General features: G+C 39.6%; 1 protein-coding gene and 1 pseudogene across 1 annotated transcript in view; one reads left to right on the forward strand and one right to left on the reverse strand.

Moving 5' to 3' along the window:
• Window positions 1-23,634: 23,634 nt before the first annotated feature.
• Window positions 23,635-43,949, forward strand: LOC118842248 (annotated as a pseudogene).
• Window positions 43,950-63,670: 19,721 nt separating this feature from the next.
• Window positions 63,671-72,089, reverse strand: part of URI1 (URI1 prefoldin like chaperone) — a 69,296-nt gene continuing 60,877 nt past the window's right edge. The window contains exons 8-11 of the mRNA XM_036751642.1: window positions 71,338-71,629; window positions 69,480-69,625; window positions 68,211-68,454; window positions 63,671-64,489 (exon numbers count right to left, since the gene is read on the reverse strand). Coding sequence (XP_036607537.1) covers window positions 64,310-64,489; window positions 68,211-68,454; window positions 69,480-69,625; window positions 71,338-71,629 — 862 coding nt within the window. The 3' untranslated portion in view covers window positions 63,671-64,309. The remainder of the gene's footprint in view (window positions 64,490-68,210; window positions 68,455-69,479; window positions 69,626-71,337; window positions 71,630-72,089) is intronic.

Genomic DNA, 72,089 nt, shown 5'->3' on the forward strand with positions numbered 1-72,089 from the left:
GCAAACTGCTTGGGGCAGCTGGGTGACACAATGGATAGAGCACCAGCCCTGGAGTCAGGAGGAGCTGAGTTCAAATCTAGCCTCAGACACTTACTAGCTGTGTGACCCTGGGCAAGTCACTTAACCCGGTTTGATTCAGTTTCCTCACCTGTAAAATGAGCTGGAGAAGGAACTGGCAAACCACCCCAATAGCTTTGCCAAGAAAACTATAAATGCGGTCATAAAGAGTCAGACACGACTGAAATGACTTAACAACAAAAACTTACTGGTAAGGAAATTTTCTGAATACTGGTACAGATCAGCAATTAGTTTATAATTTGTAGTGGAAAGAGTACTGAATTCGGACTCATGAGTCCTGAGTTCAAATCCCTTCTCTGCCACTTACTGATGTCACTTCTCCAGACTGCAGTTTTCCTCATCTAGAAATGAAGGAGTTGAATTAGATGACTTCTAAAATCCCTTCTAAATTTACAAACCCAGATCTTCCCGGGTGGAGGCCAGCCCTCTCTCTGCTACCTCATACTGTCTCTTTTCTGAAATGTAAAGGAATAAAATTCCAAAAGGCAAACAGTCACCAGCAAGTAACAATAGCCTTCGAACCATCTGTGCCCCCTAAGAGTCAGTTCCTCATCCCAAGAAGGAGGTTCCAGTTCCTTCATGCCAAGAGCTTAGTACTTGCAAGTGGTTTTGAAACATCCCTAGACTTGGCAAATGCCCCAGGATAACCCAAGAAACGAGCAAGAAGAAATTCCCCTGGATCATAAATTTCTGGAATTTGAACCTGTCTCCAGCCAAATGTGTTCCTCTGGAGAGAAAATCCAAAAAGACAGCTCTTGGAGTCAGTAGGCAAAGAAGTCATATTACTCTAATTTATCAAAGAATTCTCCTTGGCAGGTGACAGAGTCCTCCGACTCGAGGTGAACATGCAGCAGCCGAGTGCCAATCAGGGAAACATCCCCTTAGTATGAAAACAAAGCCAGGCCCAAGTTCAAAGATGTCCTTAGACAAAGCATGATCTCAAGGCACTCAGCATCCCCAAAACACATGCACTGAAGGGTACCTGATGCCAGAACTAATTCTTTACCTATTCTTTTTATCTTTTGCATCAACGACATCTGATTTGGGGTGGGGAGGCCAGAGTCTCACAGCTCGGCACTAACTGAACACCTAACCGGGGCCGCCTACATTTAGTTCCACAGACCGTAAACATTTTTATCCATTTTCTGAAATTAAACTTTCCCATTTTTCATTATCAAATTTTGAGCCGGTATCATTTCCCCCACACCGGCGTGAAGTACTCGTTTACAGTGCCAGAGATTAATATTAGGTGTTTGTAAAAGGAGAATATTAGCTTCTCCCTTATATCTGTCAGAATTAATAACTTCCCCATCACAGATAACTCCAGGTCAATATTAGATTCGCAGATGGGGCTGGGAATAAAATGTATGGAAATATAACGTCTCATTTGTACGTATTCAAAAGAGGCACTTTTATTATTGAAATTTGGGCTGCAACTGTTCAAAGGTCAAAAGACTGCGGACCGAAAATAACAGCCATATGGCCCAGCAGTCCAAACAGAAGAGAAATCAGAGGCCAACTCTTGGGAAGGAGAAGGACACAGGAGTCTAGCGTTGTGGAGGGCAGAAGGGATTACAAGGGATTGCTATAGTGCAGAAAGGAAGAGGTCGCCATGCTCCCCCATCAGCTCACTTCAACCTTCCGAGTTCCCAGGAGTAGCCCACATTTCACCATAGGTGGCTAGGTGGCATAATGGATGCCACTGAACCCTGAATCTCAAGTCCATCCTCAGACAATAGTTCCTAACTGTATAATCCTGGGCAAGTCACTCAAAAAAACCTTCCTGCCTCAGTTTTCTCATCTGTCAAATGGGAAGCATGAGAGCACCTACCTCCCAGTGTTGCCGTGGAGATCTAACGAGATAATATTTGTAAAGCATTTCTGGAACCTTAAAGTGCTATATAAATCCTAGTTGTGATTATTATTTCCAGAGCACTTCACAGTTTACAAATCACTTTCCTTACATCTGCCTTGTAAGGGAAATAGTATAAGCATCCTTATCCTCCCTTCTACCTTCAACTCTGCTTCTCTGCCTTCAAAAAAAAAATAATTAGGAAACTGAGACTCAGGGAAAATAAAGGAAATGATTTATCCAAGGTCCTAACATTAGTAGGCGGCAAAGCTGGAGGTTGAACCCAGGTTTCTTGACTCTAAATCTGATTCTCTTTCCACTACACCACATTATGGCCAAATCACCTATTAGTGTCCAGATTTTGAAGGCGGGGAAGGGGAGGAGAGTGCGGCAAAAAAATATAGGAAGGCTCATCTCTTTTCTCCCCCTCTTACAAAAACCTTGTATCCCAAGACCCCACCAACAAAGGGTTAACAAAATCTACCACTGAACACTGCCTTATTTAAAAAGGAACAAAACCCCACAACTCTAGCTCCTTGGCTTGGCTACACAGGGAGGCATAAACCTGCCTCACAGAAGTAAATACCTATCCACCCGTTTGGCAATTTCTCATAAATCATAATTGACAGGCATAATTTTCCCCCTGAGTTACAATGGCTCTGTATTTAGTTGTTTCTATTTTATCTAGTTGCAGGAGATGATGGACCACCCTCTATACCACGTTGGCTGTTTCCCATAATAATAAAATTGTATATGAGTCTCGGATGTGATTTGTTTCAGTAAATGTCTCCCACTGTAGTAAAAAGGAAATCTTTGAACTATCGGCCTTTAAGCAGTACAGCCGCCAAGTCCCCAGTGGGACCCCCGGGGCTAAAGGGGCAATAAACACTGACTTTCTAAGAGCAGTATCAAAGAGAAAAGTTGTGCAGGTTCCCTCCCTTGACTTCGAGGTTAGGAGCAGAAAGAAGCCCCAGAGCTAAATCTATTCCCAGGATACTCACCCCTCAGTAAGCTGCCGGGTCTCTAACAGGGACTAAGCAGAATCAGCCTTGCAATCTAGACATATATGTATTGATATGACCTTTATGGATCATCTAGCCCTCTAACTCTTTTTACAAAGAGGAAGACTGAGGTACCAAGGCGAAGTAGTTTGCCCAAAATTAGGGAACAAATGAAGAAAAGGCATGGGGTCCCCAAAGACATAGTTTTCCAATTTTCTCACGGTATCTTTATTACATGTACTTGGACACTTTCAAAGATCTGTGCTTTCCTCTACCAAGTTACAATTAAGTCACAAGCGCTCAATAGATAGTCTTTAAAAGTTGCTATGACAGAAAACTCACCACTGTGAAGTCGGCATGGTGGGACACCTCTACTGACTTCTCTAGGCTGGTCCTGGATCAGCAGATGGCTCATCCCTGAACTCATGTACAAAACCTCTCAGAGCTCATGTTCCCCCGGCATTCAGCCTATAAAAGCTCAGTGTCATCTCTACAACACAATGAGAGCTTCCATGGAGGTCCATGGAAGCTTCATACAGTAGGAGAGAGAGTCAAAAAATGCTTGATGAGTGCATGGAATGTCCATCAACAAAGACATCCTTCTGGATGCCTTTCCTGATCTATTCATTTGCTTGTGCTCTTGAACCCATCCCACCCAAATTACTTTGCATCTCCTCTGAATAGATAGAAGACAGACAGATAACGATAGATATGTGTGCATGTGTATTTGTCTGTATGTGTATATGTACTACATATGTACATTTACATTTCTGTGTACATATGCATATACGTATATATGTATTATATGTGGATTGTATATGTGTGTCCATACACACATGATATATATATATATATATCTGTAACATATAACATGTGTGCTTAACACATATTGTATGTTATACATACACATTGTATTTAACTTTTCTAAGCTTCCATTTCCTCATCTGTAAAATGGAGACAATAATAGATCCTACCTCACAGGATTCTTGGGAGGATCCGGGGAGATAACAGATATAAAGTGTTATATAAATTCTGGATAACAGTATTGCTTTACCCGTATCATTGTGATCAATCCACAAGCATTTATGAGCACTTGTTATGCATCACGCAGATACTGTCAGGCACCAGGGGTACAGAGACAAAAATGAAATCCTCCCTGTCCTCAAGGAGCTTACATTCTTTCAGAGCAAATAACACGGACACAAATTAGCAAATCTAACACATATAAAATAAGTGGTAAGTAAGGTGGATTTTAGTGTGTGTAAGATGGATTTTTGTTATTCTTTCTTAAGAGTTTAGTTTCCTAGGATCCACGCCATAACAATCTCAATTTCCCAGGCTCATGACTTGTAAACATTTCTACCACACTTGTGCATCATTATACAATGATAAATAATACCAACATTTGTGCTTAAGTCGTAAATATCCACTGCGACTGCACGGTGGATATAATGGTGAGGTAATGTAAACTTGGGAGGCTATTGAAGGCAATATGCTTTCTTTATCTTGTTGCTCTATAAAGCAGGTGGGCACTGGTCAGTGATGGGGGACCCCTTAGGGTCGAATGCACAAGTTAGAATGCTGTGTGTGCCTTGATCGGCCCCCATCAAGGGTTGGGGGGAATCTGTGTTTGCCTCAACATTGAGGCTTGAAGGGACTTAGAGGAGTGCACAAGCTGTGCCTGCCTCAATGGACGCCATTGAGACACGGGGTAGTTGCCCCCCTCTTCTCACCGGCCCCTGCGAGAAGGGTGAGTAGGGAATGCTGCAGGAGTTGGTGCTCCCATTATCAGTAACTCCCTTTTAAGAAGACTAGACTAGAATAAAGTAAGATCATTAACCTCTCCGAAGCTGTCTTCCTGTCTGACTAGATCAAGAGTGAACCTGTGCTAGCCACCCTCCTGTGTGCTAGTGTTACCTGTCTTACATAAGTATAAGGGGATGTGGGAAGCACAAGCAGCTAAGATCAGGAAAGACCTCATCATGTAAGGAAGGCACTTGAGCTGAGCCCGCAATGAAGCTCAGGTCTCGAAGGACCAGAAGTAAGGAAAAAGTACTTCCCAGGGTTTTGTGAGGAACAAATGAGGCATCTGTAAAGTACTTCAAAACCTCAATATTTGCTAATGATTATTATTGTTGTCGTTATGCAGATGAGACCTCAATAACCTCTATCTTCCCAGTTGATCCTGGAAACCATTTTTTTCTTCTCACTACTTAAAAAAAGTTTCTAAAAATGGCCAGCTTTTTTCTTATTAACTGGCTCCATGCAGTTGAGCTGGCATCAAGGGTCTCAGAACACAGGGGTTATAAGGTCTTTGAGAGAAGAGGCCTCCTGCTCAGAAAGGGAATAAAGTGGAGGGTGGGGGACAGACCTCCTCCCCTTTCCTACATTCTAAGCCCCTCAAACTCTCTATGACCCATAGTTAAATCCCTCTTAACAAAACTTAGTTCCTCATGAACCAGTTAAAACTTTGTAAAAATAAACACAGGCAAGACAGCTTCTTCCTGTGACTCTGGAGCCCTGAATGAAGAAAGAGGCCTATAAAGCCTCTTACCTGATAGGGAACAGGTGTGCTAGCCTTCAGAGAAAACAGAGAAAAAGGTAGGATTAGTGTTCTGTCCTTCCCCCAACATCTTTCTCCCACTGACCTATTTACCATGCCTGAAACTCCACCATTAGGGGTTCAATTCCTTTAAAGGTAAACACCATCCTCTCCTGATTCCTTTTTAAATGTAAGAGCAGATGGGAGAGAGGGCCCGAGTCACCCTCCAGTGTCAATGAATGCATTTATTAGATCTTTCTTATTTGACTAAATACAACCAGATAAAGGCCAAAAAAAAAGATTCTGCAGAAGTCCAAACAATAGGGAGATCATTGTTCCTGGATGGGTCATAAAAAGCTTCATGGAACAGGTGGGTCTTGGCCTTCCCCCTCTCTTCTGTTCAGATGTCTCCCATATATGTTTTATTTTCACATATTGCATCCTTTTCCATCTCATACCAAGCCCTTCTCATCTTTTACTGCTTCCTGGTAGATCTTTGTGTTAGTTGAATCAGCCAGAACTTTTGACTGGAAAAGGTCAGCTATGAAACCTTCCCTCCTTTCTTTTGGTTTTGCACCCTCACCCACACCCACCTTCTCCTTTCTCTTTAGCTCACACAGACCTGTGCATGGGTGAACTATGTGAGAACAAAGCCACTTCATCCTCCTCTCTCATAAAGGGTCAGTTCTCACTTTCTCAATTAAAAAAATTGCTAAAACACACAATGGTCACATGAAAATCCAGAATTCTTAGCTCTGTCTTCCTCCCCAGGAGCCATTACTGTCTGCAGCCCTCCAATGGCACTTACCATAAATGGATTCATGTGTGCATATTCCCACGTAGATAGCACCATAAGGGAAGGAGAAAGTCAAATATCCAAGAATGTCAGAGCTAGAAGTGACCTTGAGAAACCATGAAGTTTGGAAGGGGAAGCCAGTTGCCTAAGGTCACATAGAGAACAAGTAATAGCTAGGATATAAATCTGGTCCTCTCCTCCAAATCCAGGGTTCTTCCTACTGCGCCATGCTAAATCTCAGCCTTTGTTTTCTCCCACCTCCCCAAACAACCCAGTATATGGTACATTCTGGGTAAACACTTATTGAGGTGAATAGTAAGTAAGTAACAACAAATTAGAGAGTAGAAGGTTCTAAGGGAAAGTAAAAGACAGAAAAAGTTTTAGATGGGTTTAAATGCATGGGGTGGGGTGGGGTGGGGGATGGGGCAGGTAGAAACCACACCTCTGGTAGCTGACCCAGAGGTCCCGATGCTCTTCTAGTTCCTCTGCCCAAGTCACAAATTGATGTCAAAGACCCCCTTCCGATTGCACTGCCATGATGTTTTGGAAACTACTCTCAGGAAGTGTCCTTGCCCTGACACCCTCATCAAGCTTCTTGGGACAAATGAGGCCAACTTCACTCCTCCATCAGATTAACCAGTGATGGCAACTCCCTATATTCATCAACAGAGGACAACATGGATGAATCTTAGGAGAGACTGATGTAGCTCCAAAATCAATTGTATTCAACAAGAAGACAGAGCATAAGTGAGGAAAAGCCCATGGAAATGAAACGCTTATCTAGTAAGCAATGAAATGAGATCTTTTGATAACAATCATAATGCTAAGACCAGTGTACATGCACCATGTTGCCTTTCTCTAATGTTATGTCTACATAATCTTTACAGCTTACACAGTTGTTTCATACATATTTGATCCTGATAGCCCTATGAGACTGGTATTGCATTCCCATTTTGAGGGAAGCAGGATCCAAAGGCAAACCATACTTGGCATTGGAGAAGAAAAGAAGAAAATTCTATAGACTTGCCACGAGACAGAAAGCAGAGACTCAAGTTGGTCCAAGAAGGAGGTTTTTGAACAAGAAGAGACTGAAGAGATCTTTTATGTGTGGGATGGGGCTACTGGGGTCAGGTATTAAACAGACACACACAGATGGTCAGTCAGTCAGCAAACATTTATTAAGCACTTATTATGTGCCAGGCACTGAACTAAGGGCTTGAACTTATTAAAAAGGCCAGGAGCAATCTGGCCTAGAGGCCCGCGTCCATGGGCCAGATGCTCAAGAACTGATCCCCTCCAGAGAAGATAAGAAGCACCATCTGCTGGAGGAGAGGTGAACTGTGGGGAGGAGTGGAGCTGAGTAACAGCAACAGCAAGAATACCCACCAGGAGGTGAAAACAACCAGGAGATAGGAACAGTGAGAGGACATACAGACTAGTATCAGGAATGCAGGAAATCTGCATCAGAGGAGCCAAGAGGGAGCATAAATCAGTGACCCAAAGTGACCTCAGGAGGAAGCCCTCACAGGAAGGGTTTTCTCTCCTTGTTAAAGTCCCACCCAGGGCAATACTGCAAGTCACAGAGATAATGCAGTTCTCTAGGGGAGGCTCAAGGGAGTACAAGGAGGTTAGTGATTCTCTGTGGGCTTAGATGTGAGTCCTTCACTTTGTAAGTAAAGCTATTTTATATTTTGAATCCTGTGAATTTATTTGCTTATATGGGGAGCTTTGGGCTAAGCTTGGAAGAAGTACCAGCTTGTGAAGTGTCCAGGTTCTACCTAAGATGAAAATCCGAAGAAGTAGGGAGGGTTTCAAAGGGTACCTGGGCCCTTCATTTCAGCAGAGAACTTCCAATACAAGGACTATGTATGTATGTTTGTATGTATTTCACTAAGTTATTAAATGGTCAAGCTCTTCCATCTTCAGTGACTGCAGAATTTAGCTACCATGAGATTCTGCTAAAACTTAGTAAAATCACCACATCACTTCCCTGCTCAAGAACCCTTAATGGTTCCCCATTACATATCGGAATGAGAAAATCTCAGATTTAGAAAGGATGGCAAAAACCATCTCAACAAATTCCTACCAAAGAAGACACCTCATCAACAGCATCCCTGAGGAGTCGATTGCTCAGTTTCCACAGGGAGCTCACTCTCTTACAAGGCATCCCATGTCATTGCCAAAGAGCTTTGATTGTTGGAGAGTTCTTCCCTATGCTATGTTAAATCTGCCTCCCTGGAACTTCCACACCTTGCTCTTGGTTCTTCTCACTATGTCTAAGCCAAAGGAGCTGAATCCCTCTTCAAATTTTTCTAGAGTACTTAGGATATCTCCAGTAGAGAGGAAGGATTGGAAAGCTCAGGAATCAGAGGACCTGAGCTGAAATCCCATCCCTTGTGCTTACTACATTTTTGACCTTGGGGAGATCATCTAATATTTCTAGGCCTTAGTTTCCTTATCTATAAAATGGAGAGGTTGGACTACACATGCGCTCTGAGGTTCCTTCCAGATCATCAATTGTTCTGTTCCCATGATCCCTAGCTCTTATTAGGTAGTCACCTTGCATCACATCTATGTCCTATTCCTTTTTAATCCTTGTAGCCCAGTGCCTACCACATAGAATGTGCTTAATGTTAGTTGACTTGAACTTCAGAGAAGTTCAAAACTCTTCAGCCTGGCTGCCACCAGCCTTCTCACTTAGATCTCAGCCTGCTTCACAACTCCTACCCCCTCCAAGTGACTAACCTCTTCTCTGCCCCTGAAAATCCCATTCTAATTCCAACCTCACAGATTTATTTCTATGTCTCCCACCTGAAATGCCATCTCTTCCCCATCTAACTAGATTCTGCCCTTTTTCAAGGTCCAACTTGAACTTTGCTTCCTAATAAAGTATTTCCTGACCCCCACCCACCCCAGAGTTGCCTCTCCCCCTCCTGAGTTCTCATAGTATTTACTGTCTATAGCCCTCTCATTCAGCACTTCTCATATACTGTACATATGTATGCACCTTATCTCCCCAAACAGACATTCAAGTCGTTGAGGAAAAGGACCATATATGATGTGTGCTTGTGTGTGTGTGTGTGTGCATCCCACAGTGCCTGCATATACTAAGAAACAGTGAGTGTTAAGTAAATGTTAATTCAATTCAACAGACATTTTAGATTTAGAGCCCTAGGCTTCCTATCAGAGGAGATGAGAAAGCCAAGATAAGAGAAGATGCCTGCCCTCATGCAAATTAGAATCTAGTTCATTCACCAACTTGGGGAGCCACATACAATTTAGTAAACAAGGGTTGTGCTCCTCTTTTCCAGATCTTTCACAAGTTTACAGCCTCTAAATGATTCCCTGGCCCCTGATTTCAAATTCCATTTCTAAGAACTTACTTGAAACAAAGAGGCAAAAAGTCCAGCCATCTAATTTCTACAAGTCATTTTCCCTCCAAGTCCACTCAATCTCCCTCTCCCTCATACTTGGGTACCTGTCAGTTGTTTTGTTAGTGCTAATAGACACAATTTAGAAGCCCAGTGTCTTATCTCCTGCTGTCTGTGTGTGGGCCCCAGCAGACAGCATCTGAATTCTTTCCTTTCCTCTACAGGACATAGCATTGTATGGGGATAGGCAGTTGAGAACAGAGGATGAAACCCCAGCTGATGATGAGAACCTGATTATCCTCCAGTTTTGTCTACATGGCCCTTGCTGAGACATTGGCCTGGAAGAGCTCAGGTCTCACAATCATCATCTAGGATTTACCCTCTACTCTACCTCTTTAGTCCATCAGAACTCAGGAAAGAAACGAAAGGGGCTGAAGAAGGCCTACAATAAGGCAACTGAAAGGACAGAGAGGATGAGGAATAATTCTACCTTTTGGGACCCCACTGGCAAAAATGAACGCTACAAACAAAAATGATTACTGTCAATAAATTCATGAGGGGGAGGAAGAATGCATTCTCAAATTATGTTACTCCAACCCAAGATTTCCTTGGATCTTGAAAGAAGTTTAAGACAAAGAACAAGTCTACTTTCACAGCCTCTATACCTTATTATCCCCCGTACATGGAAAGAGCTAAAAGTATAAATGCATTCAAGAAGACTTTATACTAATTTCTGGATTGTGGATACCTAATAAATTATTAAATCTTGGATACATGGGTTTGGATATTTCTGATCTAAGACATCATTGAAAAGGAAAGTAACCATATTTCCTTCCCAAACCCCAAAACACCTATCCCCCAAAAAAAGGCTTCACCTTTTCCCCCTTTGGCCTGAAGGATAAAACCATGTGCTGGAGAAATCATAAGACTAGCCCTGGGGGGTGGAGCCAAGATGGCGGCTGGAAAGAAGGGACTTGCGTGAGCTCCCCGCCAAGTCCCTCCAAAAACCTATAAAAAAATGGCTCTGAACAAATTCTAGAACTGCAGAACCCACAAAATAGCAGAGGGAAGCAGGGCTCCAGCCCAGGACAGCCTAGATGATCTCTGGGTGAGGTCTATCATGCACGGATCTGGGAACAGAGGGGAGCAGAGCCCAGTGTGGGTGGCAGCAGGATGAACCAGACCAGGAGCCAGACGGAACAGGCCCTAGCACCCTGAATCAGTTAGCTGTGGCAGTTACCAGACTTCTTAACCCACAAACACCAAAGACAACAGAGAAGGTCAGTGGGAAAAGCTGCAGCGACAGAGTGAAGGAGTTTGCAGTTCAGCCACTGCCCCAGGGGCAGCGGAGGTGGTGAAGCTTCAGAACTACAGTTGCAGTTGCTTCCGGCCCCAGGCCCACCTGGTGGGAAGAATTAAGTGGAGGATCAGAGCAGGAGTGCAGAGCCTGCTTAAGATCTGAGTCCAGTCCAGGTTGGTGGTTCTTGGGAAAGGAGGAATGCTGGTGTGGCAGAGCTGGCTGTATAGAAATAGCTCTGAAAACAACAGCGCATCCCCTCAAGCTTGGGACAAAGTACTCCATACTCTACAAGCAGTCATACCCTGCTGAAAAACTCAAGGGTCAAGTAAGTTGGCTGGGAACATGGCCAGGCAGTGAAAATGCACCCAGATTCAGACTCAGACTTTGGAATCTTTCTTTGGTGACAAAGAAGACCAAAACATACAGTTAGAAGAAGTCAACAAAGTCAAAGAACCTACATCAAAAGCCTCCAAGAAAAACATGAACTGGTCTCAGGCCATGGAAGAGCTCAAAAAGGATTTGGAAAAATAAGTTAGAGAAGTAGAGGAAAAATTGGGAAGAGAAATGAGAGTGATGAGAGAAAACCATGAAAAACCAGTCAATGACTTGCTAAAGGAGACCCAAAAAAAATACTGAAAAAAAAATACTGAAGAAAACAACACTTTAAAAATAGACTAACTCAAGTGACAAAAGAGCTCCAAAAAGCCAATGAGGAGAAGAATGCCTTGAAAGGCAGAATTAGCCAAATGGAAAAGGAGGTCCAAAAGACCACTGAAGAAAATACTACTTTAAAAATTAGATTGGAGCAAGTGGAAGCTAGTGACTTGATGAGAAATCAAGATATTATAAAACAGAATCAAAGGAGTGAAAAAGTGGATGACAATGTAAAATATCTCATTGGAAAAACCACTGACCTGGAAAATAGATCCAGGAGAGATCATTTAAAAATTATTGGACTACCTGAAAGCCATGATCAAAAAAAGAGCCTAGATATCATCTTTCAAGAAATTATCAAGGAGAACTGCCCTAATATTCTAGAGCCAGAGGGTGAGGTGGAAATTGAAAGAATCCACTGATCGCCTCCTCAAAAAGATCCCAAAAAGAAAACTCCTAGGAATATTGTCGCCAAATTCCAGAGCTCCCAGATCAAGGAGAAAATACTGCAAGCAGCCAGAAAGAAACAATTAGAGTATTGTGGAAACACAATCAGAATAACACAAGATCTAGCAGCTTCTACATTAAGGGATCGAAGGGCTTGGAAGAAGATATTCCAGAGGTCAATGGAGCTAGGATTAAAACCAAGAATCACCTACCCAGCAAAACTGAGTATCATGCTCCAAGGTAAAATATGGATTTTCAATAAAATAGAGGAGTTTCAAGCTTTCTCAGTGAAAAGACCAGAGCTGAATAGAAAATTTGACTTTCAAACAAAAGAATCAAGAGAAGCATGAAAATGTAAACAAGAAAAAGAAATCACAAGGGACTTACTAAAGTTGAACTGTTTTGTTTACATTCCTACATGGAAAGATGATGTGTATGATTCGTGAGACGTCAGTATTAGGGTAGCTGAAGGGAATATGCATATATATATATATGTGTGTGTGTGTGTGTGTGTGTGTGTGTGTGTGTATATATGTGTGTGTGTGTGTGTAAGTATGTATATATGTATGTGTATATACATATAGACAGAGGGAACAGGGTAAGTTGAATATGAAGGGATGATTATCTAAAAAAAATAAAATCAAATTAAGGGATGAGAGAGGAATATATTGAGACAGGGAGAAAGGGAGAGACAGAATGGGGTAAATTATCTCACATAAAAGTCACAAGAAAAAGCAGTTATGTAGGAAGGGAAGAGGAAGCAGGTGAGGGGGAATGACTGAATCTTGCTCTCATCGGATTTGACCTGAGGAGGGAATACCATACACACTCAATTGTGTATCTTACCCCACAGGAAAGAAGGAGGAAGAAGATAAAAAAGCAGGGATGATAGAAGGAAGGGAAGATAGGGGGAGGAGGTAATCAAAAACAAGCACTTTCGAAAAGGGACAGGGTCAAGGGAGAAAATTGAATAAAGGGGGATAGGATAGGAAGGCGCAAAATATAGTTACGTCTTTCACAACATGAGTCGTGGAAGGGTTTTACACAATGATATGCATGTGGCCTATGTTGAATTGCTTGCCTTCTTAGGGAGGGTGGGTGGGAAGGGAAGAGGGAGAGAATTTGGAACTCAAAGTTTTAAAAACAGATGTTCAAAAACAAAAAAGAAGTTTTTGCATGCAACTAGGAAATAAGATACACAGGCAATGGGGCATAGAAATTTATCTTACCCTACAAGAAAGGAAGGGAAAAGGGCATGAGAGGGGAGTGGGGTGACAAAAGGGAGAGCCGACTGGGGAGTGGGGCAACCAGGATATATTCCATCTTGGAGTGGGGGGGGAGGGTAGAAATGGGGAGAAAATTCATAATTCAAACTCTTGTGAAAATCAATGCTGAAAACTAAATATATCAAATAAATTAAATAAATAAATAAATGAAAAAGACTAGCCCTGTGTTTTATTCACACTAAGGTAAAAGGCCAAGGATTGAACTTGGTGCATTTAGTTCAGAACCAGGCTAGGTCTGGGAGAGAAGCAATTTAAAATTATAGTAACAAGAACTATGTTTTGTTAATTCTGAGGCACTAAATTATGCCTTTGAGGTGGTAAGCAATTGTCTCCAACACAAACTTATTGGAAATGTGGTCTGGACCATCTCCAAATGTACTTAACACAGATTCTGTCCATGCGGGGTAACTAGTCCCCTACAAACAAGGGCTCTAACAAAGGTTACCAGAGCCTGCAAGATGCTGAAGGAAGGGAAAACAGACATACAAACTACTTCCCCGGATACCTCCTCCCATCTCCAGAGAAAAAAATAGATATACCTGTCAGGGATGAACTCCGAGATTCTCACTCAGGCAATACACCAATGCCTTCCTGATGCTCAGGAACTTGCCTGAATCCTACTCTTTTTGAACAACCAAAACCAACTAAAGATACCAAAGTGGGTCTGATTACCTACCTGTAACTAACTGGTAGTTCTTGCTCCTTAATGTACCTAAAAGTACTACATGCATACTGTGCCTCAGAATTGCAATATATTCACCTGGTCCCTATGTTTCCTCAAGTTCTCTATGTCTCTCTAATGGTAGAGAGAGAAAGGGAATCTCATTCATATATGAACTTCTACAAAACTTTGTTTATATGCATAGGTGGAACGATACGGTAGCAGGAAGGATCTTGTTAAATGACTGAAATCTATCATCTCGGATTCATTTTTAGTTCAGGGTATACTCTCATTTGTAGGACAGATGTTCTATAGCTCCCCCAAAAAAAGGAAATCCTGGATACTTGTTACAACAATCTGCTAGCAGCTACTGTACGGGTGTAAGACCCACCAACAACCAGCACACGGAAAGCTGCCAACACAGGTTCTTTTGATCTGCTTTACTAAGGAAAGCAACATTAAGGGGTTAACAATCTTACTTTAATCCAACATACAAATATCATTCACTTAGTTCAGGGGAAAAAGCCAGCACCCTGAACTTCAGAGCAAATACAAATTACAAACGTCAACAGATAGACCTTGTCTGATTCAAATCTCAATGCATAGTAACCAGGGTTTAACGAAGTCCAAATGTCTGGGTTTACAAGCTGGAGGGCTCTTAACTACAGCTGCCCAGAGTCTCCACATCAACACACCTTCAAGAGTGAGAGCCCTAAGCAAATAGCTCTGTTCTCTCCTTTTATACACTCTTTAGCCCTCATCAAACCTCATCTGAGCGACCAGAACTCAGGCTCCTACTACTGGCTCTGGTCTTACAACTTCCCTTTGGACCCTGAGGGCTTCACACCCACACAAGCTTAGCACCTAGTAGACAGGGGTTTGGGCCTACTTAGGAGCAAGATCTAATCAGACCTCCCTTCATTGGCCCCACCTGGAGCCCCATCTGAAGCCTATTCAAATGGGGTTGGGAGGAAGATCTTCTCACTTACTGATTGCCTTTACAATACTAAACTTGAATTGTAGGTATAGACATGTCCTCCATTAGTAAACATGATGTTAAAAGGAAATATTAGCATCTACTATATAGCACACAGCTATAAAGAAGGATCAGTGCCTAGGAGAGGTTCTATCCCTGATGTAAACAGAAGAAATGAAAAGGCAATTATCTGTATTTTCTGAAGCATTGGTTATAAAGGTTGCCATAAACTAAAGATTTAAAATCATGAAACTAGGAATCATTCATCCACACAAGGCTCTGTGGATATGAAGATGAAAACCAAAGTCCCTGCCCTCATGAGCTTATATTCTTAGGGAGGAAGAAAAGAAGGACAATAAGTACATGGGAAAGCATTACCAAATATATACAAGGCAATTTCCGAAGGGAAAGTGCACTGACAGGGCGTTCTAGAGGGAGCACTATTCCAGCTCCTGGAGGAACTCTAGGGGTAGGGAACCTGCAGCTTCAAGGCCACGTGTGGCTCTCTAGATCCTTCAGTGCAGCCTTTGGACTGAGTCCAAGTTTTACAGAACAAATCCTCTGTGAAATTTGGATTCAGTCAAAGGGCCACACTTGAGGACCTAGATGGCCACGTGTAGCCTCAAGGCCGCAGGTTCCCCACCCTTGCAGGTCTTAGGTAGGAAGTGAGCCTTGAAGGAAGCTAGGGATTCTAACAGGAAGAACTAAGAAAGGAGTACATTGTAGACATGGGAGTGGGGGCAATCTGTGCAAAGGCCTGGTGACGGAAGATAGAAAGGCAGCAAGTAAGCCAATTCGACTAATATAAAAATAATGTATAATAAGACTGGAAAAGTAGACTGGAGCCAGATTTCTATGGACATTGAATGTCAACAGAGAAGTCAGCATTTTATCCTAGAAGGAAGAGGCAGACAATGATATTTCTTGAGTAGAGGAGAGACATGGTCAGATCTTTGCTTCAGGGATATCAATTTGGCATTTGGATGGAAAATAGATTGGAGAGAGGACAGACTGAAGGCAGGGAGACCAATTAAGAGACTACTGCAATAGTCTAGGCCTGAACTAGAATAGGGGTCATGTGAGGAGAGAGAAGGGGACAAAATTCAGGAGCTCTTAACCTAAGGTCAATAGACTCCAGGGAGTCCATAGATAGATTTAGGGAGGAGGGGAAAGAGTCTGTGAACTTGGATGGGGAAAAAAATTGCATCTTTATTTTCATTAACCTTTCCTTTCTTTTATAATCCTGTATTTTATTTTATGCATTTAAAAACATTGCCAGCCTGTCAAAGGTGTCCATGACATACAAAGGCTAAGTACCCCTAGATAGATGAATTGACATACCAATAATTCTAAATCTATGATAATTCAGACCTGGGCTGGGCTAAAGGTTACATTTGAATTCTCAATGAAGAAAGGGATTACTAAGAAATTGATATTGCAGAGGGCATGCTTATTCCACAATTAATCAAATATAGGAGTTAAACTCATAAAGATATGAGAAATTATTTCTAAATACTTGAAGGTTTACAAAGCATCATCTCAAAACAGTCCTAAAGGGTAGCTGGTGCAGGTATTACTATCCCTCTTTTCCAGGTGTGGAAACTGAAGCTGGGAGCAGTTAAGTGATTTTCTCAAGGTTACACAAAGAGTTTAATATCAGAGCTGGGATTGGGGACTAGGTGTCCTGATTCTACAAGTGGTTGCTGCTGATTGCAAATAAGTCTTATTTATTTATCAGAGCTGATCCAGATGGATCTCTACTTGAAAACCTTTTGTTTGAAGTTTATACACAGGAAATTCCATTTCTTTAAAATCTTCTACAACCACATTTTCCATTAAATCTTGGGTATTTTTCCCCTAATTATTCTGAATTAGTGAGGTTTGACTAACTCAAATCTCACTCTCTTCTTGGATCTTTAAGTCAGACAATGCAACTTTATTTGGTCCCCAAAGTGAAAAAAACAGGCTGTTGAGGAAGGTAGAATCTTAATGGAAATTGGAAACAGGTAATACAGGACTCTCTGACTAATAAAATCCCACTTCCTCCAGGAAATTTTCCTTCCTATCCCACTGCAAACTTCCCTGATCTTCTCCCCTCCTTTGAGCTCCTCTGGCATTTTATCACATGATTGCATACTTAATTTTATGCCATCCTGCTTGATCTAGATTCTGACCATAAGATTGCAACATTGTACAGGTTACTCAACCCCCCTGAGACTCAGTTTTCCCATCTATAAAAAGGAGAAATTATATGTTATCTGTTTTTCAACTTTACTGTGAAGAAAATGTTTTATAAACCATAAAGATCGTGATCTATATTACCATTATTATTACTTCACAGATATGTCTTGTTTTCCCACTAGACTGGAAACTTCCAGATGGCTGGTCCTTGGTCCATTTCTTGTCTCCCTCACAATGTGGCCAGCACAGAACTGGGCACAAGGTAGGTTTTTTTCCTCAATAATTAATCATTAACTAATTAACAAATTGATTGGTGCTGTGTTCCTTCCAATTATTCCTACAAGCTAAATAATCTCCCAGGTAGGGACATGTTAGTGACTATAGGAAGAAGTGGAGTAGAAAGAAGGTATAGTTTGGAAGAGAGTGGATTCATAGGCTGCTATTTTTCTGAGGAAAGCTTTCAATCAATAGTGATGTTGCACACCCAGTTTGTACCTTCCTGAGCACTTATCACACCCTTTTGAATGTCCAGTGCCTTAACACCAGAAAGTCCCAAATGAGCCTAGGCAAGCCTAATGGAAGACAACTCTGACCCCAATTCCCAGCCAGCTGTTCCAGTTAGAATCCGGCCCCCGGGTCCATCATTTACAGTCAGCATCACTCCTAGCACCCCATCTTTGCTTCCCTCTGCCTCTCAGGCTCCATCCTGCTACTCCCACATTCTCCTTGGCGCATCCATACATTCCCATGCAAGTTACGTTGTTTGGTCTCTTATCCTCTATGACAAATCATTCCCAGGTATACCTTTAAAATGGAAATTCCACATTGCATTTCCTAACCCCGGTTGCAGGCATCCTCTTGCCATACCTTCCATTCCAATTACATTGTCCTACTTGGCACTCAGCTTTAGGGACCTTCAGCATTCTTGGAGTGTGAGAAATTTCCATTTCACACATAAGATGATCTCTGTGACCTTTCAGGCACTTGCCCTTCAGAAATGTACTCCAGTCATCCTGGCCAAATGACATCCCCTACCCCGCCACACACACACACCCCTCCTTCCAGCTTGAAACCTGATTTCCACAAAGCACCTAATTAAACACAGGCAGGTTTGGGTATTTTTCTCTCATCAAAAATCCTCATGGAAAATGGGGGAAGGGGGAGAAAGGCAGCATATTTGCTACTCACTGAAGAAACAGGAAATTTCCTCCACTTTGACACCATCCTCCTTCTTCCCACTCCCCAACACAAGCCCCAATCCAACCCCACAATGCTACACTGTCCCTGTGCCTTTATTGTATGGGGAACACTTAATGCTTTAGGCTTTGCTCCATCCTAGCTTAGCAGGTGGATATGATGGCAAATAGGAGGCTTGGCATCTTTTTTGGATTTCTGCGCATAACAAAAATGTCAAACAGATTTTAATGAAAGGCTGTGTGCTTCTGGGTATTGACAGGCTGATACGGAATCCTAATTTTCAGATGTCTTGTTCTCACAGTTTTCAGTATGCAGGGGCAAGTGCTAGGGAGAAGGTTATAGCAAAAGCTCAAGGAGCCCCCAGATTCACCCAGCCACTAGGGCTTGCTTCCCTTGCCCCTCACATCACAGGAATTCCATACCACTGTATTACAGCAAGCAACTCCCCTTCTGGGGTTTCAGGGTGAAACCCAGGAGCTACTGTCATTCAGCTGCAGTGATGCCCAAGTCCTAATTTAGAAACCGAATTATTTCTCTTCCTCACCCGTGGAGCTTGGCCTCCTGCCTTTTGCCTCCACCCTTCGAACAACTGTGGAAAGACAAGGCAGCCATCCCCCTCTGCCCTTATAGGGAAGATAGCCCACGCGGTTGACATAAGGGCCGCTGCTGAGAGAGCAGCTATCCTGACAGAAGCAAGAGAACTCTTAGAGGCTATGTTTCGGGGGAGGCTGCAGTCAATCATCCTTAAAGGGAAATCATTGCAGCTTTTCCAGAAGGGTCTGGCTAAAACATGCTCCAAGCAGACACTGGTTCAGGATCACCTTGTGGGCAGAGGTTCTCGAGCATAGGTTTGAGAGGGACCTATCACAGCTGCATGACAGATAAGAAGGGGCACTAGAAGAAGAGGATACATTGGGAAAGATCAATATATGTCTAGGCATCTTTGGATGCCCCAAGTCCCACTGCTAGCACTTCACTTAAAGATCCCCAGGCTCCCGGAATTTCGAAGTTTGAAGGGCCCTCAGCCATCACCAATGCCCTCTTCTGACAAAAGAAGACAGTGAGACTCAGAAAGGAGAAATTTACCCAAGGTCACATAGATCATTGGTGCTTGGCACCCTTCCCTCTCTTTTTTAAGCTACAAATCTAACCAAGAGGGATAAGTCAAATTCCTAATACCTACTTTATTTTGAATAAGTTTCTCAAGTTGCCTTCTCTGCCAGGGCACAAATGGAATACCTTAAGGGCATTTGACAGGAGGGAGTAGCAATGACCTGAGCCCCTGTGAGGAGGAAAACACCCCACTGACTTAAGAGAAGTCATTCCAGCCTGTCTATGCCCATCATAAAAATGAGTTTATGAATGAAGAAGATGCAAGAAATAAGGTAGTTCCTTGAGAAATTAAACCAGATTGGGCAAGTAAGAATTTGCATAACCCTCCTTCATTATTCCTTCTGGGTCCTAATACTTTATCTAAGCTTTATTCCTAGGACCTAACTGAGAGAAATGGGTCTAGAAGAGAACTATGGGTCACTATGTTAGATAACTCTTAAATTTCATTAACAGCTCCATACCCAGAAGTTAACAGATGACAAAATGACAGTATGTCAACTGCATGCTAGACCACAACATTAGAGAATTAGTGTCATGGAAAGCTGAGGAGGAAGAGCTTGATGTGTAATGGAGGTGAGAATCAGGAAATATGTCATGGATGTGCTGGGTCTTGAAGGATAGATGAGCTTTGGAGAAACAGAGGCGGGAGGGCACTCACTCCACAAAGGAACCAGAATGTACCCCAGGCAAAAAAAAAAATGGCAAGTCATATGCAAAGACAGAGAAACCAGTTTTGGTAATGAACACAAACTCAGACTCCCTTTCCCATCCCCCTACTCTTCCTTTCTTGTTCCCCAGAGGCCTATTGGTCTTCGGTAATTGAGTCCATCCCTTTAAAAAAATAAATTGCCTCATGATTAGGCTGGTCATGACTTCCAATACCCCATAGTAAGAGTGCAGAATGAAGGGAGGGTGGGACAGGAGAAGCATTTCAGGGAGACAGTGTTTGCCGCCCTGGCGAACTGCGCGGTGAGGCTCCGCAAATAACAGCAACAAGAGCAGATCGATGGGCTGCCCTATTGACAAAACCTCAGCCTTAATGCATATATTTCACACATTTTTATTGTGTTCATGTATGTTGATTCATAGCAGTTTTATCAATAAAAAAAAAACTCTGCACAAAGTCTCACGCTATAACTGTCACCAAAATTATTTACTGCTACGATAACAACAAATTTTATGTTAACGGAGATTTGCAGTGTTAGGGCACAGCACTAAAAAGAGCTAAGGGTGATCTGCTCACCGGGCCTGTGTGGACCAGAGTTCCCACCATCTTGAGATGGAAGAGTTCACGGGATTTAGAATTGGGATGGACCTGAGAAATTATCTACTTCCCATCACTTACCCTCACACTAAGAAATTGAGTCCTTGGGAGGAGAAAAGCCTCCTCCAAACTCATGTAAACGGGAAGCAGGGAGCTAGAATTCAAATCCCAGACCTTTCTCTTTAAGTCCAGGGCTCTCTCTACCAGAGGACTTTTACTTTTGCCCTGTGACAATCTAGTAAAAAAAAAAAAAAAGTAAGAAAAACCTAGCAAAAAAAAAAAGAGTACTGAACTCAGAAGTAAGAAAGAATCTAGTTTTGAGTGCTGGTTATTAGATTTAGGAGTTGTATGATTTTGGAAAAATGACAAAAATAAACTCTCTGAGTGTCATTTTCCTCTTCTATAAAAAGAGGAAGATAATGCATATCCTGCCTACGTCAAAAAGGTAAGATTTGTAAGGACCAAATGAGATAAAGGATTTGAAGCATTTCGTAAAATGTAAAACACTATATAAATGTGAGGCATTATTCCTAAGAGTCCCCATTGCTGTGAGAAAAATCTGACAGACCCATCTCCTAATAGTTTAGGCTCTATGGTGGAAAGAAATGAGACACTGCTAAAACATTTAGAAGTTAACAAAAGAAGGCTTGTTTAGCCACAGCAGAGGAAGGATATGCAACAAGAGAGTCAGCAAAAACACTTCACTGACTCAGCTGAGCATAGCTCCCCTGTATCTGAGTTGCCGATGATGGCCCACTGGCCAAACATCCAGGACAGCTGGAGCTATGCACATCTTTGTATTCAGGCAACCGGGAAGCCACATCAATAGCCTGGACCAGTCAACTCTCGAAGACAGTTTCAATACCTTTAAGGAAAACTAACCTAACCTACAATGGATGGCCCTTAAGATAAATGCTTCTTTACTAGTTGTGTGACTTTGGGCAAGTCACTTAACCCAATTGCCTTGCCTTCCCCCCTCCAAAAAAAAAAAAGATAAATGCTCCTACCACACCCATGTATAAACGTGCATTATTATATTCTTGTATATCTTCTAGCATTTAGTGGGCATGTGATCTCTGTGTAAGGTAAAAAATAATGATTATAATTTTATAACGGAGTTATATGAATTATATTTTTTTAGCATTTTAAGTATTGCAAAGCTCTTTACCTACATGACCTCATTTGATCCTCAATACAACCTAGTCAGGGAAACTTTATATATAGTATTATGCCCATCTTACAAATGAAGAAACTGAGGTTCAAAGAGGCTAAGCAAACTGCCTGTGCTCACATACCTATTGAGGGTCAGAGGTGAGATTTCAGCATGTCCCTTCTAACTCTGAGTCCAGTATACTTTCCACTATATCATGTTGCCTCTCCAATATGAGACACAGAGGCACAATGTCTGTCCTCAAGTGATTTACAATCTAACAAAGGGGAGAGGCCCAGTACACAAATAACTGTGATATAAAATACCATACGGGATCTGGAAGGAGAAGTCACTTCCCAGTTTGCAATACATACAAGTTTCATAAAAAAAGTGAAATGTGAATCTGACCTCAAAAGATCCTAAGATCAGGGCTAGAATGGATCTCCAGGGCATTCTAGTCCAGCCTCTCATTTTACAGATGAGAAAACTGAGGCCAGGACAGCTTAAATAAACCTGCCCGAGGTCACACAGGCAACAACAAATCACCACACCAATGTCTGAACCCAAGTCCCCCACATCCAGCACCAAGAATCCCTCCAACAACACCTCCAGTAAACAGTCATCTTGCCTCCATTTGAAGACTGCCACCAATGGGGAACCCACTAAGTCCTGAGGCCATCTATTCATGTAAGGCCAGCTTGGATAGGAAGTTTTTCCTTGCATATCACAGAAATCAGTCTCTGCTGTTACTACTTGTACTAGCCCTGCTCTGTGGCAACAAGCATGAAAAGTGTAAGCCCTCTTCTATGTAACAGGCCTTCAAATATTTTATGACCATAGGAAATACCTCCTGAGTCTTCTCTCCACCAGGCTAAACATCCTGTTAGGACTTGAAGTCCAGGTTGGTGCATGTAGAACCGTGATTGCCAAGCTGAGTTTGAACTTTATTTGGTAGGTACAGGGAGCCATTAAAAGTTTCTAAGCAAGGGAATGACACAATCATATGGGTGCATTAGGAAGATTAAATTTCACAGCGATGTGTAGGATGGACTATAAAGGGAATGGAAGCCAAGAAAATGGTTTGAAGGCCTTTGCAATAGTCCGGGTCAGATGTGACAAGGGTCTGAACTTGGACGGTAGCAATGGGAATGGAAAGAAGCGAGATACAAGAGACATTTTAATGGGAAAAAAATCAATAGAATTTAGTGACTGATGCTCTACGGAAGTGAGAAGAAAAGGGACAGAAAAGGGAGAAGTCAAAGGCAACTGAAGTTTGAAGTATGGGTTACAGAAAGTATGGTGGCACCCCTGGCAGACATGGAAGTCAGGAAGAACAGATGTGGGTGATGGTTTCAGTTTTGAATACATTAACTCTGAGGTGCCAGTGGGACATTTAACTGGAGATGCGATCCAGCACATAGTTGGAATCCATATATGTTAGAATTAGGAGCTGAGATATCATATAGCACAACCACTTCAATTTACAGATAAGAAAACTGAGGCTCAGAAAAGGGAAAGAACGTATCCAAGGTCACAAAGTTCATTCGTCCTTCCCTCTCCAACTGTCTTCAAGCAAGGACAAATTTTCCCCCGGTCTTCCCCTCTCCTACTTACTGTGAGAAAATGGGCAACAGGTAACAACTATTTATTAGTTACCTATTACCTCTGTATCAGCTGATTGTTACCAGGGGTGACAAGATAAAAATAAAAAGTCTCTGACATCAAGGAGCTAACAGCCGCTAGAGGACACGTGTGAGTGGACAACATGTACACCTGCTTACACAGGTAAGCAAATACAAAGTAAATTCAGAAGGACCAAAGTAGTAACAACTCAGGAAGCTGGGGGAGCTCAGGAAATTCTTTACATGGGAAATGACTCAGCCTTGAAGGAAGTTAAGGATTTTAAGATATGGTGATGAGGATGGAGTACATGCCTGACATAAAGGAGAGTCAGTGAAAAGGTGGAAGATTGTGATGTGAACAACATGTATTTCATGTAAACTGGGCTGTTTTTTCTGTAAAATAGCAAGGAAATTGTCCTCAGGATTTGTTCAGTGCATAGAATTATGGCTTGAACCACTGGCCCTCATACCTCAGGTGTTGCTTCTATCTATCTGAGGTATAAAAACCTTTGACTGTGAGAAGTTGAATCTCCTCAGGTTTGATGGAATCCCCCATGCTTTGCAAATAATGAAACCTCTATGATTGGGCACTGCCATCTTCACAGATGGCAGAAGGGAACCCATAGTTCCCAATGGTGCATGGATGATGATCCGGCACGGGACATCAGAGAAGAATCAGACAGGTAGGTGAACCAGGAGCACAAGGCTTTGGAAACCCAGAGAGAAAAAATAATATCCAGGAGGAGAAGGTGTTCAGTGTCAAATGATGCAGAGAGATCAAGAAAGATGAGGATTGAGAAAAGGCCATCAGATTTGGCAACTGAAAGATCATTAATAACTTAGGAGAAAGTAGCTTCACCCATCTTACCTCTTCTCCATCTCAACAAACAAACAAACTGGGGGATCCACTTATAATTCAAAGCAAGACATCATCCACTCCTAACTAGGGCAGTAGTTAGCACCTTCAAAGGGAAACAGAGAAGGAATACAATCAGATATTACCAGAGCACCTTGTGCAGGATGGTAGACCAAGGCAAAAGGAGAGACTCTATGATGGCTGCTCCAAGGACTTGGCTTATTATTATACTAAGCTCTTAGTGTGAGACTGTCCTCACTGAACAAATCAGGGCAGATCATGAAAAATGGAAAAAAAGTCAGGGGCTTTCTAGTAAGGGGAAGGGTCTCAATCAAGTTGATCTAACTTGTTTCTCACCTCCAATATTACAGGCAGGGAAGGATCAGTTAGTTAAGAATCTGAAGGTTTCTACAACATCCCTGGAATCAAAGGACCTTAATTCAAATCTGGCCTCAGACACTTGAGGCCAGACCTGTGTGGCCAGATGTATCACCCTGGGCAAGTCACTTAAAACCAATGCCTCCCAAAAAAAGAAAAGAAAAAATAGGGGCTGCTAGGTGGCATAATGGATAGAGCATCTGCTCTGGGGTCAGGAGTTCAAACCTGGCTTTAGACACTAGCTATGTGACCCTGGGCAAGTCATTGTCTCCAAAAAACAAAGAATCTGAAATTTTCTATACTGTAAAGTTCTGGACAAAAGAGATTCCAAATATTGAGAGGAATGGGGACAGTAAGAGAGGGTGTTCCAGAAAAGGGATAGAGCAGGAAGAATGGGAAGTGCCTAGTGCAGAGACAGCCTATGACCAAAAAGAATGCTAGGAGTTTTCTGGACTATATTGTCAAGTATAAGGATAGAAGTTGAGATGGAAGTAAAATGTGATCCAGATACTGAACCTGAGAAAAGAGAGAGGCTGATCAAAAGGTCAGTAAATGACTAAAACAAGGATTTGGACAAGGTTATACAGATAGGTGGAGTAAATCCTCCCAAAGAAGAGATGTTGAGTGATGAGCATGGGTCTGGAGGTGACAGTAAGAAGTAAGAAATAAATAAGAAATTTCCCTTCTTGGTTTCAGTGGGATGGCATGAGAGAAGAAATACTCAGCATGAGAGAGTAGGCATGTATTGACTTCTGGAGGCAGCCAGGTCTCTATGAATATAATAGAGAATATAAGAGGAAGCTATCTAGATGAAGACAAAAGCACCTTGAGGTGGCAGGCAGCATAGTACAAGTAGAAAGAAACTTTAACTTGCATTCAGAAGACAAGGGCTCAAATTATGATTCTTCTACTAGTCGTGTAGGATAGTCATGTAGTCATGTAGTAATCCTGTACTATAGTCATAGTGGTGGTTCACACTAAAAATTCTTCAATAATGACTTAAGCAGTAAATAACTGCCCAATTATTTTAAAATATATTTTCCTCTGTGACAAGTGTATACATGATTAAAACATTATAGCTTTGTTTCTGTGGTGATTCAAAACTGTCCTGATCATGCACACAACAATTTTGTGTTCATGCAGTGATTACATCAAACTGTTACTTGCCTCTAAGCGGAACATGTTCTTGCAGTTTCTCAACTTGTCATCAAATTGTTTTCAAACTGCCATGAGGGTTCAACCATTGAGTGAAAATCGATTCCCAACAGATGGTGGGATATATCCATATTCCCTCACTTACATTTTGTGCACCAAAATAGTTCCCTCATTCCCCTTTGTCACCCTGAAATCCTACCCTCTTCAGCTGGGTAATCACATGATCAAAATGTTACAAGCATTTGTATTGCAATATAAATGTTAAACTGAAAACCATAATCTCTGGGCATAATCTTGAAACCGTCATAGACCGTCACAAAAGTTCCGCAGAAACTAACCTTGTATTGCCTGTCATTGCAGTATTAAGGCTGTTTTCTGAGTTAAACTTATCTTCTACTTATGTTATTATTCTTCTACATGGCAGATTCTCAAATTAACTGGTTGACAACCATAGTTTAGTAGTGTTTGAGCATACAGCCAGTGCACCAGTGGTTGGAAAGAAGAAATCACATCTGAAGAGATCCCTTCTTTATCAAGGTTAGTTTACATATAACCATTTATAAAGGAAGCAATACGTGCAAGTGAACTTTAAGGACATTTATCATTTTATGTAGTATTTGTTAATATTTTATATCATAATTAGCTATTCATTTTTGTGGATTGGCTAGACTAAAAATAAATAAATCCATTTCTGTTTCCCAACATGAGAACTTATAAAATTCTCCTGCTCTTTTCCACCACATATTTGTGTGAGTGAGCATTTTTACTTTATTCTTGCTTTAAATCAAAATACAGAAATAATCAGATTTAAGACTCTGTTTGTCTTATGTTGAGCCAAATATTGCAAACCTTTGTTCAAATAAAAAAAAGTTGAACATCAAAATTAAGTTTACATGTGATTATTATATTATGTTAAACATCTTCCAAGTTGTAACTTATTTCATTAAAGTATTATTTATATTTAACAAAATTTGTAAAATAAATGTTTAAGAGAGAGTCTTATAGATAATAGTAAGCATATGAGGTCTTTCTGGATTACTTCTTTTAATTCTTACAGAATGTCACACATAAAATATTCATAATTATTTTATAATTAGAGATTTATAATTTTATATTTAGAGTTTTATTAATTATAAGCAGAATAAAATTTTATAATTATAATTATGCAATGTAAATTTTAATTTGGAGCTTTTTAGGGCAAAAGTTATTATAAGCACTTAATGAATAAATCTAAAATATTATGAGTAGTATATTAAATTACCCTGGGGGTTCACAACACATTTTTTTGTTAAAAGGGGTTTGCAGAACAAAAACATTAGGAACCACTGCCTCCAATGTCACATAAAATAGTGGAATGAGTCCTGTTTTGAATCAGGAGACAACTGGGTTCCAATCCTGCCTCCCACACTTAGCCTCATAGAGTTAGAAGGGATGTCTAGTGGAACTTCTCATTTTAGAGGATGAAGATTTTGAGGTATGTTAAGTGATTTTTCCAAGGTCACACAGGTAATAATCATCAGAAGTGATATTTGAACCCAGAACCTCTGACTCCAGAATCTTAGACAAATCACTTTCCCTCTCTGAGCCTCTATAAAATAGGTGGAGTGGGGAGAAACAGAGAGGATTGAGGAATAATTCCTGTAGCCTCTACCTCACAGATCTGTTATAAGGTAAAGCAAGTACCTTACCTCATACTGCAGGGAACCCTGCATCATCCCCCAGACCCAGGCTGCTGGTCTGTAGCTTCTGTCTTTGCTCCAGCCCCCTAGCCAATCCTTCAGAGGCCTTCAGCTCCACACAAACGAACCACTCCTGCCTGCCGCCTTGGGCCTCTTGAGCCTTCAGGACACAACACCAGCACCTAATATGGTATCAGCCCTCTGGCCAGGCCTTGAACAGTTCAATCACCTGCCTGCCTCCCTCAACTAACCTCTCCATCCACTGATATTCTGCTTTGACTTATTTTTCAGTGATTAGCATATTCTTGCCCTCATTCTCTCCCCATCCCAGTAATTCTGAAATGTCATTGAAAATTGTCATTGCACAAATCCCATTCCCCACTGCCTGCTCCCTTACTTCTGTCTCCCTCAACCCTACCCCACAAATGTCCCACTCCAGGTCTACTCACCCTTTCCACTACTCTTTCTGAAACACCTGCTCCATGGCTAAAGAGCATGCTTTCGTCTTCAGCCTTTTCTCACTCCATCTTCTGGCTCTCCCTGAGACCTGGCTCCCTCCTGACAGCACCGTATCCTTGAATACCCTTTCCAGAGGTAAAAGCTTTCACTTTTACCTCCTGACTCAATGGACATGATAGGACAGTCAGAATACTCTTTGCTCCCTATCGACACTTCCAGATTCTCCTTCTACCACCATTAATTACTTGTCCTCCTTGGAGGTTTATTCAATCCAAATTTTTCATCCACCAAACCCAGGACATTCTCACCTTCCTCAATAAGATCATGACTCATTATCTTTCCACCCTGACTTCTGCCCTCATACTAGAGTTCTTTTTTTCTTTTTTTTTTTGAGGTTAAATGACTTGCCCAGGGTCACACAGCTAGTAAATGTCTAAGACCAGATTTGAACTCCAGTCTTCCTGACTCCAGTGCTGTTGCTCCATCCACTGCACCACCTAGCTGCCTCATACCAAGAAATTTCCACACACATATTGATACTTACTCCCTCAAGTACCCTAACTGCCCAATTACTCAATCTACTCCATTCCAATGACCTATTCCTCTAGTCCATCTGAGCTACATCTCTTTTTAATGTCCCCTTCTCTCTAGTCACATAACTATTACCCTGGTGTAGGCCCTCATCACTCACATTTACCTATTGTAATAGCTTCCTGGATGGTTTCTCCCCATCCCAATCCTCCACTCAGCTACCAAAGTAATCTTCCTAAAACTCAGGTCTAACTATGCCATTCCCCCACTCAATAAATTCTATTGGATCTGTGTCACCTCCAGGGTCAAATATAAAATGCTCTGTTTGACTTTTAAAGCCCTTCACAACCTGGGCTTTTTCCATCTTTCCAGTCTTTTACTTTACTTCTCTCCACGCGCTATACCATCAGCAACACTGGATTTTTCGCTGGTGCTCTCTCTCTCCCAGCTCAGTGCCTTTTCACTGGTTGTCCCCATCCCTGGGATGCTTTCCTTCCTTGTCTCCACCTCCTAGTTTCCCTGGCTTCCTTAAAGACTCAGCTCAAATCCCTCCTTCTGTAAAAGGCCCCCTATCCCCGCCCCTCCCCCCAGCGTTAGAGCCACAAGGTATTTTGAGAAAAGAACTATAGAATGACAGCTTAGAGCTGGAAGGGGCCTTCAGAAGGTCACCCAGTCCAACATTGTCATTTTACAGTTGAGGAAACTGAGGTTGTCACTTAACCAAGGTCATGTAAGCAGCAAATAGAAGAGCTGAGATTTGAACCCTTCATCTGACAAATTCAATGTTCTTTCCACTGTGAAGTGCTGCCTTATAAATGGAAGAAGTCAGATAACTTTGGTGGAAATCTTTGCTCCACCATTTTTCACTCATGTGACCCTTAGGTAATTCAATCCCTCTGAGCTCCAGGGTCTTTAACTATAAAACAGAGATAATAAACTATATACCTCAGAGGCCTGTTGTGAAGAGGCAAGACAATGTATACATACCCCGTATGGCAGAGACTCTCATGACATGAAGGGAGCAGGTATACTTTGGGGGATGTTTTCACTCTCTTGGATCATTTGTTCACATCCAAGAAACCTGATATAGCATATACATAGCATCCGAAGCACACGGAGGTCAATTACCTGCTTATAAGCAGGTGGTTCATAAGATTGAATAAAGTTGTATTTAAAGGATAGAAACAAACAGAAATTCTTAAATAAGCAACAATTTATCCCAAAGATGCATATAAATTGCCAGAGTTGCTTATAGTCCTGAGGTCCTGACCCATAGATCCTGTCAGGATTTTGGCTCCTTGTCTCTCAAAGTGAAAATGTTGAGGGTGTGGTACCATTTCTCCCTCTACAAGTGCCAAACAATCTTTATAAATAAATAGCTTAGTTACAAATGTGAAGCCATTCGATCTCCAAACAGTCATCTATTCTCTGATGGCAAAGAACCTCTTCAATGTTTTCCTTCCCTTTCTTTTCCTTTTCTTTCTGTTCTTGATTGTTCTCTCCTGCACCCTTCCCCTTATACTGGTTCTATCTTACTTTCTTCACCAACCAGATACATCACCATACATATTCCTTGGGGCAGACATTTTGTTTTTCCCCAAATGGGAAGAGGCAACTATCCCAGCACTGGCTGTATATGATCAGTAACAGGTAAATCTTAAAATACACACACACGTTTGTGTATATGTCCCATATTATTCAAGGTAAGATGAATGCTGCCTTGTTTGAGCTGCCAGTCAGCAAACAACAGGGATCTATTAAGCGTTTTCCATGAATAAGAACAACAAGGTTGAAGTCCATAACCCCATTAAGGAAACACATCCTAGTGCCCATTCTCCCTACTATCCTTCCTAGCCCCTCCTCCAGAGAAGGTAAATGAATTTAATACATATATTTAGGAGTCATTTGAAAAAAAAAAAGATTTGGACCATGATGACTGTACCCTCCTCTGGTGAAATTCCTGACTACTGAGTAACTTAAAGGTTCCTGTGTCTAGCATTAGAAACAAATACAACAGAAAATCATTCTTTTCATTAAATTTCTTCATAAACTTAGAAGAAAATAAACATCCTCAGTGGGTAGCATTAAATTATAAATCAAAAGTATAAGATGAAAATTTGTTTCCCTTGCAAGCCACTGGTCAGAAGCCTATCTCCTCTGTGAAGGTTTTCCTTTTCCTCTGACCTAATTTTTTCCCCTTCTAGACACATAGCACTGTTATTACTTAGGAGAGGACTTAGGTACCTGAGTGTAGACCGTAAACCCAAGGGCAGTCTCTGAATCTTCTCTCCTTTATCCGACAGGGTCTACCACAGAAATGGACGTATCATTGGGACACAGCAAATTCTTGCTAACTGGATGGAACCCAAATGCAAACTTGATTCCATAAATACACCCATGCACTTTATTTCCTGTTGTTTAATGGACCATTGGTAAACCACGACCTTCAGTTAATCTACACAATGACTATAACTATGTTACATACACACTTGGGTTTTCTCCTCCAAAGATATAGTCCACGTATACACAATATTCTCATATATAAATAGTGGGGATGGGGTACACAAGTCTCTTTTTATAAGGCAAATTTGCCAAGCAGCATATAAAACACTGCAGAGAGAGGGTCATTCAAGAGGCAACCTTAAATAATTGACCTTAATGGCGGACTAGGGCGGTGATGAGGATGTGGGGTGGGAGGAAGAAATAAACAAGGAAATGTGATGGTATGGGAATAAAAGTCACCTAAGAAAATAAAGAAAGAAAACCAAGGATATGTGTTTGTTTTGCATTCAACAAAGGATTAGCAGGGAATTTCTGAAACCTTTATTGGGGGACCCCAAATTTATACTGTTTAAAAGAAAATATAAGGGAAGATTTCTGTTCAAAACTAGCAACCCTCTTTCTGCACATCTTTCCTTTTATGCAGTTTTGTTTCAGTGATTTGAGCATGTTCTAATTTTGTCATTCAAGCCATCTGACTTTCACTGCTCTAGACAAACAAAACCTAATTTAGTCTGAGATGTTTTAAGTCATAACAATGACGGATGGCCAAGGTTCAGGTGTGTTGGAATATTTAAATACCTAGTCTATATTTTTCTGATATAAAGACGGGCAGGTTTTTGTACTCTGATTAATTATGATTTTGTGTCTAGAAAAAAATAGCTTTTTCTATTCTACATTATTAATTGGTTATTTAATTAGGAATTCTCTGAGCTTCAGATGTTAGGGAGCTAAAACTGTAAGCGGGTTTAAAAAAAAAAGACTAGCTCCATACTGTTGCCTTTTTGTATCTTATGAAGGTCACAATACGATGTGATTGTTTGGCACAGCAGCAGTGAATTATGCCACCCAGACAAGCTTTTAACCTATGTGCCTTCACTCTGAGTGAGACACACAGGCATGTGCTCTCTTTAAACAGTTCTCTATTGAAGAGGATTCAATCACCATAATGAATCTGAGGCCAGGCAGCAATCTTCTTCACTGAAAGAATTTCTAAAAGATTGTAGAATTTGTAAAACGAACAGCTCGCAGACTAAATGGCTGTGTGGGTGAATCAATTATTGCAGGGCTCGGAGTAGTCATAATATTTAGTACATATCATAGAGTGTTTCAGGTACAATAAGATATGCTCGTTTTTTCCTGTTCCCGCTGGAAGTGGTACTGTGTGTATGCAACCAACTTTAGTCAATTGGCAGTATCTAGTTAGAGCTGGTACTAAGTCAATAAAAATACAGCCATATAGACATATGTAAGAGCCAAGACGAGACTGGATAAAACTTCCTTTTGAGTATTCTACAGACTCTGCCATGATCACAATACACCAGCACGAGTACATCAAGATGTTCTATCACAACTTTTTTTTGTATTTCAGTCCCTGGTTTTGAACAGCGTCCTTATTAATACAATAATTACTTTATCCTGACAGCACCATTTATAACCATCTACTCTGTGTCCAATGGGCCATGTTTTCATTAATCAATGGGCTTGAAGACTACTATCATTTCCATTGTCCTATGACTTATAGGCTCCTTACAGGCTTGTCTCAAATTGACACGCCAGGAGAACGTGGGGTGAGGAGCTTGGGTGCTAGATCAGGAAGTTTGTCACACAGGAGTTTAAGATCTATGCCATCTTTTAACCTACTGAAGGTGGGAGAAGAGGTTGAAACTGGGGGAGGCAACCTAGATCCAAAGAAACAACTCCAAGAACTTGACAAATGGTATTTTATTTTTAGCTTTCAAAGCAGCCAGGTCACATATTCTTCACATCAGATACAGTTTTGCACATAGTAGGGGCTCAGTGAACACTTGTTGAATTGAAATGCTCTGTCACAGAGGCTACTGCCTAAAACAGAGTCCAAGAAAGGATAGAATCGGGTTGTTGGCACAGAAACCCCTGGCTGTCGGACACTGGAGTTCTGGAGAAAGCCAACGGTGAATTTGGGGAACCTTTAATAAAGCACCAAATACAGATGGAGGGTGTGCTATGGTATATGACACAATAATATGATTTTGCAAAAGCATCTCAGAGTGGAAAGTACAGGAAGGCCAATTGTGACCTAATATAAAGAATAGCTTCCTAACAAAGCAATTTTAATAAACTAATAAAGGTTTCCTGGGTAGACAGTAAGCTTACAGTAACTGTTCAGTAACTGAGCAGTAAATGTTCAAGTAGAATTTGGAATACCATCTGTCAGAGGTTCTGTAAAGAGGAGTTTCCACATGGGGGTGGAATTTGGGCAGTAGTTTGATACAGTAGGAAAGAGTGCTGAAGACGCTCTGACATGGTTGCCTGGATGAGAAGGCAGGCTGCCCGGTTTCCAATACCTACTCTAACCAAACCCTCGGAGTTCACAGCCTATATGATAAGGACCAAGAAATTCAATGAGAAATGACAATGACTTCTTCCATTTCCAAACTACACAAGAAGTCAACTATAAGCCCACAGACAATAGGAAAGGGGACCCCTCCAGCCAAAGAGTGCCAGAGACAAGATACATGTAACCTGCAAGGCTCTATGCCCACAAGCAGCTACAGCAAAGGACTCCACTGAAATAGCCCCAGGGTGAGAACCTTGGAAGAAGGAAAGAAGCAATGATGAGTGAACAGGGACACTGAATCCATATGGTGCAACTGCACTCAGCCTAAGACATCCCTGGCCCAGGGACTCTGAGGTCCATAACACTCTGTTCTGAGACACCATAGAAAGCCCTGAAGAGCTATTACTCTGAAGCTGAAATATCCAAGGGGAAATCTAACTTCGGGAGGTGGAGGTCAGCACAACAACCCAGGGAACCCAGAGCAAGACCACGCAAAGCAGATCATCACATCCAAGGAAAGGAGACTGGCCCTGACCCAAAGACCTAATTCAGAAAATAAAGCTAGAGAGATGAGCAAGTCAAAGAAAAAAACACTGACTGGTATCAAAAATTGTTGTTATGTTTGTCCTTCATTTTCAAAGAGGACCATGGCATCAGGGAGATGATGACATGACTTGCAGTTGACTTTGATTTGAATGAGGGAGGGCTGTGCAAGGTCACCAGCCTCACTTTCTCCTCTGGAGCCATCTGGGTCCATTGACAAGACATTCATCAGGATGACTGGAGATGGCCCAGGACGCAATGGGATACCTGGCCCTTTTAGGCTAAAGCCTTTTCAGGTATTCAGAGTGAGGTAATGTCCATTCAGTGAATAGGCCTATCAAAAATTATAACAAACATAGAGTTCCCCCAAGTGAAGGAGTAACCCTAATAATTGCAAAAAGAGATGCAAAGGAGAAAAAATTGTCCACATACACATGAATACCTAGAAAAAATGAAGCAAGGGATTATAAATTTTAAAAATAAAAGAATTGGGAGAATAAGTGGCTTAAAAGAGAAAGCAGTAAATCTTTCCTAAGAAATAGACTCCCTCAAAACTAGAATAAATCAAAAAAGAAATCTCTACATGACAGCAGGAAATATTACGACAAAATCAAAATATTAAAAAGGTAGAAGAAAATGTAAGATATCTGATATCAAAAACAACTGTGCTGAACTTCCTGAATACCATGATATATTTTTAAAAGCCTGAACACTGTACTTCAAGTAACCATAAATTAAAATTGCCCAGATCTATTAGAACCAGGGGGTAAAGAAATAAGGAATTGACTGATCATATCCTGAAAGAAATCCCAAAAGGAAAAAGCAATGCAAATATCATAGCCAAATCTAGACCTCCCACATCACAGACAAATAATTTAAGCACCCAAAAAGAAGCAGTTTACATTTTTAAGGAACTACAGTCAGAATCACACAAGACCTAACTGTTTCTACCTCATATGAAAGGAGATCTTAGAATACAATATTACAAAAGGCAAAAGAGATAGGCTTATAAACAAGAATATCTTGTCTTCCCCACAGAGGGAAAAAAATTGACCTTTGATGGAATAGAGGACTTTCAAATATTTCTGATGAAAAAACTAAAGCAAAGTAGCAACTCTCAAATGTAAAAAGAAGAATTCAGAGAAACTTAGGCAAATTTATTTGAGTAATTAGAAGGAGCTGTATGATGATGCAGTGCTAACATTCTAATATATGGAAAAGAAACAAATGTCCCTTGAGAATTTTAATGTTGTCAAAGGACATTACAGGAGTTAAATAAGAAAAACAGAGGACATGGAAGTGGATTGGTTTAGTTCTGAGAGGGGAAAGAGAGAATAGGGTAAAAGGAAGAATATGCTAATATAGAAAAAAGGAACTGGTTATTGGGCTGAGTGAGAAGAGTATACAAACAGGGAGGAATAGTTGGGAGAAATGGGCATCAGATGATTCTCACTGTTATCCGAAATGGACAAAGGAGTTATTATTAATATATATTAAAAAATACATACACACAGTTTGGTGTAGAAATACATTAACCTCAGCAAGAAACAATTGGTTAGACAGCAGGAGTAAAGCAGTAAGATAATGCTGGGAAGGGTCACAAGCTTGTCAGTTATGAGCAAAACAAACTTCCATATCCTGAAGGGGGGAGCCAAAGGTTAGGTAAGGGGAACATGGGAGGGAAGAGACGCAAAGAACTAGCATGTAAGAGGAGGCTTAGACTGCCTCTTAGGCAACTGGGGAATACCCAGAACAAATTGTGGTATATTGATGTAATAAAATAATGTTGTACTATAAGAAATAATGAAAGAGATGGTTTCAGAGAATCCTGAGTAGTATGAACTACAAAGTGAAGTGGCCAAAACCAAAGCAATTTATACAGAGAAGGCAATAATGTAAAGAAAAACAATGAAACAATAGAATTCTTTCTGTGTATTAGTCTATATGAAAATGCTCTTTTTAAAGTTCAAAATTTTTAAAAAATTGAGATGGGGGTGGGGGGAAGGAAAGGGGAAAAAAGAAAGGGAAAAAGGTTAGGAGAAGGAAAATATGCCTGATCCTACATCTGCCACTTATCATCTCAGTGACCCTGGGAAAGTCATTCCTCCAAGATTGTCCTTTAGCATATAAAATGAGGATTTTGGACTAGATTACCTCTAAGATCCCTTCCAGCTTTAAATATGTTCCTATGTCCTCTGAGATCTTTATCAACTCTAGGATTCATAGAATTGATGAATATTAGAGTAGGAATAAATTATCTAGTCCAACCCTCTCATTTTTTAGCAAAAGGTACCGAAGCCCGGGAAAGGGAAGTGAGTGTTCAAGGTCGCTGGACTAAGTCAAGTCAGACCCCATCTAAATTGTAACTATATCAATGTTATACTAGAAGGTCATCAAGAAGCATCCATGATGAATCGTATCTGCAACTGTGAATGTCATTTCTATTATTTTCCAATGTTTCCTCTTATACAATTCTCCCGAGTCATATTTAGCCTTTAAAGACACGCACTTCAGGAAGGCAACTGGGATTAGATAGTGAGGGAATAGGTTGAAAAGAACAAACCCTCTCACTGATTTTACCAGGACTCCTTTTTAGACTGGGCAAAGGTATTTACCTCATCTGGCCCCTCATTTATTTTTATAAGGTGTCATGGGACAGGAGAAAGAACATGAGGAACAAAAACAAGAGAAGAGATCAGGAGACATGAACAGAATAGTTCTTAGAAGCAGAGCTGAAAACTATTAACAACTACATGAAAGAGTGCTCCAAATGACTGATGATTAGCAAAATGCCAATCAAAACAATCTTAAGATTTCACCTCACATTCATCAAATTTTGGAGGGTTTGTAGAAAGACAAGTACACTGATGCATTGTTGGTAGAACTGTGAATTGGTACAACCATTCAGAAAAGCAATTTGGAATTATGCAAATCAACTACCTAAGATGTCCATACCCTTTGACCCATAGATTCTTTTGCGAGACATGTACCTCAAGGAGGTCATTGACTAAAAGAAAGGTTCCCCCATACCAAAATATTAAGAGGAACATTTTTCATAGTAACAAAAAACTGGAAACAAAGTAGATGCCCATTGATTGAGGAATGGATAAACAATTTGTGGTACAAGAATGCAATAGAATACTACTGTGTTGTAACAAATGATAAATATACTGAATCTGAGAAACATGGAAAGTTTTATGTGAACTGATGCAGTGATGTAAGCAGACACAAGGAAATATATACATACATACATATATATATATATATGTATATATATATTTACGAGTACAACAATGTAAAACACAAAGTACAAGCCGTGCTAAAAAAAATGAAAATAAATGTTGAAAACTGTGAATATGCATTGCCCCCAAATTAGAGCTATGAGGAAACATAGCTACTCTCCCCTCTTGTGCAGATGTAGGAGGTTCACAGGCGTGAAGTATTATCTATATTGTCTTTTTTTATTTTATTAATGTGTTTTGCTGATTTTTTTCCCTCTCTTTTTCTTTTCAAAAAGTTTTTTTTTGTTATATGGATGGCTCTAAGGGAAGGACAAAGGAGGGAATTACGGGATGGAATTAGGTAATGTAAAGACAAAAGATATCAATAAAAATGTTTCTTTTAAAGAAGCATCAAATGCACTGCAAAGACACACGAAAAGAATTACATGAACCGGTGCAACGTAAAGTAAGCAAAGTCAGGAAAACAATATAAAAACAATATAGATGGAAAGAACAACGCAAAACTATCAAAACTAAATGTTGTGAAAGTATAAAGGACAAGCTTGATCCTAGAGAAAAAAATATGAGAAGATACCTTCTCCTGCAACTGTTTTCTAATTGTAGCCTGATCAGGCCATTAGTTCAGATCCTGGAAGCTATGCTTCTCTTAACATAGTCCAAGATCACATTAGCTTTTTTTGGCTGCCGCATCACACTGCTGACTTCACTTAAGGTTGTAATCTACTAAAACCCCTGGATCTTTTTTTTAACTGCCATCTAATCATGCCTCCCCATCTTGTAATGTAAAGCTTACTTTTTGAACCCAAATGTAAGACTTTACATTTATCCCTACTGAATTCTATTTTACCAGGTCCAGTACAACCCTCTAACCTGCTAAGTTCTTTTTTAAATCTTGACTGGCCTCCACTGTGTGAACTATCCCTCAGAGCCTTGGGTCATCCGCAAAAGTTGCCATCGCTGAGAGTATAACATTTATGCTTTCATCTGAATCACTGATAAAAATACTAAAAAGCACAGGACCAGGCATAGATCCCTAGGCTCTCTACCGGACACCTCCTCCCAAGTTGACATTGAACCCTTCATTAAGGACTACTCCTTGAGTACAACAATTCAACCATTTCTGAATCTAATTATATTACTATCTAGTCCAAGAATAGTATGAGATCCTTTACAGCATCAAATGCTTTGCTAAAATCTAGGTCAACTCTATCTACTGCAGTCCCCAGTTTAGTAACACTGTCAAAAAAAAAAAAGGAATAAGGTTAACCTGGTATGACCTGTCCTTAATTAAGCCATGCTGGCTCTTGGTAATCATTTCCTTTGCTAGATGTTTACTAACCATGTCTTTAATGATTTGTTCTAGAATAAGCCAAAGAATCAAAGTTAAGCTAACAAGATTATAATTTGAAGATTCTTTTCTCTTTTTAAAAAATTGGGACATTTGCCCAACCATAATCTTCTAGTAGCTCTCCCATTTTCCGTAATCTTTCAAATATCAGTGCCATAAAAATCACATTTTCTAGTTCCTTCAGCACCCCCATATTTCATTCATCTCAGCTAGGAAACTTGAATTCATCAAGGCCGACTAGGTATTCTCTTAGTAAGTTACTTATCTTGGGAATCAATACACTGCCAGCCATTTTTTTTGTTCTCATTTTCAGCGCAAAGTTCTTTCTTGGCAGAGAACAGAAACTAAAAAAAAGTTGAGCAGCTCTGCCTTCTCTATTATTTGTTATCATCATCCTGTCACAAGCAATAGTCTTGTTTCTTTTTAGATCCTTCTCCCCCAAATCAAGTTAAAAAAATTTTTCTCAATTGTCCTCAGTTTTCCTCACCAGCTTCAGTTCATTCTGAACCCTAGCAGCCCTGATGTTATTTTATAGGACTTATCATTCATTCATTTGTATTCATTCTCTGCTACCTATCCTTATTTCCATTTTTAGTAAATATCTTTTTTTAATCTAAGTTGGTAGATTCCCCTCGCACTCAAACTGGACTTTTCAAACAACTCCCCCTTTCCCTTTGTGTCTTCAGAATTCATTCTTAAAAGTGTCCTATACCCCTCAATATGAATTCCCCTGTATAATTTTAATCCATAGGCTCCACTCATCCTCTAAATACTAGGAACTCAGTTTTACCAAATCCTAGGGTATATGACAGATTATCACTGGCTTCTGTCTCTGTCACAGACACTAGGAGAAAGTGGCCACTTCTGGCCAAGGTTGCCATCATTTCTACCCCAATGACCAGTTCTTTCCTGTCAGTGAGAATCATATCCAAAAGAGAATCTCCCCTTGTTAATTCCCCTCCTTTTGAAAGATTAAAATATTAAGGCAAGACAAGAAGTTGTTAGCTGCTCGGTCTTTGGAAGGGTGAACTCCAGCAATGTTTGAATAACTGAAGTCTCTCATCAAGTCCAGTGACCCTGTGCCAGGCTTGTAATCGAAGCTCCTCTCTTTCCCATTTTTCAAGGTAGTATTCTCCTGACAAAAAATCCCCTTTTTCACACCTGGGGCTATGCTCATTGATGAGAGCTCACTACATTTCCCCAAACATCCCCCATACCATCTTTTTTCTATGTTTCCCCATGCTTTTTAAGGGATTTTTTCATTCATTCTTTTCCCCCTCTATTCCCACACACCCCTTAACTTTTACAAATATTCCATGTTTCCCCCTCTGGTTCATGAATTTTCTCATGAATATACATTCTTAATATATAATGGCACCTCGTTGCAATACCCCTTTACTTATTCTGTTTCTTTGAAATAAAGTATACCCATTCAAAGCTACATTCTAGCCATGGGTTTTGTCCCACAAACTCTCAATGATGCCTGTGAGGTCAAATTTGCCTCCTTACTTTAGGACCTCTAGTTTCTCTTGCTTGCCTATATTTGGGGCATTTGTGTATCTAGGGCTTTTCTGATGGCTCCTTTCTTGGAGTTTGTCTCTTGTGACCTTCTTAATGTCTCTACTATTCTTCCTTCATTGTAGCTTCTTTCCATGGAACCTAGACAGCTGTACATATGTAGGCAGTTTTCACCTTTTCCCCCATCCTTATTTTAAAGCCTTTTTCATGGGATTTTCAAGACACCTAACAAACATATTATTATTAGCCTTGTTAGGTATATTCCATTGTCATGTCTATATTTAATCCATGATCCAGAAGTCCAAATACAACCCTCAGCCCCTTATCCAGTGGTTTTTTTCCCCAGACAGTTTTTTCTCTCATGCATCACTTGTCTTCAATTGGCAACAGTGAGGAAAAACAACTTTTATACCTATGGTTTTCTTTCTTGCTCAAGACTTTATAATCTTCATAAATATATTTAGGTTTCTTCTGGCAGCATCGTGTCCTGTGTGAATCATCATAAGTGGACAGTAGTCATTTGACAATTTTGATGAATCTTGGGTCTTCTCTGTTATGTCAGGGACATATACCCCAAGAAGGCAACAGACCGCTCTCTTATTATCACATTGACAAACCGATATACCAATATTCTTAACCACCAACCACCTCTATCCTCATTTCTTCCTCTAACCCTGACTTGATAATCTATCGTCTTATAGGAAGCTGGTAGCACAGTGAATGGGACCATGCACCCCAGAGGAAAACCTCTACATTTTTTGCAGACCACCAGAAATCCTCTGGCATGTCACAAGTAGCCCAAGGGCCAAAAGTGGCCTATGGGCTGAGAGTTGTGCAGGCCTGGCCTAGAAAGATGAATGCCAGACTTGTAGAAAGCTTGCTCCTGATAAGCCAGGTGAGAGATATTTGGGGAACTTCAGACTGTTCAGGAAATTCAGGTTCTCTCGTCAAGCCCTTCTTAATTTCAACCCCACATGGCTATCCTATTGGTACCTTAAACTTGATATGTACAAACCTGAATTCATGATCTTTTCCCCAAAACTCTCCCCTTTCCCCAACTTGTCTTTTTCTGTTGTGGGAACCACTATACTCCCAGTCACCCAGGCTTGATGCCATGGAGTCATCTCTGTCTCTCTTCTTGTCCTCTTTCCTTTGTCTCTCTCCACCCTGATCATTCCTCAGCCCCTGGCAATCATGTGCCAAGTCTATCAGTTCAATATCCCTAATGTGTCTCCTATCTGTCCCCTTCTTTACTCACACAGATACTACCTCCCTAGTTCAGATCTTCATCACCTCTCACCTGGACTATCGAAATAGCTTTCTTTTTTTCTTTATTAGTTTTAAAATTGATTTTAAACTTAAATACAAAATAAGAAAAGTAAAAAAATATTGTCATGTACACAGCAGAACATAAGAGAGGATTCAATATAAAGCAATAAATTTCCATTTCAAGAAAACCTATATAATGAATACTACACCTTATTTTCAAAGCTGTTCAGCTTTTCTTTGCATCCTGGTATGTTTTCTTTTGTCCTCTGCTATGCATTTTTTACTTTATTTTTTTCACCTTCCTCCCTTCCCGCAAAAGGATACAATTAAGTATGGATGCATATATGTATATGTGTGTATATATGTACGTGTGTGTATGTGTGTGTGTGTATACGCATATAAGTATATACTCATACACATATATAATACACATATGCATAGACATCCACAAACATACACATATATACACTCAAATGCATATAGATAAGACCATGTTATATTTATTTCCTCCTGTCATCTATTTCTCTGAAAGTAGAGAGCATCTTTCCTTCATAAGGCCAAGTCTTTCCATGTTTTTTCTAAATCCACCAGCTCATCATTTCCTACACTACAACAATATTCTGACCCAATCACATTCTATCTGGAGATTGTCTATGAGTGTTTTTCCCCAATTTTCTGCATTCCCTCTATTCCTGGGTACATAAGTTTTATTCATACAGAATGAAATAGAAGGTCTCTCTGCTTCCAGTCTCCTCCCTTTCAAATCTATCTTCCATACAGCTGTCAAAAGTCAGCTTCCAAAAGCACATGGCAGACCACATCGTTCCCCTGTACTAGGATCTTCTTTGGTTCCCTATTTCTTATAGGATAAAATGCAAACTTCTCAGCTAGGCAATTGAAGTCCACTGCCATCTGGCTCCAACCTACCTTACCAGACTAGTTTCATACTTGTCCCCTGCATAAACTCCTTTTTTCAGCCAAACTGGCCTTCTAGATGTTCACCAAGCATGCCCTGCTGTCTCCTGCCTCCGTGCATATGTCTAGGCTCTCTCCCATGCCTAGAATATACTCTCTCAGCTATCATTGTTGTAATCCTTCTCTTTCTGCAAGGTTCAGTTCAGAGGCAGCCTTCCTTTAATTCATTGATTGCCCCACTCTCTCCACCTCCAGCTGTGAAAATGTTCCTAGACGGCTTTATCTAGCTTTCTCTGCTGCCCTGGATGAGCACATTGCACCTTAGGCTACACTTATTTGTGTGTATTTATTCTCCTCCCAGTCTTCCTCCTGCCCAATTAAGTTCTTTGGACACAGAGACTCTGGTTTTTCCCCTTTCTACTCCTCATACCTAGACCAAGCGTCTGCAGCAGACCTCATCAGTCCAGAGCTCCTGAAGATCCCCAAATAGGTTTAGTCACAGAAAGGTAGGGCAGGAAGGCATCTTAGACAAAATCTGGCCCCATCTCCTCATTGTGCAGAGAAGGAAAAAGACCCAGAGGTGGAAGGAACTTGCCTGAAATTAATGCCAGACCTAGGACATGAGCTCAGGTCTTCTGACTCCTAATCTCACGAGCTTTCCACTACTCCTTAAGGAGAGGCCATCCCCTCTCCTTGCCTTCCACCCCTGTCCCTTACTGCAGAAGTGGTGCAGTGGATAGAGACTAAAGTTAAGAAGACATTAGCTCAAATCCAGCTTCAGACACTTATGAGTTGTGTGACCGTGGGCAAGTCACTTAACCCTGTTTGCCTCAATTTCCTCAACTATAAATTGGGAACAATGATAACACCTATCTCACAGAGTTGCTGTGAAGATCAAATAAGATAATATTTGTAAAACACTTAACATAGTACCTGGCATATAGTAGGTGCTTAATAAATACTTATTCCTTCCATCCTTGTGTCCTTCCTTCTTTCCCTGTAGCTTCTGTGGCACTACTCTATCAGTCCTTGGAAGACAAATAACTGCTTCTTCCACAGTACATCCAACTCTGTCCTCTTCAGGAACAGTTTCAAATATTGTTTGGGGTTTAGTTTTTTTGTTTTTTAAGTTTAAGTATCCAACTGTCCTCTATTTTTTCTCCTAATGCCCAAATATCTTAATATATTCCTGCTTCCTTCCATGCCACCTAAAAATGTGCCAAGTCTACCCAATCTTTAGAAACCTTCACTTGAGTTTCATACTTCGCTGGTGAGGAGCTCCCGTCTCCAGCTTCCACCGCTGCCTCCTCCACCTGCACCCTGGCTCTGGGCCTGTACCGCCCGCTAGCAACATGAGGTCCGAGGGGGCCGCTCCAGTCTGTCCAGGGCTCCGAGGGAAAGAAAACTGCCACCAGTGTGGCCCACGGCAAGAGAGGCAATGGGCTGGTCAAGGTGGATGGATGACCACTGGAGATGACTGAGCCTAGCACCCTGCAGTACAAGCTTCTGGAGGCTGGAGTAGATACCGGGGTCATGTCACCCAGACTTATGATCTCCGGTAGTCCATCTCCAAAGCCCTGGTAGCCTATTACCAGAAATACGTGGATGAGGCCTCCCAGAAGGAAATAAAAGGCATCCTCATCCATTATGACCGAACTCTGCTGGTGGCTGACCCTCAAGCGCTGCAAGTCCAAGAAGTTTGGTGGCCCTGGGGCCTGGGCTCGCTACCAGAAATCCTTTCGATAAGGCAACTGCTGAGATTGTGGGCCTTTTTGCAATAAATCTGGTTTATGACCTTTAAAAAAAACCCTTCACTTGACAATGACCTTACCTCTAACTAGTGTCCTATATCTATATTCAGAGGTACCTAACGGTGGCACAGTGAATAGAGCAACGGGCCTAGAGTCAGAAAGACCTGTGTTCAAATCCAAGCTCAGCAGTCACTTAACCTCCATTTGCCTCAGTTTCCTCAAGTGTGAAATGAGGATAATAACAGCACATACCTTGCAGGGCTGCTGTGAGGATCAAATGAAAAAATATTTGTAAATAGCATCTGGCATATGGTAGGTGCTATGTAAATGCGGATGCCCTTCCCTGCCCCTGTATCTTTTCTCTTTCACAGCCCAACTTCCTAAGAAGGGTCATCTACCTTTACTGGCTACAATCTTCACCTCCCACTCACTCTTCTGGCTTGTAATCTTATGTCCCAATATCACCAAGAAACAGAAAAATAAATTCTCCAAGGTTAATAATGATCTCTTAATTACTAAATCTTTTTTTTTAGCTCTCATTCTACTTGACCTCTCTATAATTTGATACTATTGACCATCCTCTCCCTCTGCATACCTTGGCTTCCCTTCACTTCCCGGTCTCTCAGCCCTCCTTCTACCCATCTGGCCCTTCCTTCTCAGTTCCCTAAGATGGATTAGATATAACAATACAGTCAGATGGATTCAGGCCTGAATGGCCAGCTGCACTTAAAGAGGAATTGCTATGGTCTCCATGTCATTGCGACAGTAGTTTCGAGTGGAGTACCCCATGGACCTGGGCGTCGCTCTGTGCAGTGGAGTATCCCTGTGGACCTGGGCATGGCTCTGCGCAGTGGAGTATCCCTGTGGACCTGTGCTTGGCTCTGTGCAGTGGAGTACCTCGTGGACCTGTGTGTGGCTCTGTGCAGTGGCGTACCTCGTGGACCTGGGCGTGGCTCTGTGCAGTGGAGTACCTCGTGGACCTGTGCGTGGCTCTGTGCAGTGGAGTACCTCACGGACCTGTGCGTGGCTCTGTGCAGTGGAGTACCTCGTGGACCTGTGCGTGGCTCTGTGCAGTGGAGTACCTCACGGACCTGTGCATGGCTCTGTGCAGTGGAGTACCTCATGGACCTGTGCGTGGCTCTGTTCAGTGGAGTATCCCTGTGGACCTGTGCATGGCTCTGTGCAGTGGAGTATCCCTATGGACCTGTGCGTAGCTCTGTTCAGTGGAGTATCCCTGTGGACCTGTGCGTGGCTCTGTGCAGTGGAGTACCTCGTGGACCTGTGCGTGGCTCTGTTCAGTGGAGTATCCCTGTGGACCTGTGCGTGGCTCTGTGCAGTGGAGTACCTCGTGGACCTGTGCGTGGCTCTGTGCAGTGGAGTACCTCGTGGACCTGTGTGTGGCTCTGTGCAGTGGAGTACCCCGTGGATCTATGCCAATACTAATTCCTATACTAATACTATACTAGTATACTATTAATACTAATAAATACTCTTTACACCTAACTTCCAAATCTATACATCTTTCCCTAATATCTCTCCTCCAGGCTACACTGTGACGCTGCTGCTGAGCATCCCTACTCGGACATTCTACTGGCGTCTCAAACTGAATGCATCTAAAATGGTACTTATTATCCCCCAAGCCCATCCATCCTCTAGACATGTCTGTTTCTGTTGAAGGTACCACCATCCCTCAAGATGTGCAGGTTCACAACCTTAAAGCCATCTTTGGCTTCTTCCTTCTCCCTTAACCCACATAGCCAAACATTTTTCCAAGTCCCTTATTCTACTGCCATACTGTCTCTGACCTCAGGCCCCATCTCTGCACTCATACCACCTCTACTCTAACTCTGGCCCTTATCATTTCTAGCCTAGACTATGACAGTAGCCTCCACATTAGTCACCATGCTTACAGCCTTTCTTCTCTCCAATTTTCCATAGAGCTGACAAACGGATATCCCTAAAATACAGATCTGACCATATGAACTCCCTACTGAAAAATCTCCAGTGGTTGCCTATTGCCTCTAGGACAAAATGCAACAACTTGGTTTGATGTTTCAAACTCTCCAACATAGACCTCCCACCTGTCTTTACTGCCCTTTAGGCTCTCTGTTCCAAGCAAACTGACCTATTAGCTGTTCCTTGTGTTTGACATTCCACCCTCACCACGTCCATACTTTTGCACAAGTAACGTCCTCCATGTCTCAAATGCACTCAATCCTCCCCTCTACTTCTTAAAATACCTAGCTTCCTTCCAAGCTCAGCTCTGTTATTACCTTCTGCACGAGGCCCTTCTTGGCCCAGGGTCCCAGTTTTTAGTATTTACCCCCTCTTTAAATAACTTCATACAGAGTCTGCATTTACATCTTTGTTTCATTAATTGGTTTGCTTTGTAACTATATGTGTTTTATTTTGCACATTTAAAAATAGTGTTCTAAGAAGAAGGCTATAGGCTTTATTGAACTAATAAAGGGATTCATGACATATAAAAGGTTAAGAATCCCTTTCCTAGAGGGGCCCCTCATGTTTGTATTTGTATTTCTGTCCCCTAGCACAGTGCCTTGCACATAGTAGGTACTGAACAAATGGTTCTCAAATCAAATTTGTTGAATTACAGAGAAAAAACAAGCTACCTGATTGTTTTCCTTTAGTGGAGAGATACAATTAGAAATAAATACGCAAACCATTAGAACTGGCCTTTTTCCCATGCCGATAGTGGCACCATTTGTTTGTTACCTTTGTATGATGTTTCTGTACTAGAGACAGAATATCTGGGGAAATCTCAATATTCCAATTTAGTGACCTAAAGAAGGGAACATTTAAGCCCCATCTGCATCAATGCAATAAGCATTAATTAAAGCACCTACTATACGCAAAGCCTCATGTACTGAGTGCTAGGGATTTAAAAACAAGATATGCAACACATTTCCCAATACATATCTCTGGAAGATAAAATTATTAAAATAGAATTATTGAAATTATTGAAATTTTATAGGAAATTTCTTCTTTTCCCAGAAAGAAAGGCTACTAGTCTCCCTGTTTCAAATAGCATCTAATAGCACCTCTGTCCTGAGTTGGGGTGTGAAGGAGATAAGAGTTGAAACACTTGTCTTATGACCACAAGGGTCATGAAGATCAGCCTTAGGAAAGGAGTGGGAAAATGTTGCCTCAAATAATAATGATGCTATTCTTTGAAGATTTCATTAACAACAGGAAAGGGGGAGAGCAGATAGAACTATGCAAACTCTTCCTTCTGAAGTTCTGCCAGTCTGCCAAGGGTCCACTCTAGACAATGGCCTTAGAGATGCGGTGCCGGAATCCCTAACGTTCAAATAATTTCCAGTTCCTTCTAATCACAATGGATTGCAACTGACAACCTTTTGCCAGTTTCCTGGATTCTTAGCCAGTGCTCCTCTTGCTCCTCAGAAACCTGTTGCTGGTACCTGACATTTGCTTAGCAAGTAGCACATTGTCTCCAACCCAGAAGTCCCTCTCAGGGTTTGGATTTTACTTGTGAAGATCCCTTATTGAACTGCTTCTTCCTTAATCAACCTTCTCTACTCTGATTTTCTTAAAAAGTACTTTTCTCCAAAGCTCAGAAATATCTACATAACTCCAAAGATACAGCATGTTTTTGCTCTTGAGCTAGAAAAAGACACACGTGACAATTTTCCACTGATCCTATTCCCTTTCTCTCTTTACTTGGATTTCATTGCCCTCTGAAACCTCATTTTACCCCTACATCTCATAGGCATTACTAAACTTGGTTTGGCAGTTCACCTTAAGCCAAAGGGACTAGCTCTCAAAGTGCTCTCTAAGAACAGATCTTAGGGAGAGGGAGTAAGCATTTTGCAAATTTCATATTCCTGCTGAAAGGCCTTGCTTTTGGCATTGAGTGGCCAGAACCACAGTAGTTCCCAAGTCAACCCTGACTTATGACCATCTCTGTTTGGAAGAAGCACTTAGGGGCTTTTAACAACAACTACAGTAGTAGTAGTAATGATGGTGGTAGTAGAGGGGCATCGTGCCACTTCATTTCTGCTGCCCTGCCTGTTACAATGGCATGGAGCAAGATGCCTCTGTGCCAGAGATCCCCGGTACACTCTTTTCCTTCTTCCTTTTGTGTTTTGTCTGTGCGTCGTCTATGTGTTGTGTGTCATTGAGGGCGGTGACCATCTTTTTATCAATTGTATCTCCAGGACTTAGCACAGTGCTTGGCATGTTATAGTTGCATAATAAATGTTCATTAGATTGGATTAGCAGTAATAGTAATAATAGTAGTGGTAATAACGATGGTGTTGATGATGTCGATGATGAACAAAGATAATGTAATCAGCTATACTTTTCTGTGCTTAAGTCTCACTCCAGCGCTTCAACATGGATTGAAGATGACCCTGGGTTCTCAAAGACTGTGCTAGCACAAGGTAAGCTCTAGCAGGTCCTACCAAAGTGGAAAGGCTTTAGTATGGATCCAGTGACAGACTGCATCTCTTATCTGAGGATAGGCCTAGTAATCTGTAGATTTTCTCCAGTTCAGGTGCACAATTGATATTTTTGCTCATAGAAACCCTCAAAGACCTTCTACTAAGTAGTATGTGAGTTGTGACCTGTGTCAGTAGATGAGTGTCCACGCCAACAAAAAAATGAATTATTGAAATATTCTTTTGGGTTTATTTATAATAAATACTTATTATGTGTTTGTTATATTATTTTATTACTTAAAGACATCCTTGGTGGACTCTTTTCCTTCATCTTTCATTATTTTACTAAGCGGAAACTATCTGGCATTCAAATCCTTCCACAACCTGGCACTACCCTATCTGTCCAGCCTCATCTCATGGTCCCAGCCTCCATATGCTCTACCTCCAGCCAAACTGAACAATTTTCCACATTTGAATATGCTCTAGGTTAACCTGTTTGCTTGCTTTTTCCTCACCTTATTATCAATGTCCCGTAGTCCTTTGCTTCCTCTTCCTTACTGGCCTTCAAAGCCTATTTGAGATGCCACATCTTCCATTCAGGAAGCTTTCTTTGATTCACCCACAGTTCCTGATGATCTCATACTTCAAATCTTATATGACACTTATTTTATTCCTCTTAAAAGGAATATATAATCCAATTTGTATTTGTGTCTTATTCCCATAACTAGATTGTAAACTCCTCAAGGGAAAGGACTGCCATCTTATGTAACTTTTACACCCACTAGCACTTATCATGGTGTTCTGCATGTAGAGATGTATAATAAATTTTTATTGTATTCATACATGTATCACATTCACGAATGCTCTCAATTTCCACAAGGGCACCATCAATTCTCTACTAGCTTTGTTTCATCCTATTTTCCTTACTGCCAGTTGCCAAAACCAATTGGAGGAACAACCCAAGTGTCTATAAAACCCATGAAGTCCTGATAATTTGACATGCCGCAAATGAGAAAAATTCTTGAGCTCATATTAGAGGTCATCTCATTCCATCACTTCTCCCCACAAATGAGGAAATTGAGACCAAAAGAGGTCAAGTTCCTGCCCATATCCCCTAACCATTGGCATAAAGACAACAGATTAAGGTGGCTTAAGGAAGGTGAATTGAGCTGGAAGCAAGGTCGTGGCTAGTGAACACTAAAATAATCTGAGATCAAAGAAACCTCTAGGGTATGTAATCTGAGCCCTCTTGCCAAATTGTCAATAGTCAGAAATATACATTAAGTGCCCACTTGTGCCAGATCCTACACAAAGTGCTAGAAATACAAAGAAAGACAAAAGGCAGTCCCTGTTCTTCATGGGGCTCACAATCTAATGGGGAGAAAACACACTATTATGTACAGACAAGATATGTACTAGATAAGTTGGAAATAATAAGCGGAGGCAAGGCACTAAAATTAAAAGGGATTAGGAAGGGCTTCCGGTTAAAGGTGAAATTGTAGCTGGGACTTGGAAGCCAAGAGGCAGAGATGAGTAAGGAGAAGATTCCAGGTTTGGAGGTTGGTGTTGCTGTTGAGTCATTTTGCTCATGTCCAACTCTTTGTGGCTCCATTTGGGGTTTTCTTGGAAAAGATATTGGAGTGGTTTGCCATCTCCTTCTCTTTTATATCTCAAACTGCCTTTTAGATATCTTGAACTGGAGGTCCCATAAACATCTTAAACTCAATATATTCAAAACTAAACTCATAATCATTCTCCTCAAACACTCCCCTCTCTCTAAATTTCTTTAGGTGGCTTAGAGGAAACTGAGGTAAACAGGGTTAAGTGACTTGCCCGGGGTCACCCAGTTAGTGTGTCTGAGGCCAGATTTGAACTCAGGTAGATGAGTTTTCCCAGCTCTAGTTCTGGCACTCTACCCACTGTACCACTCAGCTGTGCCAGGCTTGGAGGACAGGTGGTAAAAATGCCTGGAATCAGAGGTGGGGTGTCTTCTTCAAGGAACCACGAGGAGTATATTGCCACAGGATCACAGAATACACAGGGGATGGGAAGGGAGGGGAGAGAGGAGAGGATGCAGTGTAAGGTAAGAACACTGAAAATGTGGAGAAGTCAAGTGAAGAAAGACTTTGGATACCAGAAGTGATGAGGAACCCTTGGAAATTTACTAAGTAGGGGGTGGGGGATGGCATGGTCAGAACTGTGCTTTAGAAAGATCACTTTGGTAATTAAGAGGAGAGTTGGACAGGAGTTGGGAGAGATTTGAGGCAAGGGAACCAACCAGTAGGCTATTACATTAGCTCAGATGTGAGACAATTAGGGCCTGCACTGGGTGGTGGCAGTGACAGAGGAGAGCGTATACAGGAAATGTTACAAAGGTAAAATTGACAGGCATTAGCAACAGACTGAATAGGGAGGAGAGGTGGGGAGAGAGAATGAGGGTCAAGGATGATGACACTGAGGTTTCAAGTCTGGGTAACTGGGAGGACAATGGTTCCCTCAAGAGTAATAAGAAACTTAGAGAGAGGGAAGGTTTGAGGAGAATGATTATGAGTTTAGTTTTGAATATATTGAGTTTAAGATGTTTGTGGGACCTCCAGTTCAAGATATCTGAAAGACAGTTTGAGATATAAAACTGGAGGTCAATGGAGAGGTTAGCACTGGATAAGTAGATTTTAGAATCTTAAATACAGAGATTATCACTGAATCCATGGAAGCCAATGAGATTCCTAAGTGAAAGAGGGAAAAATAAGAGAAATAAGAGATAAGGGACCAGGACAGAGCCCAGTGGGACATCCCAGACAAAACCTGAATGTACATCCAGCCAAGGAGACTGAGAAGGAAGAGTCAGAGAGGTAGGAGGAGAATCAGGAGAGAGTAGTAACAACATCATCGAAAGAAGAGAGCATCAAGGAGAAGAGGGTGATTGCAGAGAGGTCAAAAAGGATGAGGATTGAGAAAAGGCCAGCAGATTTGGCAATTAAGAGATTATTAATAACATTAGAGAGAACAGCTTTGGCTGAATGATGAGGTCATAAGCTAGACTCTAGAGTTAAGAAAAGGGTGCGAGGAAAGGAAGAAGAGGCACTTACAGATGGCCTTCTCAAGTGTAACTAAAAAGGGAAGAGAGATATGAGATGATGGTAGGGATGAATGGATCAGTTTTTTGAACATGGTGGGAGACATGGTATGTTTATGGACTATACAGAAGCATCCAGTACAGAAGGTGAGACTGAAAAGAAGTGAGAGAGTGAGGATTATAGAGGGTAAGCTTCTGAAGAAGACAGGATGGAATAGAGAATAGTGTAGAGAGGAGTTAGCCTTAGCAAGCAGGACCACCTTACCATTCTGGAGGGCAATTTGTAACTATGCCCAAAGGGCTATAAAAATGTTCATACCCTTTGACCCAGCAATACCACTTCTAGGGTTGCATCCCAAAGAGATCACACAAGTGGGAAAAGGACCCATATGTACAAAAATATTTATAGCAGCTCTTTTTGTGGTAGCAAAGAATTAGAAATCAAGGGGATGCCCATCAACCGGGCAATGGCTGAACAAGGTGTGGTACATGAATGTAATGGAATACTATTGTGCTATAAGAAATGGGGAAGATATGGACTTCATGATAACCTGGAAAAACCAACACGATATAATGCTGAGTGAGCGGAGCAGAACCAGGAGAACAATGTACACAACCACAGATATATGGATTCTGTGATGACTAACCTTGATAGACCTGGCTCTTCTCAGCAATACAAGGTCCAAAGACAACTCCAAAGGACTCATGAGGGAGAGAGCTATCTACATCCAGAGAAAGAACTATGGAGTGTGAATGCAGATTGAGGCAAACTGTTTGCTCTCCTTTTTTTTTCTCTTTTGTTTGTGTTTCTTCTTTCTCATGATTCATTCCATTGGTCATGATTCCTCTTTACAACTTGACTATTTTGTAAATAAGTTCAATGCAAAGTTATATATAGAAGATATATCAAATTCCATGCCATCTTGGGGAGGGAAGGGGCGGGGGGGGGGAGAAAATCTGGAACTCAAAATCATGCAGAACTGAGTGTTATAAACTAAAAATAAAAAATCTTAATTAAAAAAAAAGGACCACCTTAGTACATCACAGGGTGAAGAAGAAGATAGTGACAAAAGGCATATCAGTGATGTGAGATGAAGAGCAGGGCAGAAGAGGGTGCTCTTCACAAATGGTCTCCATTTTTTCAGTAAGTTTTCAGCTGAGAGGGTTGAGGAGAGTCATGGAAAGGAGGGATGAAAAGGTTTACAAGATCTGCTATAGTGAATGGAATGGAGAGGTGTAAACAGATTGTCTTGGAACCGTGAGGTTACATAACGTAAATGAACAATGTTCATTGCTTCCCGGTAGGTCAAAAGAGTAAAGAGGTATGCAACCTGTTTGTGATGGCAATTTGTATATACAGCTTTGGTGGTAGGGAGCTATACTGGTAAGATCAAGCTAAATGTTACCCTCCCCCTGAGAGTCATCAGGGAAAGCGGAATTGATTCTGAGCTCCAGCGTATCATAGCCATAGATGACCAAGAGTTGAGGTGCGGTAGAAAAATATAGGCAGCTAAATGGTTCAGTAGATACGGTGCTGGGCCTGGAGTCAGGAAGACCCGAGTTCAAATACGGCCCCAGATACTTACTAGCTGTGTTACCCTGGGCAAGCCACAACCTCAGTTTGATAAAATGGCAAATCACTCCAGTATCTTTACCAGGAAAACCCCATGGACTGTGTTGGTGTACTATAGTCCATGGGATCACAGAATCAGACACGACTGAACAACCACAACGACATAAATCTGTAGTGGATCCTGCCAGCATCTTATGATCTTTCTCCCATTTCATTTGACAGCATGAGAGTAGAAGCAGAGGCAATGAATGGTAGAAATAATCCAGAGCAAAGGCCTGACAAGGCAAAATAGGTGTTAGAATAAAGGGATAAGGGATTCGAGGGAATGGCATAAAATAGAGCTGATTCACGGAAGGGTCAAGATGGGATTCAGTCCCAAGGCTCACGTGGTTGGAGGTCATGGTGAAGATGAAAAATAATGCAGAGGGGGAAGAGACACAACAACAAATCAATGGAACGAGATCGGATAAAGGAGTTTCAGAATTCACGAATAGGGAAGTAGAGCACTTGTGGGTGATGGCAAGAATAGGGGTATGATCACCTCCATGTGTAACTGAGGTGGGGCGGAAGAGGAGGTAGTAGGAAAGAAGCATGTTGAAGAACTATGAGGTCAGGATGTTTGAGGGAGTATCAATATGTGTGTTGAAGTTCCTGAGTGTGAGGGCAAGAAATGAGGAATAAAGAAAGACTGTGAGCCAAGCACTGAAGAGAGGAGAGGAGCATCCTGGAAGTGAGTGGATAACAGCTATCAGAACTGTGATTGGGCAAATTCCTTCTACATGGGCAACTGAACCCTGAGTCATCTTCACAAAATCTCTAACAAAGGGACCAGCCAAACTCTGACTGGAGATTTCAAGTGCCATGGAACTCACTATTTCTCATAGCACATTCCAATTATAATATTTTCCCCCCTATAGTGAACCAAAATCTAACTCCCTGTAACTTCTACCTAGTTATCACAGTCCTGGTCTCTAGGACCAAGAATAAAATTAATTTCTCTATTCCTTGACAAACTTTCAAGCATTTGAAGACCACGGTCATAACCATCTTCAAACCAGTTCCATCCAACCCTTCTTTTCTCCAGATTAAATATGTAAGCATAAAAGACCTTCTGTATCCAACAATGAGCATCTGGCTGATCCTAGTAAGGAAGAGGTATCTTTATATCCATTTCCGCCTCAGATATAAGTCAAGAGTCACACTCAGTCTCCATCTTCACTTCAGCCAAATGCAATGAACAAAAAAAGGTTATAAGACCACTAAGAATATATTGCAAAAAAAAATTTAATATGGTGATTCTAGGTTACTATTTCCCATCCTCGATCAATGAAATGTTGTATAAGTAATCTATTATGATGTCCTATTTCTTATACTTCAAGAGAAATTAAATAAGAGGATGTTTGCTCAAAGAAAACCTTAACAAGACCAAACCAGGAGCTGCTATTCTTCATCTGTATGGTTTTAAGACTCCCTAATAGTTCTTACACGCACCCACAGACATACACACATATATATTTGTTTATGTAAAGCTAGGTTTTTTTTTCCTGATTGCAAAGCAGTGTGGCACCACTGATGAGGTTTGCTGTTGACATTTCTGCATTAGCTGGCTTTTGTCAATTGTGGCAGGCTAAGAAATTCTATCTTAAGGGCTGTTCTTTATTAAATTTGCAATACTATGACTAACAGTCTCCCTATCACTGCATAAATAACATGGACTTGCCAAAAATAACTAAAATATTGCTCAATTTAAAAAAAATCAAGTAATTTCTGAGAGAAGTTTAGAAGTATTAGAGATATCCACAAAAGATCTACAGTACCATTTCTTGTATCTTTATGCCACTATCAATGTGCAGAGCTTTGGGGGATCAGAGGACAGGAGGGAGAAACAGCAATGAGGGAGAAAGAGGGAAAGAGCATTTACATGTGCCTCATTGTTCTGCATTTCGCCAAACTTTGTCACAGAATCTTCCATACAACTCTTTTATGTGCTATCGGTGACATAATTCCTATTTTTTTTCACCAGCCATTATATATGATAAATAAAACAATGCACCGAAAACACTGAAATCTCTCATCAATGTCTTTGTGAAAAGGGCCCAGATAAATGAGTCTTGGAATCAAAGGCAGATTACATGACTGACCATGTATCATCTTCTATGTATTGAACGTAGTCTTTGTAAAGATAGAGCGGTAATAAAAAGTGGTATTGTGTGCTCTGAAAGGCTGTGTGGGTCTGTGCATGACTAATCTGTCTTTCTGCATTATTTTATTCAATCTTCTCTGACTTTATGCCTTTGACATTTTTGCTACACTCAGTAAATTTGAGTGAATAGGCAATTTTAAAGAATTTTTATAGGGCTTCAGAGAAGTCATATGCAGACTGTATCTTTGTTCAAATTTAACAGTTTAAATATTTCCTTTGTCTAGGATGCAGAGTAATCTTTAGGCAAAAAAGGGAAAAATGCCTAACCTTTACTTAAGATTTTTCAGTGTTTCCGGAAGCAGTTCTGGTATTAAAGAAAAAAGCAAGAGAAAGAAAAGAAGAAATGACCAAGAATTTGCCCAACTTTTGTGATTATAAAGACACCAGGGCCTCTTACGAAGATTAAGGCATTGCTTCTTCCCTGTTAGGACAAGAAAGGCAAGCAATTAAATAAAGTGAAGCTATTTTTAATCTGCAACTCTTCCTTGCATTTAACACTTTTTCTGACTTGATATTGTAAAAAAAAAAAATGGTGGTTTCCTAGTAAATAACTATTTCTTACATGTCTTTAATGAATTGACAACATGATGCACAGCAAATTATCTTCATCTATAACATTAATATGGATATACAGTGTGGTTTTAGTCATCTATGCTACAGAAACATGCATTATATAAATAAGAAATTAATTTCCTTTGGGCAGAAGTTTTTACCTATATTCAAACAAATCTCAGCAAATTCACTCACTTCTTTTTAAGTTATTGAACAATTCTCAGAAAAGCTAACAAAAGAAAATTTGTTTTGCAGCTAAGGTGCCAGCCAATCTCAGTGCTTTAGCTAGAAGTTATTAAAATAACAATAACCAAACTATTGAAAGTAAACAAATGACTAAAGATGACCCTAAATTTACATCTTAATGAGTTGGAAATAATTCACATTTTATAACAACTAAAACACATTTCCTAAGTGGGCATTTTATTTTTAATGAAAGCTCTCTAAAATGTACTCTGCAGGATGGTCAAAAGTGGAAGTCCATTCCTATTATATTTAAGCTGGCATTGAGAAATTAAATATGCCTCATATTCTATTTGAAGGAAATCTTACATGACTACATAGTTTCTTGGAGTGATCTACTTACATGTTATTACCCTACAAACCAACTCTACGAATTAAACATAATTGCCCAACTCACATGCAACCTGTTAACACTTTCCAACCTGGAAGGTCACTGACTAGGTCATGTCCCACCTTGTCATGTATTTGCGCAAGGGCACAGTGAAAAAGAATGCCATAATCCTGGTTTTGCCTTTGGTCTTTTAGAGCAGGCAGGCAAGCCCCAGACAGGCCAGCCCTGATTTTCGTGGTAATGTATACTACCCATTCCTCCCAGGGTTGGGGGAGAGGGAGAAGGAAAAAAAAAGCACTTATCAAGTATCTACTGTCGAGCGCCCTGTTAAGGGGTTTACAAATGTTATCTCACTTGACCCTCCCAACCATCCCATGGAGTAAGTAAGGAAACCAAGGCAAACAAGTTAAGTGACTCGCTTAGGGTCACAGAGCTGGTAAGGCCAGATCTGAACGTGAGTGTCATTGACTCCAGGCCCAACACTCTTTCCCTTGTACTATTTAGCTGCCTAAGAGCAAATCAAGTGACAGATATTATTAAGAAAACTCGAGTGTTATCTAAGTACCGTAAGCTACATACAGGGAAGGAAACTGCCTAAAAACTGATGGTATGGGGATCGGGTTAGAAACATCTATCTCAGGGCATGATTAATACCTCCTTTTCTTTCAAGGTAAATAGGTGACTGCATGAATTGAAAGAAAGTCCTATAAGCACAGGGAGCTTGTTGGTTTTCCCTGCAGTACAAAAAACTTTTGGCTACAAATGTAGCCAAATAGTTGCAGCCCTGATACCTCACTATCAAAAAGTAATGGATTGTTTAGCCCTGAGACCTCCAGTAAAAAGACAGCAACCATTATGAATTACGCTCCTAGGATGTTTGCATACATCTATTAGTAGAGAATAGAAACAGGATGCAATATGCCTGAGCCTTTGACTTCAGCCTTGTAAAGGGGTAAGGATTTCACATCTCCATGTGAGACTTAATCATGACACCCTGTCCCATTCCACAGCAGAGACACATGCAAATACTACTTTTTATCACTGCAAAGCACTTGATGTAAGTTTCTTAAAATAAAAGATTTGCAAGCCTAAAAATGTAGGGTAATATGATTCATTTCTAGATCCCTGATAATAGATGTGGTTTCTACTACTCTCTTACCACCTAAAGGACTAATCCTATTTCAGCAGGAAGAATATGTTACCTTCCTCTTTATGAACCAGCATCATAAAATTGGGTAAACAACAAACACTATTCACAATCAGCTATACCAATCAGGTTTCCCTATGATTTATGAGACTCGAAACCCAAGGGCTAATCTAGTTTCAAGGCCTTCTTCGCAAATTTTTACCTTAAATAATGGGCCTTTTAAAACTGAATAAGCCATCCTGACTCCCAAAACAAAACACACACAAAAATGGTTTACTATTTAAAAGAAATTCTCCCCAACATTAGTTAGAATAAGCAAGATGTGGCATTTGCATTTTTATAACCCTGTTACTTAAAAGTGAAACAGTGGAAGGAAAGACCCAAAGACACTCTTCTCTGTGTGCTTTAATCCCAGCCTGAGATTTTTATGCTTGAGAGCACCTTATGATGCTGTAACTAACCTCAAACCTGGAGCAGCAGGGGGGCAACAAACCTCAGAATACAGCAATGTCATGCTTTACAGGCACACTCTCGGCAACAGCATGAATGAGGGGAAAAAATTGGTTGCCTAGGAAACCCTCTAGTCTTGGTAATTATTACTGTAACTGACTGCACACCCCACCTATAACAGAAATGAATAATAATTTATAATCGCTGACTGGCAGCTTTCTGTTGTTGCTTTTGCTCACCACTGCTACCTACTGGCATGCAAAATTAATTACATGTGAACAGTTGGGCCATGCCAGAGAAAAACCCCACCAAAAAGTGTATTTAGAGACATAGTCTCCCATCTCCCCCCATCATGTTCTGAATGTAGCTCACTAAATTGCTACTCAATCAATAGAGCAAAAATGGAAAGTGCTTTGTGCTCATCTAAACAATAGGGACAGAAAAATCTAATGGAAGTTGCTCATCTCAATTAAAAGCAATTTCATATTGTGACATTAACTAGACCAAAAAAAATACTTAATAAGGTTAGCATAAGCTAACAGCAGCATATATCTTAATGACCCCAAATATGACTTATAAAGCTATTTAATAGTATAGAATTTGATACAACACAAAATTGCTATAAATAAAGCACTGTCTGGTAGTTTTGATCAATTAAACTACATAATTAACAAAGATGGTCCATTTATCTTGGGTTGTCTAATTTGCAGTACAGTGTTAGAGTATTTCTACTGGAAGACTAGTTTGTTTAGAAATTAGAACACTCATAGTGATTTACTGGATTTGATTTAAAAGACACAGCAGGAGTTGGCAAAATTCACATATCATGGGGTTAATGTGGGTTAGAATGTAGCTATTTGTATTACAAAAATATTGCATACCAAATACACACATCTGATTTCTTTTCATCCTAGTTCATCTTTTGCAGTAGAAGTCACTTGGTTGAAATGAACACAAAAAGACACAAAACCCTAACAGCTGTGTTAGGAACAATAAGAGCACATGGGATTTTTCGATTTTCAATTCCTAAAGGAAGGCAAATTGCTACGTCAAGTAAGAAGTTCCAACACACAGGGTTACTGAAAGAGGTTAATTTTACCTTTAGGTACTCATAGCACCAAACCACAAGGGTGGGTGCTCCCATTAAAGCCAACCTGTCATACACACAGAAGCAGTCTGTTGCCTCTGCATATTCGTGTTCCTAGCTTCACTGGTTCAGTCTTAGTATTTTTCAAAGGCAAGAGAGAATTCCTTCATTCCAGGTAGAAAAAGAGGAAGGTCAAATAGCTCTAAAGATTCCAAAAGCTAAGTTAAGTTTTGCAAGGATGGGACCTTAATTTATAGTAGAGAAAAATACAAAGCACTTTCATAGTGTTATTTTGTGTTCAAAACTTTTTATGAGAAATCAAACCCCACAAATTTCCTAGCTTTTGTTATCCTCACATACTGTCACTTAGGTCTATAATGGCAGAGTTCCATATGCTATGCTCTAGCCATTGGATACTTACCTACAGAAAATAAACTCTAAAATTATTTTTCTCCTCAAACATAACCAACCCAGTTAGCTCATTTGACCAATAAATATGGTCTCCAGAAATTACGAATAATCATCTGGTATTTATGAATTGCATTTTAGAATTTCCAGATAATTTTCCAAGTTTTTCAAAAATTTTTTGCCTACTTCCCTGAAGTTCCCTCCTCATGAATATACCTATTTAATGATGCCCAAACTATTTTTTATACCCTTTCTTAAAGTATATGCCAAGCCAAATGCTAAGAAGCCCAGTACTGGCTAAAGAAATCAGAAGTTAGTAATAATGGGGGGCTGGGAGGAGGGATGAAAAAAATCCATTTCATAGCTAAAAACCTTGTATGGAAGGCCAACAGAGATCCAATTAAGCTACTCGAACCCCTATTTCCTACAAATAGTATACTTATGTGACTAACATAGCACTCATGTCCCCAAATGCTGCTAAACTATGTCATTACCTAATTTTCAAATATGTTTTGTAAATAATTACATCGTAAGACACACCTTTCTCCAGGTAAAGGCCAGTGTTTACAAATGTCATATCGCTGGCATAAAATATTTATCTACTAGAATAGTATTCATATTTAGCATTTGGTAAGTTGGCAAAACTCCCCAAATATGCCACACGTTAAAGCATTCCTTGACCTCCTTTTTGCTTCTGTTATTATAGGAAGATCCAATCTATATAAGGCCTTTCACATATCAGAATGACAAAGTGTTAAATCATAAAAAATTTAGTTTTCCCTCTATTTTCACAAAAATAGACCATTTTCACACAAAATGGAATCTTTCATCAATTCATCTCTTTCCCCTCACCCTATAACCTCCCAAGTTTATCAGCCCAGACACCAAAGCCACATTGGCAAGGACTGCCCCAATTCTTAACAGATTGCTCTAACCTCCCAAAACATCTGTGCCTCAAATATTAGTCACTGCACTTCTTACGCAAATATAACACAATTAAGAATTCCTCTGTGAGGTCAAACTTACCAGCTTCATCCCTAATACCTTTATACCTTATTTTTCTTCAACTGAATAATTTTTACGTCTTTCATATATACAGCCCAAAGTCTCTGCAATTTCTAAGTCAAAAAAAAAATCCTTTTAATCACTAGGGAAATAAAATTTTAAAAGCTGTTTCCAATTTGGATAGTTACCTTGCTGTCATAAGAAAGTTCTGATCATTAAGGCTACAGTGTTTTTGTTCAAAAACACTAAACTTAGCATGTACCCCTAGCATCCTGACAATCAATCCTGCGTTAGATGATAGTCAACAGGTAACACAGGAATCTTACAATTAAGTATTCCTATTCTGTAGGCTCTCTAAGGGAACTAGAAATTAGAATCACCTATTAACGGTGGTTCTCTGAACTAAAAAATTGGCAAAAAATGTGTAACTGTGAAGAGATACTTCCTAGTAAATTAAACACATGTACAATAAAGTTTTACTAGAGAACTGTATTCCCTGGTTAGAAAACAAGGCATTCTGATACCAAGACAATAATCAGTCTCAATTTTAAAAGAACCAGAATGCAAAGACATTGTCCATTAAAGTTACAGTCAATATAAATACATAAAACAAGCTTCTGTCGATTATACCAAAGGCATAATTCAGAGACAGCATACACACACATTACATACATACATACATACATATATATACATATATATATATATTTATACACATGCGTGTGACCTTACATTTCTATAGCATTTTCATTTTCAAATCACTTTCACCTATGCTCTTAATTAATCCTGCTAGATGGGTGGGAAAAGTATTGTCACATTAAAGACCCTCTCATTCTCCAAAGTCCAGCTCTTGCCTCCATGAAGCCTTCATTCAGCTCCTCACCCACACCTGGCCCAGACTGAGGCAATCTTTTCCTCCTCAAAATTCTCTGTTGATGGAGCACCCTTTACTTATAATCCACAACCTTCCCCAACCCCCAACAGGATGTAAACTCCTTAAGGGCAGGGTCCATCTTGGCATAATACTTCTTATATAGAATCACGGTAAACACTTGGTAATCGTGGGATTAGTATCATTTTACAGATGGGGAAACAGAGGTACTGAGAAGTTATAGGAAGTAGGACTATAACACAGTAAAAGTCTTACTCTTCAGCTAATGCTACCTACTTCTCCACTAGAATTTATCTGTAGCATTTTAAACTCACTGCTTTAGGGTGTTAAAAACGAGGTACAATAATTTAAACTATCAAGTTTAGAGGTTTCTGAAAAGGAACAAGTGCAGCTACCTTCTCCAAATGCAAAAAGATCCTTGGTAGCCACACTGCTACACAACTGTAAGGTGTTTTCAAGCTATCTTATTATCCTTTGTGGGAAAGAGACAACGTTTCAAAGAAGAAACACAACCTACACAAACAGCACGGAGCTTTAAAAGAGGCTTCTGGATCACCTAGTCACTTCAAGACTTCAAAATCACCTGTAATATATAAAATCCGGTTGTCCTTGAATATTATATGGTATATAAGACTAATAGCCATTCTCTAAAAAATAAGTAATCAAAGGATGTGGACAAACATTTCTCAAAAGAATTGCAAAGTAAAAAAATGTTCCAAACACTGCTAAAGAAATGCAAATCAAAACAATCCAAGTTTCATTTCACATCTTGCAAATTGGCAAAAATGACCAAAAAAAATGCCAAAGTCCATTTGGGGGAGGGAGGGTTGTGGAAGGCTATACATTCTACACTATTGGTGGAACTGTGAAATGGTACAACCATTTTGGAAGGCAATTTTAAATTATGCAAATAAAGTAACTAAAATGTCCACACCCTTTGAACCAGAGCTTACACCTTCAAGGAGGCCATACCCACGGATAAAATAAAAAGTCCCCATATACTCCAAAATATTTATAGTAATTGTGATAGTTCAGAAGTGGAAACAAAGTGGATGCCCATCAATAGGGGAATGGTTAAAAAAAATTATAGCATGAATATATTACTGTCCTGTAAGAAATATGTGTGATTAATACAGGGAAGCATGGAATCTACATGAATTGATAAGAGCGAGGTAAGCAGAGTCAAGAAAACAATATACACAGTAACTTACAATAACGTAAAGAATAAAGATGCACCAAAAAGAATCAAAGACATAACAAAATTATAAAGATCAAGCAGGTCTCTAATGAAGTCAGGCCCAACGTAACCCTTAGTAGCAGTGGGAGGTCTTACTCTTCACAAGTTTTTAGACTTTCTCGATGTATCAATCAGTTGTACTTTTTTTCTTTCTAAAATTTGTTTCCTTCTCTGGGAAGGGGAAAAGGAGGGATGCTTGGAGTAAGTATCATGGTGTAAAAAAAACAGAAAATATCAATAAAAATGTATTTCGAAAAGAAAATTCATGTCTCTGAGGAATGCTATTATACCTTCCACAAAGGGTTCCTTTCCTTAACAGTAATCAAGGAACTAAGAATTGTATAAATTTATTAAATGATCACTTGATCAAAACTACTCAAGGACAAATGTCTGAGTTTTTTTTTTTAAAGGGAAAATCACTAAGAGTAGGCTCCTGCTCTGATTTACCCATGTCTACCAGCATTAGATCTCAATCCTGTATTATTTAAAATAAATATTCACAAAACTATTCTACAGTTTGCACTGTTCTGGTTACAAAATAGCTTCTACTTTTCTAGGACATAATTTCATTTTGTTTAGCCAAGAATTCATTAAAGAAGCTATATATAACCTCCTTTAAATATTTAGTCATGAATAGAGGGTGGACTGGCATTGATGACTTATTTTAGTACTAATGCAGCATGCTTTATAAAAAGCCACATTTTAGCCTGCATCAAGCTAATGATTAACACTTGCAATGTAATTTTCAATACATTTAAAATAAATTTCTGTTCATTGTAGATAGCTATGTTAAAAGTAAATATTTTACTCCAGTTATTCACTACTAGAAAAGTAACCTCAGAGAAGGAAAATGTTTAGAATATCAGACCACGAGAATTCCTTCAAGAGAATATCTTTAGGCCTTTAGTGAATTCTTCTCTTTCCCAATATATAACCCCCAATTAACAGTTATTAGAAATTACATGCATCAGGGAAGAAAAATCACTATGGAACTGTAAGAACTTTGAGTAGACACTGTATTTTATATATAGTGGATATGTGAATAATAGGGCTTCAATATTTAGCCACAAGTTGCAAAATAAAGAGAGACCAAAGATTTCATAATTTTTTTACTTGAAAAATTCTACTTTACAAAATACCATTTTTCCCATCAAAGAAACTTCCCTCTAGAGTATGTAAACAGTTTTTCTGCCTCAAAGATTGTTACATTATAAGAGAAATTACTAGAAGGGGAAAAGAAACAAATTTTGAAACAGCCACCTATTTGCAAAACCTACAACAATGTAGATACAAAACTGTCTTTAAAATGCTAAAGCAAGTAATGAAATATAATTGTCGAATCCATTTGAAATTTTTTAAAGTTTCTTTAAAATGGTCCATATGGTATGCAGAACATCACAGCTGGTACAAAACTGCCTGTACTTAGGTTGAAACACAAAAACAATGCATGTGAATAGTATTCTTTGAAAAATAATTCCAAATGCTGCTACTGCATCATGAAGCAAACACAGACAAAGGTACTGACAGCATACAGAGAAATTAACAAAATAAAGTGAATATTCAAGTATTCAAACATTTATTTTTAATCTTTTTAAATACCACTGATAAAGAGGCAAAAAGAACTTGCTGCCAAAATAACATAGGATGCAATACTCCTAACTACATGTAAGTGACATTCATAACAAATTGCAAAACTGTGCTTTAAGATGCAAATTTCCATTTTCTAGGCAGGCCTAGTTTCTCTGTTGCAATCTGGCAGCTTTGAATTTTGAAATCCTTTTTGTAGTTTCTTCTGATACTTCTGACAAAACTTCTTTTCGCTCAGGTATGGTTGGTAATGCAGGATGCACAGTGCCTGGGTGTGGTATTACAGGAGATAAAAGTTCCTTTTCTATTACAGTTCCAGAAAAAGCCTACAAGGGGGGAAAAACCAAGATGAAACAACAAAATGCAAATGTGCTGTGTCCCTAAGGTCCATATTACTTCAATCAAATTAATTATTTTAATCAAAAGAACTACCTTTAAAAAAAAAATCAAGGGCAATTTAATATATATAGTCAAAATTTTAATTAAGCTTAAAATAGAATTATTTGAACAAGTTCTGTGTATCCTTAAAAACATTATGTTTAAACATTATCCTTAACTATAAATTGCCTTTTACAAAACAGAGATTACTCACAATTTAACATTAACACACACATACACAAAATGAAGCTTCATCTTGTAGTACAAAAATCTATTTTTGAAAAATATCCAATGTTTCAAAAAAAATATTTTATAACTTAGTAACTTAGACTTCTCTAGCTGAATTCTTATAAAAGTTGCCAAACCACAAGTTTTGTTTCCTTTTCAACCAAAGGTGAGAAAAATTACTTAAGCCAAATACAGAATATATATAAGAAGCAACACCTCAAAGGAAGTCTAGGGCTACTTTGTGGAAAGTTCTCAAAACATACTCTTACTTTTTATGGCCTTCATTTAACCAGAAGCTATTTCTCAATATGAGCAAGAACCTATTTATTATAATAAAAACTTTTGAGAAATGGCAAAATTCCACATTAAAAAGATAATGAAAACTTACTTTCAAAATATCTGCCAGAATCATGAAAGAACTCTTTCAGTGTTGAATTTTATACGTACATGGGGCCACCTACTACTACTGCCGCTGCTACTATTACTAATAATAATAATAATTAACAACAACAATGAGAATTTATATAATTCCTACTAATTGCCAGGCACTGATTTTCATTTGATTCTCACGACAACCCTCGGAGTAGGATGTCACGCCCACTTTGCAGTTAAAGAAACTGAAGAGGGAAACAAAGGTTTGGTTACTTGCCCAAGGTCACACAGTTAGTAAATGTCTGAGGCTGAATTTGAACTCTGGTCTTACTGACTCCAGGCCCAACCTTATAACCCTGTATCACCTACCTGCCCTTAACACTACCAACTATAACAGCTCCACACGAAAAGCAAAGCTAATACGAATAAAATTTAAACAAGTTCCTGATTTTAGTGCTATCCCAAAAATTACGAACTACTTCAAAAGTTTTGATTTTTTTGAGTTTTGCAAAACAGAATAAGTAAATGCTGCTTTCCAATTCCTTAGAGGCCCTAACTTGTTACAGTACTATCTAAAGCACAGGTGGACCATGCATTTAAAAACATTCCTTATGTAATTCTCTTAAATACTGAATGTAACAGTCACCCAATGCACAGTAGTACCTAGATACAAGAAACACACATAAATGTGAATTTTATGAAAGCAGACAGAAAAACATACTTCAATATTTAAAGAATCTATTAAGTGTCAGGAAAATTGGAGCCCCTCCTACACCTAGGTAGAATCTTCGTGAGTGTGGTGGCCAAAAACATTTGTCATCTGATAGCCAACCCTCTGAGGGTAAGGCCTCTACACTTAGCTAGACTGGTCCTTGAGTATCAGAATTCTTTTCAGAATCAATATGTAGTTTAGTAGGGCATACCAACTCCACTAACACAACCCGAAAGAACCTCACAGGCAAAATAAGTCCTCAGAAGAGCATATTAGTGGAAGAATACAGATCTATTCTCATGTAAATGTGTGATATACATATACAGGTATGTACGTATGGATGGATGCATGCGTGCAAGTGTGTTAGAGACAAATGTTGACATACATGGATTCAAGTCCTATCTCTGACATACAGTGTGAACATATATAGGCAAGTAAAATAATACAACCTTTCAGTGACCTCAGGCAACTAAGACTACTCAATACAGGTCGGTTGCTGGATAGTACGGAATGTCAAATCTAAGTTCAGTGATTTTCCTATGTGTCTAGGGAAAAAGAAAATCCCTAGGTAAAAAGGTCTTTTAGAGTCTCTTCTTCCACACATTTTTAAATTGAAATTTTAAATACAGCCTAATAAAGTGTTCATCTATTAGTGTAGATAAAAATACGCATTGTATGCATACATACTAATGCACAAAGACACACACATTGCAACATACATATATAAATATACTGGACAAACTATACAAATGGATGAATTTGGCCCAGAACTGAAGATGAGAAGAGTGGGCTAGATAAGACAGTCTTTGGGAAACCACAAAGTTTTTTTAATGACCTCAAACTATTCCCAAAAACAAAGATCTATTTCTTTAATGCCAATATCCTATAAATACTACTGTATGGCTGAAAGTTTTAAAACATTAACTACTCTAAAGCATTAAAAATGAATATTACCCAGAGGGCAATAGAGAGGAATATGGTGAGTATAAACAGACCGTCATACGTTACAAACAAGCAACTACGAGTAGAACTGGAATAAAAGACGTCATCACAGAAATGAGCGATCAAAAACAAAAACCAGGGGCAGGTCATATAAAAAGGGTAAACGCATAATTTATTGACAGTTGCTTTACTCTAAATGATATACTCAAAATGTCAAGAGAAATTGAGGAAGACTCCCAGTAGTAAAATTATGGGAGAACATGACAAGTTGTGACCTGTACCATCAGAAGAAATACTGTCTGAAATATTAGATTAGAGATCCAAGTACTCTTGAGTTAATGTTAAGTGAAAGAACTAGCCTCAAGTAACTACAATCTATGAAGAAAAAATAATGTATATATGTGTATAAAGATATATATACATATGTACATATATATATATGTTTTATTAGCAATTAAAACTTTTTCAACAACAAAAATAACATGCAACATGCTGAAGACATTTGGTATAATTGTAGACTCAGACATCTAAAGATATTTTTAGCACTTAGTTCAATTCCCTTCCCCTACAGTGACAAGAAAACTGAACCCAGAAAAAGGAAATGACATTGCCAAAATCCTTGAACTAATGAATTTAAAACAACTTTCATGTGTAAGTACCTTTACAAAATTCTACTTCTACTTACTTCAAATTTTCAAATATTGTAAGGTATAATTCACAATACAGGGGCAGCTAGGTGGCACAGTGAGTAGAGCACGGGCCCTGGAGTCAGGAGGGACCTGAGTTCAAATCCGGCTTCACACACTTGACACATTTACTAGCTGTGTGACCTTGGGCAAGTCCTTTAACCCCAACTGCCCTGCCTTCCTCCTCAAAATAAATGAATGAATGAATAAATAAAGACAGAATACAGAAGAAATTCACTTAGTTCTGAACTCTTTTTACATGGCATTTTTAAACTATTCCATTTTTATACAGTACTACCAAAAAAAGTCAAGAAAAATGTAGGCCCTATGACTACAGCTTTAAAAAAGAAAAATCTTCTCTCAAAAGGGAGTTTAAGCAATGCCACATCCAATGGATAATGACTAATGAGGATGTAAGTGCAAGGTTTAAAGAGTCATAAACATTAAAAAAAAATTATAAATTTTCTTCCCCCAAAAAAGTTAAATTGAATAAGATTTGGAGAATGAGAATTCACACCACCATACACAAAAGAGGGAGGTCTATCAAGACTGAGTTCTAAGATAAGCCTTTCATTCAGTCCAAGAACTGACACTGCAAATCAGGGCAAGTAAATCATCTTTTCCTGAAAAACAGGGACAATACCAATTTAGAGTCTCCTTACCTAATAAACATGCTGATGATTTTATATAAGGACCCTGCATAACCAATCAAGTGTTAGAAAGTAATACCTCAAGTTTTCCTGAAAGGGGTAACAGTTTTTTCTGTTGATTTTCTTGCTCATCCAAAGTGCTTTCACCAGCATCAGTGCAGGCAGCTTCATCATGACTGAGGCTTCTCATCACTCCTCGCCGGTCCTCAAGCTCAGCAGCACTGCTTTCACTGGTGTCACTGCAAACACTATTCTCTCTGCTCCGAGACTTCAAAATTGATTTACGAGGGACGTATTCGCCATTCACAACATCAACAAAGACTCTATAACAGAAGAGAAAATACACACTTTAACCTACTTAAGAATCTCATGACAAATTTTTTTAAAAATCCTAGTATTTCAAACAATTAATTTGAATTTGCTAGTCCAACTTTTAAAATCCAGTAATTTCTGCAATTATGGTTCATCTGAAACTTTACAAATATCACAGTAATTATGCTATCTCAAAATATGTATTTCATTGTTTTGAAAAGGCATAATTTCTATCAACACAAAATGGCATACTTTATAAATGTATTGCAAATGGCAACAGCTTCATGTGTAACAACTTTAGACATTTTAGATAATACAAGACATCTGACAATCTTCACCATTTTATAAACACAAATCATAAAGATCAAAATAAAATCCTTTTCTTATTTTTTTAAACTTCTAGAGTTTTTTTTTAGCCTTCAAACAATGAGGTACATATTTTGGGGCATTATCCCCATTTTACAGAAGGAGACATGGAAATAAGTGATTTCCCCAAGATTACAGGGTTTTAGCAAGTATCAGAGGTGGGGTTTGAACACAGGTCTGGCAGGCTCTAACTCCCATAACTCAATCTACAGCACCACACTGCTTCCTAAACAGCCCAATAAACAAACTGGAGGAATTAACTACAATCAACTTCAACTATGTAAAAAGGTAACAAATAATTATGCCATATATATCTAAGTTATGGTCAAAAAGCAATCATCCAGTCTCATCAAAATCACAAAACATTTTCTCAAGCCTAGATACAAGATTCATTCACTACATCAACTGAGAATGTTTACAAAAGTTATCACCAAAGTGAGAAAGAGCCCATACAACACTCTGCAGACGCCTCTGATTAGAGGCTCTGGCAAATCACCAGCTCCTTCAGGAACCTTCCAGAATGCTAGGCTAAACCCACAAGAGTGCCTTATCGTTCCGGCGATTACACAGGTAGCTCCATGTAATAACATGCACCCCACTTTTCCTGTTATAAGCACAACTACAATAAAACAAGGAAGGGAAATTAGTCCTTTAACTATAAATCACGTACCTATAAACATCAGCAGGAGTTCTGATATTGGGTAGTTCTGGAATAGAGTGGCTGCTGTTACCATTGCTATTCTTCCGTTTACGTTTGGCTTCTTCTTTCTTTTCACTAAATTTTAAAGTAGTATTTTTTCCAGTATTTATTCGTACCTAAACACACACACACACACACACACACACACACACACACACACACACACGAAAACAAAATAAAAAATAACAGTATAAATTGAAATCTATACGGAAACCCAAGGCAAGAGAGGAGTTTGTAAAATGCAGTACACTACGGCAAACTAAATAATCATAACAGCAGCAATGTCAATTAATATCTTCTGACACTGCATAAAATTCATGTACTTTAGCACAAGGGGTCAAAAAAATCACTACCATAGTAAAAAAGGTTTTGAGACATATACCATATCCCTAAAATAAATAGATGTATTCTTTAATCACTCCATGAGCTTAATTTCCAATTAATTTATTATTACATAAAAGCTGTAATGCTTGAGCTTTTAAGTTTAACATTTAACATCATACCATTACTTTCTGTACAAATTCATGGCTTCAAAATTCATGAATTTCAAAATGGGGAAGACAGGAAAAGGAACTCACTGATCAAAAGAAATATTCAATCAGAATATTATCAGGTTTAATGCATGAAAAAATACAAGCTGTGACAAATAATTCAATTACTAAAACTCCAGAGTTTATATAACAGAATTTTACATTTCAAAGTATTAGGGTCTGGTCAGGAAGAATTTAAGATTAACAGATTGTTAATCTCATAATCCTATTCTGGATTTATATAGTACACTATAAATCAATAACTACTTACTAATCAAGCCGTTCCCTGCCTAATTTTAATACTAGGAAACAAGGAGAGGTGGAGTTAAGACTAGAAAGGCTACATGAATGTAAATTCAAAATTTGTTTTTCTAATCAATCCACATTCAAATCCTTTGCATAGATTTAGTATAATTATATTGTTTTACTTCAGACTCTCGAACTTAGGAAATGGATCCTACAAGTATAGGGGACACACCTTGTAAAATTACTGGATTTGCTACCTTAAGAACATAAGCAAAGCAAATGGATCATCATTTCATGTTTTATTTGGAAATATAGAAAACAAATCCAAAAGCTCAAATGGTTTCCAGACATACTTCACTAGTTTATGTTTGGTTATGACAATGCTTACAGATGCTCTGACCTAACAAAGTACACTAGACTTGGGAAATAGGTAACCTGCTTTCAAGCCCCAGGTCTGCAATGAAATATACGTGTGACCTCAGGCAAGTCATGCTCCTACTCTGGGTCTAAGATGGCATACCTTTGAAGTAAGTTGAACTCAATAATTCCTAGGGTTCCTCCTAACTTGAAAACTTTAAAATTAAAATAGAGGTTTACCAGACGCATCCATTTATTTCCAACTCGGAGGGGAAACATTAGCTTCATAAAATTTTCCAGTATGTGCTAATCACATTGATTCATTTTTATACATCAAGTAATAAAATTAGTTTAACTAAGTACAATTAAGGGAGACTCTTGCAATTTTCTAAATTCATCAATACAACTACCTTATAGGACTATCTCTGACATCTTTGGTATACCCTCTTTACAGAGAGAGCATTGTTACCTCTAGAGGTCTTACGCCTCTTTAAGTCCACATAAACCCATGTTTAGTTGGAGATAATGGACCCAATAAACCAATCAAACCAAACTATTTTTGTGCTAAATGAGAAAAACTAGTCTTCTTGTTTTAGAACTCTAAACTGTATAAAGAAATTATATCTGTAAATACAAATAAAATTACAAATTATATAATTAATATTCTACACTGACAATAAGTAAAGTATACAAACCCTCTTAGGTTCAACTGTATGAGAAAAATATATAGTTGGTACACAACTATCTCCAATTGCTAAGACACCATCATCATCATCATCATCACCATCACCATCATCATCATCACTGTAAGAACTTGAACCATTCACTTGACCATTAAGTAACTTTGAATCTGTAATATCCTTTTGAAAACTGCCCTGAGTAGGTGAGTCTGCTCTATGTTTCACAGTCACATCTGTCTTTTGATCTTCCTTCTCCTCTTCAGAAGAGGTTATATCATCTCCATTTACAAACAAAGTATCAGATTTTCTGTAGAAAAAAGAAAAAAATGATTAAAATATATACATAATTTAATAATAAAAATATATAGTAAAATTAATAACAAAAGTATATTTTAAATGTATTTAAAGTTAACTACATACATACACACTTTAGAGGGTTGTTTTTAATAGGTTAAACCTTAAAATTCTATGTATCATTTTCTGCTTATCAGTGGCCAAATGCTTCATTCTTCTAGAGATTAAGAACTGGACTAGTATGAAAAAGCAATTTGGGGTTATGACTAACGAATCACTAAACTTTGTATACCATCTCACCCACTGATACTACTAGGTACTCAAGAAAACAAAGAAAAAGGAAAAGGGACCATATGTACAAAAATATTAATAGCAGTTCTTTTTTATCATGGCCAAGAACTGGAAACAAAGAGTGTGCCCATCAACTCCCTAAGGGAATGGTTGGACAAATTATGGTATATGAATGTAATGGA

Source organism: Trichosurus vulpecula, chromosome 3 (assembly GCF_011100635.1).
Source record: "Trichosurus vulpecula isolate mTriVul1 chromosome 3, mTriVul1.pri, whole genome shotgun sequence".
Classification (NCBI taxonomy): domain Eukaryota; kingdom Metazoa; phylum Chordata; class Mammalia; order Diprotodontia; family Phalangeridae; genus Trichosurus; species Trichosurus vulpecula.